The sequence below is a fragment of the Dama dama genome, chromosome 4, assembly GCF_033118175.1.
Source record: "Dama dama isolate Ldn47 chromosome 4, ASM3311817v1, whole genome shotgun sequence".
Classification (NCBI taxonomy): Eukaryota; Metazoa; Chordata; class Mammalia; order Artiodactyla; family Cervidae; genus Dama; species Dama dama.
The window spans coordinates 23,750,107-23,822,195 of NC_083684.1; the positions used below are offsets into that span (position 1 = coordinate 23,750,107).

At 47.4% G+C, this 72,089-nt stretch overlaps 1 protein-coding gene across 1 annotated transcript; it reads left to right on the forward strand.

Moving 5' to 3' along the window:
• Positions 1–33,778: 33,778 nt before the first annotated feature.
• Positions 33,779–53,124, forward strand: C4H16orf78 (chromosome 4 C16orf78 homolog). Its single transcript, XM_061134426.1, is given in 6 exon segments — positions 33,779–33,928; positions 37,973–38,104; positions 38,611–38,758; positions 50,080–50,332; positions 53,060–53,075; positions 53,077–53,124. Coding segments are annotated over 6 exon segments (747 nt in total).
• Positions 53,125–72,089: the final 18,965 nt, after the last annotated feature.

Sequence of the window (72,089 nt, forward strand, 5' to 3'; positions counted from 1 at the left end):
CTGTGCTCCGCAACAAGAGAAGCCACCGCAATGAGAAGCCCGTGTGCCGCAACTAGAGAGCAGCCCCCACTAGAGAGAGCACAACAGTGAAGACCCAGAACAACCAAAAATAAAAAAAGCATAAATCTTTGAGAAAACAGTGGTGAGACCCAGAGAGGAGGGGTGACACCTAAAGTCGGTGTCAGAGCCCAGCTGAGCCCCAGCCTTTCCCACCCAAAGCCAGGGCCCTCGCTGCCTGGGAAGGAGTCCTCCTGCTTTATCCTGGCTCCTCCTTCTGGGATCGGTCCATTTGCCCTGCCATCATCACAGGGCATGCCCCACTGGAGGGGGGTGGGAAACCTCCTCTCCGTCTCTTTGCATCTGCTCTTCAAATCACGGATGTTCATTCATGCACTCATTCAGTCTCTTTATTATTCCCATTCACTTATCCACCAAATATTTATTGAGCGTAATTACATGTGTGATACTATGCTATTCATAGGGATACAGGGGTAAGCAAAAGAGACTGCTGCCCTTGCGGAGTCACTATATAGACAGACCAAACCACATAAACAGACAGTGAGTATTGAATGGTGGCCAGAGGGAGGTGCAGGAAGGAATCTAGAGGGCAGAGCGACAGAGGAACAGCAGTTCCCACCCAGCATCAACCCTACCTCTCTCCTAACAGAGCCCTTCCCATTACGTTCAGTAGCCCACCCCCTCGAACATCTCCTAAGCCTCTGGAGAAACAACCTCAACCCCCAGGCCCCAGGGTGGCCCTGATTGATCCAAGGGTAATTCTACCCCCTTGGATCAGTAAGTAGCATGTGCCCTACATTAGGCCAATGAGACAAAGGTCATCCTGCTAGGGAAGACAGGGACCTAGGAAAGTGTCCCTGCTTTAAAGACAAAGGCCCAAGAAGAGATGCCAGCTCAAAGCGCCACAGCCTGCTGCTCCCAGCCTGAGGGTGAAGCCAGCCCCATGCCTGGCTGAGCAGAGAGGTGGAAGAACCAGGTGCGTGGTGCTAATGAATTGTGAGGGTCCTGGAGCCCTCTGATTTCCTGTCCATGTGAGATTTCCTTCTTTTTTCCAATAGTCCATCTAAAGTACCAAAACGGACACAGAGATATGGGCCGTATCTCTCAATACTTCCCTCATTGTTCTGTCCCTAAGTGCTACCATAGTGCCTGGAACACAGTAAAGACTCCATAAATAGACATAGGGAATGGATGGTATGTGTAAAGTCAGACTTCCTAGAACAGACAAGGCTTCCCATACAAGTGTCAAGTATGAGGTGCCCCTGGGGGTCCCCTGTGGGGGAAGCAGAAGTAGGCAAGAAGGTGGGGGAGCGGGGGACAGGAGCAGGATCAGACAAAGCCCCCAGGGCAGTTTCCACCTGATACCTCAGGGAACTTGACCCAGGGAGCTGGGCTTTCCTAAGCCCACTCCTCAGTCTCTGCCTGGGGACCACTCCAGGGGGATAGAAAACTCAGTCCCTTCAGCTCTCAACTCTCACAGTTAAAGTGGTTCCAGAAGCACAAGAGTGGCACCTGCTGACCACTGGAGGCAAACGTACAGTGAAGCTAGCCGAAGGGTACGCAGGAGTGATGAACGGGATTGAAGAGGGTCTGGATCTGGTCCAGCAATGGGGGCCACAGGGTAGATGATTGAACAGGCCCAGAGCATGTCCACGACTGAGTCTCAGACAACAAAACTGAGGCAGCTTTCTGGTCTACAAATGCTCCCACCATATCCCTCTGCTAGCCAGAGGGGTCTTTTCCTGCAGCCCACACAAGGATAGCTAACAGAAGCCCCAACTCTTATTACAATGGAAAACAGTCTTTGCATTTCAAAATTATTGTTGAACTTCTTGAGATTCTTTTTGCAAAACATCAAAAGCCAGATCATAATTTGATGATGAAATATTGATTATGCATCTGTATTTGTATGCAGAGGTCTACACTATGTAGATAGAACACCCACACTGTAATATCTTCTATTTAAGTCAATATGAAGATGGATGTTCCCCCTAGGCAGGTTTTGATAAAATACTTGTGTCGATACAAAGAGACATTAATGCCAATGCAAATCAATACCCGCTTATTGGTTTGGGTTGCTTCTTCTCCATGCAGCAGCCACCCCCAAGAGGGGCTCCAAACACCAGCATCTCTCAGCCCTGTTTGCATATTTCTTCATTTACACCATGTGAGTGGGAAATGTCAGGGGAATGTGGACTGGCAGGGGGCTGCCCACACCCGCTCCTGAATTGAATCGGGAAGGAAATGAAAATAAAAGCAAACACAACCTGTAAACAAATCTGGGAGACGCTTTATTACTGTCATTAGCAATGTGCTTATCCTGCCTCCCTTTCAAAAAGAGTAATATCAAAACAGCAGAGGAGCCAAGAATCATCTCCATCCTTGTCAGGTTCTCAGCATACGACAGGAACTAGGTCTCATCTCAACTGTGGACACCTGCCGTGTCTGCCCGTCCAGCACTTGTTGTCACGAAACTCCACGTATTTAGTACTTTCTAAAAATCTCATTTATTCTCTGCCCTCGCCAACCATAAAGTGAGTTCCCAAGGGGCTGAGTTTTTCATTTGCTTTGTTCACTGCTATATTTCCAACGTGTGGATGTTGAATTAATTTCTTTCTGCTTCATTCATTCACCCAACAAATCGAGCAACTACTATATGACTTGACTCTACTGGGTCCTTGGTGAAAAAAACATTGTCCCTGATGAAAAAATTTCGGTGAACAAAACAGACGTTCCAGTGGGCTAGAGGACAAGAGAGATAGGGAGTGACTACCATGTGGAGTAAGTGAGAAGGCGCTAATTGCTATGGAGCAGGCAGAGGATGAGCAAGCTAAGGACTGAGAATGCTAGGGAGAGGCAGTCCAGTTTTAAATTGGGTGGTCAGGTGCAGCCTCAGAAGGTAGATCTGAGCAAAGCTTTATGGGAGGTCAAGCTTCCCTGGTAGCTGAGATGGTAAAGAATCTGCCTGCAATGCAGGAGACCTGGATTCGATCCCTGGGTCAGGAAGATACCCTGGAGAAGGGAATGGCTACCCACTCCCGTATTCTTGCCTAGAGAATTCCATGGACAGAGAAGCCTGGCAGGCTACAGCCCATGGGGTCACAAAGAGTTGGACACGACTGAGTGACTAACACTTTGTGGGAGGTAAAGGAATGGTATACAAGCTGTGGGGCAGAGAAGGAAGGGATTTCTGGGCACTTGGAATAGTGCAGATGTCATAAGGCAAGAGGATGCATGGTTGGTTTAAGGAACATAAAGAAGGGGGTGGCTAAAATGGATGAGCAACATTTGGACAGCTGAACTAGATGGAGGATGTTGAGGCTTCTAGGGGCCACCTTGCCCCTAACAGCTGCCACATGGGGAGACCCCATAAACAGAATTATACAGAGTCCCCTGGATCCAGCCATGCCTGAAGCAACCCCTACCCAACATCTTTTCTATGCTTGAACCAATATACTCCTTTTTAAAGTCACTTGTAACTGCAAGAGTCCTGATAAAAAACACTCTGAAACCAAGTACCTAGGACACTTGAGTTGCTGTACCAACAGTGGGTCTCAAAGATCCCAGTGGGCTGGCTCAGGGGCGGTGGGAAATCCCACCTCGGGGAGTGAGGCCTGGGAGCCGCCTGTGCAGGGGAGGCCTGGACACCTGACAAGTGAGAAGGAATCTTTCAAATTTGCAATTTTCAAGTGTCAGAAGGATGCGGCGCCACTCCTCTGACACTCTGCACATGAGGCAGATTCTCCCCATTTCCATCAACACGTCTAGTGTGCGAGATGCAGCCTTTGCACCCCCATGACCCGGAACCCACAACCGAGAATGAGAACGCCAGGTGTTAGTTTGTCCAGCAAGGTACATTCAAAGGACTAGACAGACCCTCCTTCCTCAATTACCAGAGTGGATGCAGTACTTTCAAAGGATTCTATTCAGTTCAGCAGGCGCTTTGAATAGCTTCAAGATGCTGGGGAGTCAGAGAAACACACAGCTTGGTCTGTCCCCTTAGAAGGTAATCTAGTGGGTGAGGGCCCCTTTAATTCATTTCATTCACATGTCGTGGTTTGGTCGCTAAGTTGTGTCTGATTCTTTGTGATCCCGTGGACTGTAACCTGCCAGGCTCCTCTGTCCATGGGATTTTCCAGGCAAGCATACTGAAGTGGGTTGTCATTTCCTTCTCCAGGGGATCTTCCCAACCCAGGGATCGAACACAGGTCTCCTGCACTGCAGGCAGATTCTTTACCAACTGAACTATCAGGGACATTCCATGCTAAAAGCAAGACAGGGGGTGCTGGGGTAGAAACTCCCGAAACAGGGGAAGGACAGACGTTTGCAGATGATACTGGTGTGTGATCACCCCACCATTATTCATTCATCAGAAGTGAAGTGCTTCCTTTGAACCCAGCACTCTTGGGCATTAAAGATACAGCAAAGCAAGATGAGTAAGATCCCCACCTGAATGGAGGATGAAGATAACAAAGTGAAACTAACGTTTTAAAGAAAGGCTTTCTGAAAGTGGTAAGTGCAGCAAGAAGAATGTACCAAGACAATATATTCCAACAGAGGGACACTGGGGAGTGTGGACAAGAGGGAGAAGGCTGAGCTGAGCTGAGCCCAGATGCTGGGAAGGAGCCAGTCTGCCAGGGTGCAGGGCAAGTGCTCTAGGCAGAAGGAATGGTGGGTGCAAAGGCTGGAGCAGGAGCAGGCTTGGCACACCTGAGGACCAGAGGCCAGGCTGTGTGACCTGAGCTTAGCTGGCGATGAGGAGAGATGGGAGATGAGGAGAGATGAGAGATGAGGTCAGGGTGAATGGGGCCAGATCATGTAGAGTTCGAGTTTTGTTCTAAGTGCCAGCACCTTTATTGCAGGGTGATATTGGCATACTCCCACTCAGATAAATGAACATTCTTGCCTTGGCAGGTCATTTGGGTGGGAACAAGAAATGTACCCAGCAGTGCAGAAAGAAGAGAGGAGGGTTCTACAAGTTCCCAAGATACGGACAGTAGTCCCTTGTATTGTTGTTGGGTTTTGTTATTTTCTTGGGAGAAGAAAGCTGCAAATAAACAGAGCCCAAGACTGAAACTGAGGGGCCACAATAGAGAGAAACACACAACGCCCGTCATAAAACGAGCCAGGCAGGAGCAGTTCACCCCCCGCAGGGGACACGGGAGGGAGGGGGGCACCTGGAAGGACGTGGGGATGTTTGTCACCTGGAGGAAGGAGAGTGTGCCTGGTCTGGGAGGCAGCAGCATGGCCAGGAATATCAGGGTGATGGCTGGGATTGAGGGTGAGAGAGGAGACCAGGCTGCTGGCAGCAGGTTTCAAAGTTAAATGGCTGCAGTGGGTCTTGTGTAGCCCCCTGGGCTTCTCTCCTCCTTGGGGAGCGTTAGTCCTGGGCCCAGGGGAAGTCTCACCAGGCTCCTGCTCAGCACGCAGGCTGTGGCAGTGGCAGGCAGGAAGGGTGAGGTCCCGGGCTCAGAGCAGATCACACGTCTAGTCCTCGCCAGCAGCTGCTGTGTTCTTGGCAGTGGGAAAAACATAAAAGACGTTCATTTTTCTGGAGCGGCTACAGTGATGAGAAGAGAGAAGTGACTGGAAAGGTCAGACAGGGCCTTCACCTACTCAGCTCATAAACTGAGCTGTACCCAGACTGCAGAGCCAGAGGCGAGATCAGACCACCCTGGGGATGACTTTTCCTGCTCTGGGTCCCTGGCCCCCTGGCTCAGCTTTCTGAACAGGGCGGGCTAAGAGGAGCTATGCCTCTAGAGTTCAAGGGCCAGGTGCCTTAGAAAGGCAGGATAGGGTTGTGGCCAAGAGAATGGGCTCTGGTGTCAGAATGACATCAGTTCAAATACAGAATGGCTGTCATCCTAACTTGAGGTGGCACCACTGAGGCTGAAACCCACTGATACTACAAAAGGAGGCCAGCTGCATGAAGAAGGAGCCAGTGCTCCCCCATACTAAGAGAAGTTTCACTGAACCCCACCAAGCAGGTAAGAACTGCAGCAACTTGAGTATCTCAGGGAGGTTCCCAGCTAGCAGGTCAAGTGGAGGGCAGAACCCAAAGGTAAAGCATTAGTGGGTTGCTTCCAGCAATGGACAGAAGGGGTCTCCATTCCTGAAAGGGCCTGAATAAAACCTCCCAGAAGTTATATCCCAACAGCCATCATAGTTTGAAGACAATGCCATTAAAATTATGAATTCCCTAACTCTAGTTTTATACCCACCAAACATCCTTCTTATTTAAAATCAGTTTCCTATGTCATGTGCGAAAGAGTGTTGACAGAAAAGGAGGCAACTATTTTCCTTGGCCAGCATGTTTTCATTAATAAACCAGTTGTCCAGTCTCTCTCTCTCTCTGTGTCACTTGCCACATCCTTTGTGAAGGGAGTAGTATGGATTGTACATTACATATCCCAGGTGTGCATTAAACTAAATGCCAGGGGATGTCCCTACAGTTCCGATTCCCAAGGTCCATGTAGCTTCTCCACAACAACTTCCTCTCCTTCCTCTTCTCCCAGGCCATTCTGCTCCCCCACTCCAGGTATATCAGAGCTCAACAGAGTCAGGTCAGGGCTTGAGGGATTCTGAGAGCCCACTGAAGTGATGACTCCTGCACTGAGGTTCACAGAAGTACCATTGGGTTCCATGAATTCCTGGCAAAAATTCAGAAAACCTAAGGGAATCCACACATTAGCCGATAATGAGGCCACACAGACTAACTAAAGCATCAGCCACCTCATTAAACTGGGAAGCTTAATACTGTTTTTATTGCACAATCACTTCTAAATGTCTTTTATTAATAAAATTGGGGAAATGAATTAGTTATTCCTTAATAGGTGCAGTGTGTTTAGTTGACAAAATCTTTACAAAGAAGAGGATCCATGAGTGGTGAGAATACCAAACGGTGTCCTTTTTCAATGGGTTTGGAAAAAATCGAGTTGCCACCAACCACCCACCCCCCCGACCCCATTTTACAAATGAAGAAACTACAGGAACAACAACAACAACAAAAAAAAATACTTGCCCTCAAATTTCTATTGCCATTAGATGTTAGAAAATTCTATAACTCTTTGTAGCCTATAGCAGCTAGAATCATGAGAGGCAGTCTCTTTAGAATCTGTTCACTTTTTTCCTATTAATCCCCTCAAACCTCAGTGAATGATAGAGCTGACCCTTGAAGTCAGTATTCACGTGTGAATTGTCCTCAGTTCACCTGCTATTCTTGGTGAGAGGGGAGGGAGGGGATGAGATGGTTCAATAATTTTTAAGTAGGGAGGGAAGGGATGTAAAACGACACCCCTACTGCACCAGTGGTTTCTCCACATTATTTAATCTCCACAATACTCTCATGAGGAAAGTATAGTTTTCTGTTTTACAGATAAGGAAATTAACATTTGGAGAGGTTAAAAGACTTTCCAAGGGAACAAATGTTTAGAAGTAAAGCCCAGTTCTCAGGTTTAAGTCCATGGTGATTCGGTGACAAGGCTCTTTAAACCCCACTGGATTCAGCACCAGGGACAGAGGCGGAGCCCCCAGGGTCTTCACTGGGCAAGGACTGGGGACAGAGAGGGTGCGAAGGTGGGTGCTGAGTCCCAGGGACGAGCTCTAACTACAGACATGTGTGAACTATAGGAAGGGGGCCAGGGCCAAGAAAAGAGTCATCATCATCATCTCTTCACATCTGCATCAAACTGCTCTTTTTAGAACCATTTTCTGTTCTCCTGCCAACCACTGAAGCTAGGACAAGCATTGTCACCTGTAAGATGCCATTCCCAGACTGCCACCCAGAGTTTTTATAAAACACAGATGGATCCACGCATGGAAAAGTTATCTGAAATTCATAAAAATCCACTGTTAAGGAAACAACTGTAACAGATCAACCCCAAATTCCCAGTGTCTTAACACAATCTAGCTTGTGTAGAGCCCCAAGCAGGAATTCCTGGTAGCCATGAAGCTCACTTCCAAGAGTGATTCTGGTACCCAGGGTCCTTCCTCCTTGTGGCTCTGCCACCTTACAACACAGCTTCTGAAGTTCCCATGTTTATCTGCATCAAGCCAAAAGGAAAAATCTGAAGAATACCTAGGGAGGTTTTCATAAGCTGAGTCTGGAAGTGGTACACATCACTTCTGCTCACATTCTATTCATTGGAACCAAGTTCATGGCCTCACCTATCTACAAGAGGTTATAGGAGGTGTGGTCCAGCTGTGAGTACAGGAAGATGAGGAGATGAGTCGTCTTTAACAAGGAGCAGTTTCTCATTTCTGCGCTAAGTTGAGAAGCTGTCCAAATCACATGATTCTTAACCCTATTTGAGAGCTTCAGAATGGGAATAAACCAAGAACCAACCATGTAAAACATCTTGACTCCAGGGCTTGTGCTGGATAAATTCCACATGTGGATAATCTTGGAATCCCCTGCTGGGCATCTTGCACCCTCCATGGTTAAAAGGCAGGAGAAATGACCACAACTAGAGCTTTTAGATCAGACCAGTCAGCCCTAGAGGAAATCAGTCCTGAATATTCAATGGAAGAACTGATGCTGAAGCTGAAGCTCTAATACTTTGGCCCCCTGATGCGAAGAACTGACTCTTTGGAAAAGACCTTGATACTGGGAAAGAGTGAAGGCAGGAGGAGAAGGGGACGACAGAGGATGAGATGTTTGGATGGTGTCATCGACTTGATGGACTTGAGTTTGAGCAAGCTCTGGGACTTGGTGATTGGCAGGGAAGCTTGGTGTGCTGCAGTCCATGGGATCGCCAAGAGTCGGACACAACTAAGCAACTGAACTGAACTGAGAGCTGTTAGATCATTAGATTACCTAGGAAGATACATATATCTACATATAGATAGATAGGTAATCAATCTATACTTCTGGAGATTCTAATTCAGCTACCCAGTGTGGACCTGGGAATGTGTTTTTAACCACAGGGGATGTGTCAGGACTCTTCCTGTTACAAATGTCAGGAACCCAACACACACGCTCTTAAGCAAGAAAGGAAATGCATTGGTCCCTGTAACCTCGCAGGGGTGGGACTACTGTGAGTCATAACCGGATGTAGTCTCAAACAACTTCACTGGGACACCCCAACTCTCCAGCTCTCAACTCGTCTTTCCAGTAGAAGATTCACTCCCAGGCAATCTCCCCTCATGGATCAAGATGGCCAACAGCAGCTCTGGGCATGCTATTTTTTTAATCCACATCTCCAAGAGAACTGCTCTTTCTCAGGAAAAGTTCCACAATTTATCCCTTTGGCACTAGTTGTTCTGGCTTGGGTCCCATATCTGTCCCTAAACTAGTCATGTAACCTGAAAGATGGTAATCCTCTGACTGTCCAGGTCATGAGCCCGCCCCGAGGTGAGGTCCAATCCATACCACACAGATGGACTGGTGTGGGGCAGGGTGATTTCCCGAGGACAAGCAGGGTGCTATACCCAGAAGAAGGGGCACAGGGAATGGGTGCTGGGCAAGCATCAGCAACAGAGATTCTCATGCACTAGGCTACGGGGGCTCTGAGAGATGCGGGAGCCCTGAGCTTCAGACTCCCCACAGGTCTGTGGGAAGGTCCTCAGAACTAGAGAGGGGTCTCCGCTCACCAAGCTGCCTGATGCCTTCTGCACCCACCCCGGATCCTGTTGCGGTCTCTATACATTGAACACATGAAACCAGGACCACCCTCTAGCCTTCCTGTGTCAGAAGGACAGGAGTACGCTTGGCCCTTTCACCCAGACACTCTCAGCAGCCCTGCCTCAAAAGGCCTGGCCTTCCATACACACCGAGGAAACCAGATCTGAAAGAGACGCGTGCACCCCAATGTCCATCGCAGCACTGTTTATAATAGCCAGGACATGGAAGCAACCTAGATGCCCATCAGCAGATGAATGGATAAGAAAGCTGTGGTACATATACACAATGGAATATTACTCAGCCATTAAAAAGAATTCATTTGAATCAATTCTAATGAGATGGATAAAACTGGAGCCCATTATACAGAATGAAGTAAGCCAGGAAGATAAACACCAATACAGTATACTAATGCATATATATGGAATTTAGAAAGATGGTAACGATAACCCTATATGCAAGACAGAAAAAGAGACACAGATGCATAGAACAGACTTTTGGACTCTATGGGAGAAGGCAGGGGTGGGATGTTCTGAGAGAATAGCATTGAAACATGTATATCATCAAGTGTGAAACAGATCACCAGCCCAGGCTGGATGCATGAGACAAGTGCTCGGGGCTGCTGCACTGGGATGACCCAGAGGGATGGGATGGGGAGGGAGGTGGGAGGGGGATCCGGAAGGGGAACACATGTAAATCCATGGCTGATTCATGTCAGTGTATGGCAAAAACCACTACAATATTGTAAAGTAATTAGCCTCCAACTAATAAAAATAATTGGGAAAAAAAGGCCTGGCCCTCTTCCCAGGGCCAAGTGTTTGGGTGCCAGCAGCACCATGGACTTTAGCTGGTGGTGACTTAAAACAGGTTCATGACCTGAGGCCTCTGGGCAACAAAGAATCCATAAATCCCTAAAACTGAAGTCAACACTCAAGTATATGTACATAATATACATGTATGCATCTCTCCACCTGGGGAAGAATAATTGAGAATTTCTGTCAGGTTACCCAGAGAGACTAATCCTAAAAAAGACAGAGAACCACCATTGTCAGCTGTGGCTTCTCTGGGTGTCTGCTTCAGGTATTTAATGGTGAAGCTTCATGTCCCGTAATACACTTGTTGGAGATGTAGGGAGCTTCTCCAAGCTGTTGGCATGGGTCAACTTCAAATATTCTTTGATCAGTGTTTCCCAAAACAGGTTCCTTGGAAGATGGATTGTTGTGATCTTGTGTCTAGTGAGAGAAACACAAACATTTCATGTTCAAATCAGTTGGGGAAATGCTAGGTTAAATGAGACTAACCAGGCTTCTTTTCTGCAGGACTTCTCAAGAGATTTTAATATTCCAATGTTTTGTGACTCCTCAGAAGCTGTTATGGTAGGCAGTGTTTCCCAAACTTACGTAACACAAGCACGGTCTTGAATCAGGATTTTGTTTTTTTTGTTTTTTTTGCAGCATCCTGTAAAAACATGCCCCTAAACATGAACTCATGGGTTATCCATGTGGGGACCTCCCTGGTCCCCAGGGTTGTGTGTTTGTGGTGTGACTTTGAGTTTGTGCTGCTGTGAAGAGGACTGGCAGCAAGCATCCAAAAGCTTCAAAGAGGGCGTGGTATGTAGAAGAAGTCATTCTCTCTTCTTTTCCTGAGTCGGAAAAAAAAAGAGGCCAGCATGTCTGAGAGACCCCTGGCACTTCTGGATGCCTGTGAGCCATGTAGTGTCGAGAAGATCAGGGAACTGGAGTCAGCACGCCGGGGAGGGCTCCTGGCTGTGCAATTCAGGCCTGGGTTTAACCCCTCTGAGCCTCAGTCTGTGACCTGTAAGTGTGTGATGTGAGGCCTGGGTGAGCTCGTGGAGGGAATGCATAGTAATTGGCACTCCGGAATGCTCACCCATGGGTAACCGAGGCAGAAGACTGCTTGAAACCTGCAGGGCTTCCTTTTCTCTGGCAGCTGCAGGAAATGTCCCAATGATCGTTACCTACCGTCTCCTCTTGCCTTAACCTTCTCCCCCTTGCTCTTGACAGCTCCCCGTTTTCTCCCCTTCAGACTCCTTGGCTGCTGCTCATGCATGCATGCGAAGTTGCTTCAGTCCTGTCCAACTCTTTGTGACCCCATGGACTGTAGCCCACCAGGCTCCTCTGTCCATGGGATTCTCCAGGCAAGAATACTGGACTGGGTTGCCACGCCCTCCTCCAGGGGATCTTCCCAACCCAGGGCAGGGGGGTTCTACCTCTAAACCCTGCTGTCCCTTTTCGCTGCCCTCTTGTGGCAGTTGAGGGGGTAGCAATGGGACCATGACCTCTGAGACTGGCTCCCCCCACCTCCCTTGGCAACTCCATTGGCAGGGTCTTGGGCCACCAAGCCACGTGGAAATGGACGCAGAGTCCCCCACCGTTGGCTGACACTCAGGCTGCACTTAAGGTCACCCTTGGTGATATGTCACGGAGAGCGAACAAATCCGCACCGTGTCTGTTCTATCAGAGCTTGTTTCTATCTACATCTGTCATCGCTGATTGCATTTGAATGGGTTTAGTCTCTATTTTAAATAAAAGATTTATGCCTTAGCTGTCAGAGCCAGCCTTTATTTGAAAATTTAATCTTGTTTCTAGGAGTCTAGATTAACTTATTAGATTTAGGCGTCCCTCGTGTGTCTCTGAGAGAAAAGGAGAAGATTCTCCTTTGCACACAGCCCTCCACACGCCACGCAGTGGAAGCCAAGAGCTGGGTGGGCCTCACCATCCAGCGAACGAGGCAGGATGGGGGCCACTGTCTGGACAGCTTTATGTGGTATCCTATGTCCAGGGAGTGTTCTTCTGGGTTCATAAGTCTCTGTACCAGCTTCCCAAACATTAGCTGGGACGCCTGCGCTCCCTACAAGCGTCCTCCACCAAACTTGCCCTTTCTCCAGAGTTTTCTGGAAGCCCCGGCAGAGACCCCCAGTGGGAGACCAACAAGTCCACCTTAGCTGTGCCAAGGAGTTTCAAGTTTCCTTCACATCTGTGTTGTATCTTCTGTCCTCTCAGAGCGCTCACCCAACTGACTAGACCACAGGGTCAGAAGGCCTGGGTGTGACCTTGGTCAGCCACCCAACTTTCCTGACCTCGTCTGAAAGGTGGAGGTAATGTTGACGCCCATCTCACAGGGCTGCTCGGCCATTGATCGAGAAAGTAGTGGGCGAGGGGGGAGAACTCTTGAGAGCTGCCTTCTCTGAGTTTGTAGCTACTTCAGTAGGTATGGGGTGGGACACACATCCACCTCCTTTGCAAGTGAAGATGCGGCTGCTCCAAAGGAGAGAAGTGTCTGCTTGGGGTCACAGCAAACTGATCGGTAAAGCTGGCCCAGAACCAGGAGTTCTGATCCCCACCCACTGCCGTGGGCTCTTCCCTCCTCCCCACCCCCACGCCACCACCATCTCTGTCTTTCTCTCTCCCCCTCCCCCCCTTTCCTTCTCTCCTTGTCTCTCTCTGCAATGGATGGAATTGTAAATCCCCTAGAATTCCTAAGTTAAAACCCTAAACCCCAGTGTGACTTTATTTGGAGGGAGGGTCTCTAGGAGGTAATTAGGTTAAATGAGGTCATAAGGGTGGGGCCCTAATCTCATGGGACTGGTTACCTTACAGGAAGAGCCACCCCTGTCTCTGCGTCCCCTAGCACGTGCACACACCAAGGAAGGCCTTGTGAGCGCACAGAGGGCGGCAGCCTGCCAACCGAGATGAGAGGCGCGGGAATGAAGCCTGCCTTGCTGGCACCTTGACCTTGGACTTGCCAGCCTCCAGCCCAGTGAGAAATTTCTGTTGTCAGGCCACCCAGTCTGCAGTTCTTGTTATGGCAGCCCAAGGAGGCTAATATACCCTCTCTGCCTCCGTAGATGTCTCTCCTTCTGTTTTTCTCTGGGTCTGTCTCTGCCTCTCTCTGCTCCCTCCCGCCCCGCCGTCCCTGACTTTCCCATAGCACTTTCGCCCTCTGCTGGCCAGTCTCGGGTTAGCAGGCAAGGTCCGGGCCCCAGAGAGGTTCTGTCTCTTCGGGCAGCATCCTCCCACCCTCCCCGCAGCACGCACACCGCACACACTCCCCAGGATGAGAGTCGGGTGGCATCTCACCACCCCTTCGTTTGCCCTCCCTCACACCCAATAACCCAACACACCGTAGTCCCTGATACGTGAGCAAACACTTTTTGTTCTAAGCTCCCGAGTCAGGGCCACAACCGACCCATCTCTTTTACCAACTCTGATGCCCACCTACTCACTCACTGCCCGGCACACAATAGGTGCTCACCAAATGTTCCTTGAGTGAGTAAGGGAAGACACTCATTTATGGGGAGTTCATGACTTCTTGTATTTGGGGCGGGGGTGGGGGGGGTAGACTCTGACTGAGGATGGGAACATCCCTTCCTCCTGGTGGAGCCCCCCCATAGGCACACTGCGCATGGCGTCTGGGTGGTACCCACGCCCACTCCCTGCACACAGCGCCAAGCAGTGCCCGCCCGGCCTCCAGGTGACGGACGGGGAGCCCCGTCCCCTGCCTCCTTAAGTGCCTCCCACCCAGCTCCGCAAGCCAGCCTGGAGCAGGGACATGCATCTCTTGGTTTGTCACTGGGCAGAACAACTCAGAAGAAAGGAAGGCGAAGCGACTGTCTCCATAATTCAGCCCCCTCAGCCTGGGAAGGAACTGTTATCTGAGGGGGCTAATGAAGATGAATCTATCCGAGGGGAGAGGAAACCCCAGCTTCCGCTTTCTAGCTTAAAGGCTGCTCCATCACTCCGGTTCCTAAATCAGCCGTGGGAGGCAGGGGTGGGAGGTAAGGGAGTCTCCCGCCCAGCCTGCCCAGCCAGGCTCCTTTCATCCCCATCAGTCCAGGATGCAGGTGAGGAGAGTGAGGAACTCAGCTGGGGCGCACGATTTTCGGGGCGCCACCAGCAGGGTCACACAGGGTGAGTGTCAGCCATGCTTCCCTTTGCCTCCGGCTCTCCTGCAGCTCAACACTGTGCTGCTCCTGATCTTCTCTTTCACTTTTTCACAGTTAATTCATTGCGGACTTTTTTTACAATGAATTTTGATTTTTTTTTTTTTAAATAATGAAAGTGGGGACTTACATATCTGTACATCCATGTTCTTAGCAGCGTTATCCACAATAGCCAAAGAATAGAAAACAGTGTCCACTGATGGATGAGGGGATATATGAAGTGTGGTATATCCATAATGGAATTGTATTCAGCCTTTAAAAGGGGAGGAGATTCTGACACATGCTGCAGCATGGAAGAACCGTCAGGGCATTTTGCTAAGTGAAATGAGCCAGTCACAAAAAGTCAAGTGCTGCATGATTCCACTTACATGAAGTACTTAGAGTAGTCAAATTTAGAGAGACAGAAGGTAGTTACCCCAGGGGCTGGGGAGAGCAGGGACTGGGAGGTTAGTGTTCAGCTGGGGAAGAGGAGGACATTCTAAAGATGGATGAAGGTGATGCTTGCACAATGTGACTATACTTAATGCCACTGAACTGAACATATAAAATGGTTAAAATGGTAAATGTTTTATATTTTACTACAATAAAAATACTGCATTAAAATATGATTGTTGAGTTTTTTTGACACCTTTTTAAATGTTATGCCTGAATTAAGTACCTTCTGCCTTGTCCGACCCTGAATTCCTCACACTGTCCCTATCTTACACATGGTAGAAAGAGGTTGAGGGATGTTACAGGCCTTCCTAAGGTCACTAAGAAAATTCCAGGTGAGCCAGGAACTTGAAAGCCAAGGGCCCAGCTCCCAGCTAAGGATACAGACCAATAGAGTTTCCCGTGTCTGCCCACCCCCAAGACGCTTCCAGGGAGCTCTCTCGACACCACTGTCCGTCTGGAGTCAGCTGTTCCTTGGGTGGAGTCTTATCCCACAAATAAAGGCCTCAGGGGACCCAGAGATCCCATTGCTCAGCCCCAGCCCTCCTCTCTTCTTGTGAAGACCCCTCTCCCATCAGCTCCAACTCTGCTCCTTTGCAAAGAAATCTCTAGGACTGTGGTCAAGTCCCTTTTCACACTCTCTAGCTATGACAATGGGTGCTAATTTTCCCCCAACATCTATCCCCTCTCCTTATTCAGTAACAGAACCCAAATTTAGTTGGTACAGGTTACCTGGAATAAAGCCTTCATTTTTTAGCTTTCCTTGCTAGCTGGGGGTACCCACAGGACTTATTTCTGCCCCCAAACCTGGAAAATGAAGCACCATGTGCAACTTTGAAGCTGTGTCCTTACAGAGAGCAGCACCCCTTTTCTTCCCTTTTTCCTTTCTGTTGGCTGGAAAGGTGGGCATGATGGCTGGAACCTGTGTTCCATACTAGAGGATGGAGGAGCACGGGATAGAAGGGGGCTAGGTCCCTGACATAGGGAAAGCCAGAGCAGCCCTGGCCACCCACCTGCACACTTCTGTGAGCGGTTCAGGTCCCAGCAAGACACAGACCATATGAACTCACCCAGCCTCCCCCTCCACAGAGGCAAGGCCTCTCTCTATGTAGATCACTTCCAGTCCCTCCTGGTCATTTCTGAAACATTTCCTAATAAATTACTTTCTCAGGAGTCTTGGGTGCAGAGTCTATTTCTGGAAACCCAACCTATGACTTCCCTCCCTCCTCATTTGATCTTTCACAGCCTGTGTGGTGTCCAGTTAGGCTGTAGTCCAGCTGGGTCCAAGAGTCATTGTGGACCATTCACCACATACTTCTTTAAGTGAGAGGAACTTCTAGCAAGCTTATGCCACTGCTGTGGGAACTTGGGCAAGTCTCTTGGCCCCTCTGGCTTTAGGCTTCCCCTCTGTGAAATGCAGATAAAGCCCAATGAGACAATAGACATGAATGAATTTTGTAAACTTGTAAGAGATATGTTATGGACTGAATGCTTGTGTCCCCCGCCCCACCACATCCAGGTGTTAAAATCCTGACCCTCAATGTGATCGTATTAGGAGGTAGGGCCCTTAGGGAGGGAATTAGATCATGATGGGGTTCGTGTCCTTGTCAGAAGAACACAAGAGACGCTTGTGTTCCTCCTCCCTCTGCTCCCTGCCACGTGAGGACACAGCAAGAAGACGGCCGTCTGCAAACCAGAAAGAGGGTCTCATCAGAGCCCCACATGCTGACACCCTCATCTCAGGATTCCCAGCTTCCAGAGCCCTGAGAAATAAATCTCTGTTCTTTAATCCACTCAGTCTGTGATATTTCTGTTATAGCAGCTGGAGCTAAGACAAAGTACTTACTGAATTATCTGATGGGTGACCAGTCCCATGAAAACCAAGAGTTCCCCCAGATCAATGATGACCCCCAAGCCCCAGATGTTTTTATCCAGGAGTTCTGGCCTCTGGCGTTGCTGTAGGGAATGTGACCTGACTGTCCCTTATTCAGGGCAAGGCTGTGGGGACCGAGCTCCTTCCCTTCATACCATCATCACACACTGTCGCTCCCCAGACCCCCCAACCCCACCCTGGCACCGCCTTGGCCCTCAGCCTCCCAGACACCCTGCACCTGCCGCATTCTGCTGACTGTACAGCTGTGTCTCCTCTGGACTAGGTAGTGACGGGGCCGTGGGACAGCCTCCCACAGCAGCACTCTCAGCAGGGACATAGGTCCCAACCCTGGGTTGGGGATGGGGAGTGGGCAGAGGGTGCTAGAAGGACAGATGGGGAACTGGACGGGAGTAGGACCAACTTCAAAGGGCGGAAACAGGCAGCTCCTTCCTAAGCCGTGAGCAGAGATAAAAGCAGTCATGAGTTATGTGGGCGAACATGTCATAGTTTCCAAAGAGCTTTCTCATCCATTGTGTCTCTTACTCCCAGCGAGAACAAAATGGTTCAGAGAAGGCTGAGATCTCTCCCACAGTCACACAGCAGCCAGAGACAGTGCATCAACCCACTTTAAATAGCCCTCAGAATTTGGAGAACATCCCAGATGCTTGGGCTTTGGGCAACAGATCTGGGGGTGACAAGAAAGAACACTCACCTGCTGTTTCCCAGCGGTGGCCTGGCCCCTTGGGGGAGCCAGGACGGATGCTGGGGTGGAGGGAGGGCATCGTCCAGGGGTTCCAGCTGAGTGCCCCCTCCCAGAAACTAGACCTGGTGCAGTGGAGGGGACATATGTATTGGTTTTGCCCACTTGTGATACAAGCACCCCACTATTACTTTTGGGGACCATCTCTCCCCAGGACACACTTGGATTGCTTAGTCAAGCATCTCTAGTAGCAGACAGGTGATCACTGACAGCAGCTCAACCAATCAGATTGTTCACTTTCACACACGTCCCGGATGCATGGTCAGTTTCTGAGGACCCAGCCTCCCTGCTTGGACTTTCACAGGCCATGTGGTGTCCAGCCAGGCTACAGCACAGCTGGCCCTAAGGCAGGTGAGTCTCCCACCTCACACCAGTGAGGGACAGTGGCACTACTATGGGCCCGTTGCTGCTGTTCCTCCTACGCTGGATCTCACGTCACTCTCCTCCTGGCTCCAGCCTCCTCGACCTTGGTCAGCTCCATGGGCTCCCCCAGCCCTTTCCAAAGCAGCACACCACGCAAGAGAGAGACAGAGAGAGAGCGAGAGAGAGAGAGCAGTGTATCTCTGCAGACAATGCTGTCATTTAAGGGGAGGATTCAGACTTCCAGAAGTGAAGTGGGAAGATGGTAGACAAAGCATTCCTTAGCAGGAAGAGAGTCAGCCAAGAAAGTGGCAGCTTCGGGGTCTGCAGGCAGCAGGGGGGAAATGAGAGATACTAGTGGAAATAGAGGCTGGAGCAGATTCCGGGCCCCAGAAGCCAGGTGGGGAAAGTATGAGCTTCTTTCCTGTTGAGTCAGAGGGAATCTGGGGGCCAACATTCAAGACGTCCAAGTCACAGCTAACTTGCAATCCTGTGGGGTCATCCTAATGGGCAGGGTCAGAATCAGGAGCTGGGGGACTGGGCCCGGGAGCATGACAGAGGTGGTAAGGTGCAGCCTCAGGAGCAGCAGCCCAGGGACTCGGGGAAATGCAGCTTCTGGAGGGGCTCCCCCAGTTCCACTTACAGAGACCACAACCTGCCTTGCCTCTTTTCCTTTGACTGTGCCAGGTCTTAGTTGTGGCACACTGAATCTTTTTAGTTGCGGCATGCATACTCTTAGTTGCAGCAATGTGGGATCTAGTTCCCTGACCAGGGATCTAACTGGGGCCCCCTGCATTGGGAGCACAGAATCTTAACCACTGGACTACCAGGGAAGTTCCCCGCCAGCACCCCCAGCCCCAAGGCCTCCTGGCTTTCAAAGTCCCCAGGTTTCTCCTAGAGGAGGTTGGAGGGGCGGGGGGGGGGTTGCCTTGTACATTGGAGCCAAAGCCACTTCACTTTCACGGCCCTTCATTTCCTCACCATGAGGAAGTGGCCCTCTGCTACTAATAGTGCCTGTTAATATTTTTCATGTGCTTATTGTATTAGAAATCTTTCACACAAATTAATCCTCGCTGCAACTCTGGGAAGCAAGTATGGTTATTAACCCCAGATTTTACAGGTAAGGAAACTGAGGCAGAAAGATTGAAAACCACATCCAGTCACACAGACAGTAAATGACAGTCACACCTGAACCATTGTGCCACACTACCCTGAAATGGACAGGGGTGTGTCATCTCTCCCTTCCCTGAGCTAGGCCAGGACTCTGCCTGACCCCTGTGACCCACCCCCTCCCTGACAACCCACCTCAGTGGTTCCAAAATCCTGACAGTGACCCCTCCCCGCCTCTCCAGCCCCACCCCCACCCCATCCAGTGCAGTGATGTCTCCATCTTCATCCTCCCACCCAGGTTCCCTTTGCCTCTTTCTCCTGGGAGCTTTAAGCAGGAGAGACAACTGGGAATCTGCTGTTCAGACTCCTTGGGACGTCTACATTGGGGCCACCCAAGCCTCCCGCCGCCTCGCTGCCCTAGGCCAGACATTTGGAGCTTCAGCTGACTCCCGCAGAGAAGTCGCCACATCATCACCAGCTGCCACCATGCTGTGATTAGTTAATCACTAAGAGCATGGGGCTTTTAATTAACTGCCAGCCCTGCACGGGCAGCTGTTCCACAAACCACATCTGATCGTGGCTCTCCCCCATCTGGGCTGATGGAACACTTCAATCACGCAATTGCTGCTTGAATATGTTGATACTGCAGCATGGCAGCTGCCAATACTGCAGCCCTGATGGAAGCATCAGCCACAAGAAAGAGAAAAGAAAGCAGCTATTAGTCGGGGGGGCCATTGGGTGTGTAAGGCTGAGGGCAAGTCTGCACAAGATCTGTGAGTGTACAGACATGGCTGTGACATTTATCTATAGAGTAAATGTAATTCAACTCATACAAATGTAAGAAAGAAAGAAATCTGTAGGTGCCACAAAACCAGCGTGTACTTCAGGCATGGCTGGATCCAGGAGTTGTTGTTCAGTTGCTAAGTTGTGTCCAACTCTTTGCAACCCCATGGACTGCAGCACGCCAGGCTTCCCTGTCCTTCACCATCTCCCAGAGTTTGCTCAAACTCATGTCCATTGAGTCAGTGATGCCATCCAACCATCTCATCCTGTGTCATCCCCTTCTCCTGCCTTCAATCTTTCCCAGGGGATTCAGGAATACAAATGAAATTACCGGAGCAGATGGGGCCTGAACCGTCAGAGGAACAGTACTTGAATCCTAGATGGGTCAGTTGAGCAGAGGGAGCGCATATGAGACAGATGAGACAGTGATCTTGATACTTGTCCAGATAAGGACTTCCCTTGCTTCATGCTGATTCATTTCTTTTCTCCCATCTCTGGACCTCAAGATAACTCTGGACATACTTCTATTATAGCCTTATCACATTTGATTTTAACTATTTGGTCACATATCTGTGTTGTCCAAGAGACCAAGATTTCCCAATTTCAAGGCTATTGATTTTGGCACAGAAAGTTTTTGTTGCGGGGTTGTTCTGTGCTTTCCCTGGTGGCTCAGACGGTAAACCGTCTGCCTGCAATGCGGGATCCCTGGATTCGATCCCTGGGTCAGGAAGATCCCCTGGAGAAGGAAACGGCAACCCACTCCCGTATTCTTGCCTGGAAAATTCCATGGACGGAGGGGCCTGGTGGGCTACAGTCCTCGGGGTGGCAAAGAGTGAGCAGCTTCACTTCCACTTTCTGTGCCTTATAGGCTGTTTAGCAGCAGCATTTCTGGCCTCCAGCCACTAGATGTCAGTAGCACTCCTTCCCCCAGTTGTCACAACCAAAAAAAAACGTCTCCAGACACGGCTGAACGTCTGTTGCAGGGGCAGGAGCCGCCCCTCTGAGAGCCCCTGGGATGGAAGATGAGACAGAGGAAGTGTCGTGTCCTCTGGTGCAGGTTCCAAGACCTCACGGGATTCCCACGATACCTGGAGGGCAGAAACAAGGGTGGGGGAAGAAGAAAGTGATCGTGCACAGAAGAGCTGACGCGGGTCCACACTTGGCAGAGGGCAGTCGTGTGCTGGTGCGGGCACCACTGCATGCAAGGGCTGAACGTCTGTGTTGGGTGGTGAGGGACCCCTGGGGCACACCAAAACCCCACGCTCGGCAGTGGAAGTGAGTGGGTGCTAAGAAACTGAGCAGAAGGCAAGAAAACTCAGACCCTGAAACGGAGGGGCCCGGGTGGGGACCAGCCCAGTCTTCGCCCTGTGCCCCCACATAGCTGCTTATGTGCAGCAAAATACCAGATGGCCCTTTTCTATGCCAGGCACTGCTGTGAGGCATAACCCAGTAATTCCTCAGGGAAACCTATGAGCTACATCACACCGTTTTATCCCATGCCACAGGTGAGGAAAGCGAGGCACTGGAGGGTTTTGTGGTGGTGGCGGTGGTTTGTTTACTTGCAGAAGAATCGGGATTCGAATCCCACTAGTCTGGCCTCTGAGTCCACTCTCCTGCCTGGAATGTTCCACTGGCCTTACCTTAGAGGGCAGAGCAGCTGTCCAGACTGTCCTCAGCATTTGCAGGGCTGCAGTGGAGGAGACAGCTCTGGGAGCGACATGGAGAAAGCACCCGCAGAAAGTTCTTCAAAGAGGGACCAGGGTTTGCACCCTGAGCAGCTCCCCCAGCTCGGCTACCTGGAGAGGGTGTTGGATTCCAAGGCTGAGGGCTTGTTTAAATTCTTGACCCTCCGGTGCCCAGCAGTGGGACCGCTGGGTCCCTCCATTAACCCCAGTTTCCTCATCTACCCAATGAGAGTCACACCCACCTCCCTGGAAAACAGGAGGGACCCAGGCTTCCCCGCCTGCCAATGGTGGGACCTTCACAAGCGACTTCAGCTCTTCAATCATGGGGGTGGTGGGAGGACCTCATGGAACAATCAAGGGTTTTGAAAAGTTGCAGAAACTTGGGGCATAAGATAGTGTGGTTATAGCCTCATAAGTAAGAGTACAGACCCTTTGGGGGGATCCATCATGTGCCAGCTGTGCCTCCATGGGCAACTTGCTGAACCTCTCTGGTCTGTTTTCTCTTCTGTAAAATAAAGCCCATCATAGTTCCTCCTCCTGCCTCCGGCATCAGGAGGGGATAATAATACCTCTCTGGCTGGTTCAGTGGGAGAATGAAAAATGAAAAAATACCTGTGAACCTCAAGATAGTGCCTGGCACATGAGATAATAGTGCTCAGGAACCCGTGTCAGCCCTAGGATCACATCTGAGATGTTCCCCTGGGGCTGGCGGGCCTGAACACCCCCTCATCCCACCCCCAGCACATGTATCAGAGAGTTAAGTGGCCAATAGCTGTTCCTTGGAGCAGGTGTCAGCCTAGCCTCCCTTCCCACCCCGGGTGTGCACGCGCCACATCCAGGGCTCTTTGAAGATCTAGCTGCCGCAGGACTGCTTCCTGAACATCGGAGGGGAACACAGCTAGCTCTCATAGGATGCTCCGCCTTCCTGCAGCCCCTCCTGCCACTCCCCTGGGAGCGGGGGATTCATTCTTTTCTGTATTATGATGATAATAAATAAGCTGGGGCCGCAGAGGGAGGCTGGAGTTCACCACCGACAGGCCCGGGGTAGGAAGCAGAACCAGTTTATCATAACCAGGCTGAAACTGCCCCCATCTGGAATCAGCTGCCTCCTGCACACTCTCTAGGCCAGGCCTCCAGGCTGGCTTTCCGTGAGGCGGGGAGGGTAGAGAGGAATGAGCCCTGAGCTGTCCTTCTGGGCAGCAGGACAAGCTCCCAGAGCCCAGGCCAAGCCCCTCCTCCTTGCTGATTCTTGCCTCAGTGCTCCCGTTGGGGAGGAAGGAGGGGAGACCATGGCCTGGCTACTCCCCTTGCATCGGGCCCCTTGGTCTTGCCCTTAAGGGTCTTGACCATTGTTCTTGGGACCAGTGTTCCTATACCACTCCCACCTTTGGCTATCATAAGCCCATGTATTTGTCCACTGCATATATGTGGCTATCACATATTAAGCAACTACTGTATGCCTGGGACTAAGCACTTTACTCAGATAGTTCACCGAATGCTCACAAGTGCTTGGAGTAGGAATTATAATTGGCTTTATTTTATAGAAGAGAAAACTTAGACCAGAGAGGTTAAGCTATTTGCCCAAGAACACACAACTTGCACATGGTGGATTCCCCTAGAGTATATACTCTTAATTAAGATGCTATAATATGACGCTATCTTATGCCCCAACTTTCTGCAAATTTTCAAAACCCTTGATTGTGCCATGAGTTCCTCCCAACATCCCCATGATCAAAGTGAGGTTGAGGTTAATGCCATTTTACAGATGAGGAAACCAGGGTCTATGGAGAATCAGCCTCCCCTGTGGTCATGCACTCAGGAAGCCTCAGGAAAGAGTCAACCCCCTGACACCCAGCCCAGCCTCTCTGGGAATCCCTCATCACAGGGGTCTCCCATGCCCTCCTAGTCCCCTGGGTGAACACAAGACCTGAGTCTCAGAGAACATGCTACTTGTTCCCAGGCCCCCAACCCTTCCCTTCTCTCCTCCCAGGCAGAGCAGTGGATTTTGGAGGTTTCATTACCAATAAGATCTGGAAGAACCCTTAGCCTCAGTCAGCCCAGGAAGCCCCTGGGGATCAACCTGTTACTTAACGCAGACCTGGAAGGAGGGTGGGGTGGAGAGTGTGACCAGACAGGTGTGACCCCAGCCCTACCACCCACTTCAGGGCCCAGGCCACTTCAGGTCTTCAAATCCTGGGCTCTACACCTACAGACTCAGATAAGAATCCTCACTTATCCAGACCAAGGATGTGTGCATGCGTGCCCAATTGCTTCAGTCATGTCCAACTCTTTGTGACCCCTGCAGACTATAGCCCCTTGGACTCCTCTGTCCATGGGGGATTCTCCAGGCAAGAATACTGGAGTGGGTTGCCATGCCCTCCTCCAGGGGAATCTTCCCGACTCAGGGATCAAACCCGCGTCTCCAGTGTCTCCTGCATTACAGGTAGATTCTTCACCACTGAGCCGACAGGAGGAAATAAATTTATTTTTTGTGACTTTGTAAAGTGTTTATTTAGAATTACTGCCTAAGGGGTCAGAGGGTCACAAGCTCACATGTCATCAGGGGACAAATGGATCAGGTAGGTGGGTGAAGTTGGCCAGGTAGGAGCTGTGGCAATAGCTGGCACATACCTCCATCTCAAGGGGGAAAGGTGCCAGCCCAGTCGTACCAGATCACCATTTACTAAACAAATCAGAAATCTGAATTTTTTTCAATGAAATGCCCTGATTTCTAAAACCCTTTGCAGACTGAATAAAATACCTCTGTGGACCAAATGTCACTTGCACTGGTTTGTAACTCCTCATGGAGTCCTAGTTGCTAGAAAAGCAAAGAGGCCAAACAGCAAGCCCAGGGTCACACAGCCAACCAGGCAGAGCCAGGCGAGCCTCAGCCCAGCCCTCTGGCTCCCCAGCCAGTCCGGTCTCCCCAGTTCCACACTGCACGGCAGTTTCCAGCACCCTCAGAGCCATCCAGCTCGAGGTCTGTGCCCCTGGGAAGCAGTGAGCTCCTGGGAGCCCTGCAGAAGGACGCTCCCAGGACAAAGGACACTGCAGGGCTCCGAGTATGTACATCACAGCACATCCATCCTGAGGCCTAATTGAGACGCTTGCTTGGAGTGTCCTCAAAAACTAGGGCAGATGTGGCACTCTGAGAGTCAGAGCCACCCGCCGTGGACACCCTGCCGAGACTGGGGACTGATGGCTGTTCTCTGGAACTTGGACCAGCCAGAGGGAAGCTGGTTCTCACTAATAAGATTATATATTTTTTAAGTGGCCCTTGTGTACTGCAAGGAGACTGAGTCCTAAGATGCCAGAAAGGAAGACACAGTAAAAAAAAAAAAAAAGACCATCAGCTCATTTCTGCAGGAATCGTTCAGCACCAGGCTAAAAACCCCCTGTGGATTTCACCCCCAGGCATCCCCTAGGCTGAGCTGGGAAGGTTGGAGTTGTGTCCCAACCTATCTCAGCCCTCGAGCCCGCCTTGACTCTTGGGGTAGGGATGGGGTCGGGGGGGAGGGGGCTATGTGAGCCCTGTTTCTCAGACTCCTTTCTCCTGGAATCCCACAGTGCCCTCACGGTGCTGGGGGTCAGAAGAACTGGGCTCCGGTCCTGGGTGCACATATTCCCAGCTCAGCGGATGTGAGCAACCTGCCCTCCCACCCGCCTCAGTTTCATCCTCTGTCCTCTGCCCTGACCCAGCACCCAGCTGTGGTGAAGCCCCAGTGAAGCAGAGACTACAAACGGGTATCCAGCCCCAGGCACGAGCAAGGCCACGTGGGTTTTGCCCAATCGGCATTTCTTTTTAAGTTTGTCTCCAACTAATTTCACATAAACATCTGGATTTCTGGCTTCTCTTGAAAAATCAGAAGATCTGGCTGCACAGGGCTGGCCTTCCCATGTGGCCACAACGGGCCGTAGCGGAGTGACAGCTTGCCTGTTCCCCCGACGCCACCCACTCCTGACTTCCGGTACCCAGCCAGCGTCACTCCTTTATATGACCTCCTTCACACTTGAATTTGAGACCCCTGATTTAATGCAATAGATATGAAAAGTCTTTGGGGGAAGTCTACAGATTCTGGGCTTCATTATTATTAATGGAATTTCTGGATCCCACTATTTGGCTTTGACCTTGGGCAGGTCTCTCAGGCTCTCTGGGCTCTGGTCGGCTCCCTATCTGTCAAATGAAAGCCAGCTCTAGGGGCCTCCAGGAGCGTTTCCGACTGTGACCCTTGGACTGCCTCTGGGAGCTGGTCTTGCAAACTTTTCTCTTCAATAGCAGTCCAAGAGCCTCTTGACTACTTAGGTTCTGCCATAATATTTTTTAAAGGGAGGGAGACAGGGAAAGAGGGGAGAAGCTGTTTTAAGTCTCCCTGGGTACCAGTCACTGAGTCTCTGTCTCTCTTAACCCACCCACCACCTACTGTTCATAAGACACAGCCAGGCTCTGAAGCCAGGAAGCGTGAGCTTAGGGGCGGGCCAGCCCACGGGCAGGACTGCATGTTGCTTCTGATGACAGAAAGCATATAAAACCATTGTCTTCCCCTGACTATACTTTCTCTCTCTCTCTGTCTTTTTTTTCACCACTGTTCCTAACATCTTTTATTAAAGTCTTGACGAACATCATGCCAATGGTTGGGGGTGGGGTGCAATGGCAGAGCACTGTCATCCACTTCACCCCCAAATTCCCAAGTTTCACTTCTTTCTGCCAACCCTCAACTCAATCCCAGGTCCAATCTAGACTTGGCACTTGGGCTTGCCAGCAACAGTGCTCTGTTGGATGCTGTCTCCACATATGCAAGGTGTCTTCCTGGCTTTCTGCAGCTCAGCCTGCCCACTCTCCTCCCTACCTGCCCCTATTTCTGTTCATATCACCTGGCCCATCGGAAGCAGTCAAGAGTGGTTGGTTGAATGAAACAAAAGCAGCGCATCCTGGTGGCTTCATTCCCTTGTTGTTCAGTTGCTCAGTCGTGTCTGACTCTTTGCAACCCCATGGACTGCAGCATGCCAGGCTTCCCTGTCCTTCACTATCTCCTGGAGTTTGCTCAAACTCATGTCCATTGAATCAGTCATCCAACCATCTCATCCTCTGTCGGCCCCTTCTCCTCCTGCCCTCCATCTTTCCCAGCATCAGGGTCTTTTTCAATGAGTCAACTCTTCATATCAGATGACCAAAGTATTGGAACTTCAGCTTCAGCATTAGTCCTTCCAGTGAATATTCAGGGTTGATTTCCATTAGGATTGACTGGTTTGATCTCCCTTCTGTCCAAGGGCCTCTCAAGAGTCTTTGCCAGCACCACAGTTCAAAAGCATCAGTTCTTCAGCACTCAGTCTTCTTTGTGGTCCAGCTCTCACATCCATGTATGACTACTGGAAAAACCATCATTTCGACAATATAGACCTTTGTTGGCAAAATGATGTCTCTGCTTTTTAATACGCTGTCTAGATTTGTCACAGCTTTTCTTCCAAGAAGCAAGAGTCTTTTAATTTCATGGCTTCAGTCACCATCTGCAGTGATTTTGGAGCCCAAGAGGATAAAGGTCTGTCACTGTTTCCATTTTTTCCCCATCTATTTTTCATGAAGTGATGGGACCAGATGCCATGACCTTAGTTTTTTGAATGTTGAGTTTTAAACTGGGTTTTTCACTCTTTTCTTTCACCTTCATCAAGAAGTTCTTTAGTTCCTCTTCGCTTTCTGCCATTAGGGTGGTGTCATCTGCATATCTGAGGTTATTGATATTTCTCCTGGCAATCTTCATTCCAACTTGAGCCTCATCCAGCCCCGGCATTTTGTATGATGTACTCTGCACATAAGTTAAACAGGCAGGGTGAAAATACACAGCCTTGATGTAGTCCTTTCCCAGTTGCTCCAGACTAATTCTCCACTTGCTTCCCCAGGCCTTCATTCTTTAGACACACAGATTATTCCCTCCCTCTACACCTCCATGCTTTGGGGGGTGCAGTTCCCTCCAGCTGGAGTGTATAATCCTTGTTGTCAAAGTCCTCTGCATCCTTCAAGACCTACTTAGCTCCAATACTACTTTGATGGTGTTTTCTCTGATCCCCCCAACAGATTTTACCATGCCCTCTCTTGGGCACCCTCAACACTGTTAACCGTCTCCTCTGTTTTAGCTATTTGTATCACATAAAAGATTTTGATCGCAAGTAACAGAAGACACAACTCAGGCTGAGTTACATTATGAAAAGCTTAAGATACTGGTTTAATTTTTCAGTGAGTCTGGTGGCTCTGCCCTGCTCTTTGAATGAGGTTCATTTCAATGGTATCTTCCTTCCCTCATCAGAATAAAATGACCACCGCCATTCCAGGCTTCACAGTCCAAAAGTCCCACGAGTCACAGGAAGTCGACTTCCTCACATGTCTGTCCCTATTCCATGCTGATTGGGCCTCTCTTGTGCCAGTCACTCTAGGCTGGGGAATGCTGCATGTTGATTGGCTTAGACCAACCTGGTTCCCTCCCTCAAGCTGGAGCAATGTTTACTCACCCAAACCACAAGGGGGAACAATGGAGGAAGCTTGGGGAGACACAACAGCGCCCACAGGGCTTTGTAAATGTCTCCCCAAGGAAACAATAATCTCCATGAGCGCAGGGGCTGACTCTACTTCATCTGGGGGTTCTTCCTTCCTCAGGGCCCAGCATGGTACTTGGCGCCAGAGACACAAGGATAAATATCCCTTGGTTTGAACACCCTTCTGTCCCATAAGATGATACTCTGGAGCCTGGCGCCTGTCCCCTGGCCTCCGAAAACGACAGTGACATCTGTCAAATGACTGAGAACACTAATACTTCTATTCACAAGAGTAGAGTTCTGTGACTCCAATTTCAGTCTCAGAATTGGGCTTCTAGAAACATGTGGCCACTGACCTCTACTGAAGATTTGAGGAAGAGAAACCTGGGATAAAGAGGCTTGAGATTAGACCCCAGGTATTGTCCATTCACTTGCTCACTCATCTGCTCACTGTATTGATGCCTATTTGTCATTGCCTCCTCAGCCCACTGCCCCTGCTGAAAGGGGACAGGCCGTGTGACTGTACCCTGCCTGCCTCCACCCATCATGACCATTCTTGATTGGTTGCAATTAATTATTTCATTGGTTTTCAGGGGGGTTGTACTATTCCTTGAGAGGTATTTGGAAAACTGGGGGTTGTCTTCTATTTTAGTTGTGAAAATGAAAGTTGCTCAGTCATGTCTGACTTTTTGTGACCCCATGGACTGTACAGTCCATGGAATTCTTCAGGCCAGAATACTGGAGTGGGTAGCCTTTCCCTTCTCCAGGGGATCTTCCCAACCCAGGGATTGAACCCAGGTCTCCCGCATTGCAGGCAGATTCTTTACCAGCTTTTAGTTGTGAGCATGCATTAAAATACTGAAATACACCCAAAGGAAAATTATATCTTTTAACTTTTTCTCTCTTTTTTTGGTTTGGAAGATTTTAGTAATTTTTAAAAATATGTATCTGCAAATAGGTTAAGTTGTATATGAATTTTATTGCAATATAGCAAACCCCTTACAATATGTGTTACATAAGGGTGCATTGGCAGAGCACTTCTGCCTCTGACTGAGTGAGGAGATGGTAAATCCTCTCCCCCAAAAGCAATTATAAAGTTGGGCCAAATTGATCAAAACAGCCATGCAGCACTCTGGACATCAACCAAAGGCACATAACAATTGGAGCAATATCTGTGCTTGGAAACTGGAAATTTGGGCAGTAACAGTGAGGATCTATGTCATTCTAGCCTGAGTCTTCTCCCTTCCTTCCTCCCAGCTCAGTCAGAATGGAGTATCCACCAGGGTGGGGCAGTTTCTCTGGTTTGGTTAAAGGGGGCTCGGTGGATTTTGATCAGTAAGTAGCACTCACTCTTGGCAACCTTATCGGTTTAAGGGAAAATCTCCAAGTCAGAGAAACATGAAAACCAGCAATTCCACTGGACTAAGTTTGCAATTGTGATTGGGCATATATAGTTCTGGCTAAAGCTGCATGAATGTGCCACAGAAACTAGAAGAGCCCAATCAAGCCACACACTCCTGGCCAACCCTGAGCCTGTGCATGTGTGTAGAGGAGACAGGAAGTAGCCCAGCAGTAAGTAAAAGACAGGGAACATGTGAAAATGGCCTGAATGTTGAATGTGCTCCTGAGATAGGCTTCTTCTAAAAAGGTTTCCCAATAACCCTTGCCTCTAAAATTAGTGTCCTGTCTTTGGGCATAGTCTGACATAGTGACTTGCTTCTAATAAATAGAACCTGGGAGAAGAGATGGATGTCACTTCCAAGCCTAGATTATAAAAGACTGACTTCTTTCTTACTCTCATTCTCTCTTTAGTTCTTCTCCCTTGCTGTTCTGATGAAGCAACTGCCATGTTATAAACTTCCTTATGGAGAAGCACATGTCACAAGGAACTGAGGGTGTCTTCTGCCAGCAGCCAGCAAAGAAAGAACCCAGTTCAGTGGACTGCAAGAAACCCAGTCCTGCCAACAACCAAATGAGGAGCTTTGAAGCAGCTCCATTCCCAATCAAGGCTTCTGGGCCAAGGAACCTGGTCAACACCTTGATTTAGCTTGAGTCAGAGGACCCAGCTAAAGTGTACCCAGACTTCTGACCCACAAAAACTGTACAATAGTAACGTTTTTGTTTTAAGCCATTAAAATTTGGGTTGATTTGTTATGTAGCAACATGGTAACGGATACAGCTTCCCTACCCAGACTCAGACTAATCAACAGAGGACAGAAAGTTGGGATGTTTGAGCTCAATCTCTGTCCAATCAGATATGCAGATACAGACACAAAGACAATGATTTGGAAGCTAGACTTAAATATAAAAACAAGAATATAAAAATTTTAATCAGAACTTTAGCAGCTTCACACCATAGGGAAAACAGGATCCCAGACAAGAATTTTCTGATTCATAGAGCCTGGAGAAGTTATTTTAAAAATAACCAAATGAGAAAGCAGCAACAATAAACCTGGGGTGAAGGTAGAGGTGAATCAGAATCCAAAGTTGCTACTATATTTCTTAATGTCCAATTTTCAACAAAAAATTACAAGTTATACAAAAAAACAGGAAAGTGTGAACTATACTCAGAAAAGCAACTGTCATTATAAACTGTCTCTGAGTGTTCCCAGATGTTGAAAGACTTTAAATACTAATTAAAATATGGTCAAATAACTAAAGTAAAACATGTCTTAAATTTTAAAGTATGATAATAATGAATCAACAGAGAGATTCTAAATAAAAAGACAGAAATCACTTTTAAAGTGAAATTCTGGACTTGAAAAGTACAATTGAAATGAAAATTATACTAGAAAGATTCAACAACAGATTATACATGGCAGAGGAAAGAAGATTGATAGATTGATAGAAATCATCCAGTCTGAAGAACAGAGAAAAGAAAGACTGAAGAAAAATAAGCAAAGCTTTAGAGACCAAGAGGACAACATTAAGCATGGGTGTCTAGAAGTAGAGGAATGGACAGAAAAAAAAAAATAATAGAAAAAAATGGCCAACATCTTCCAGAATCTAATGAAAGAACATCAAAGACATATCAAAAAATTCAGCAAATTCTACGTAGAATAAATATAAAGAGATTCACACTTAGACTCATCATAGCAAACACTTGAAAGACAAAAACAGAGAAACCAGCAAGAGAAAAATGACATGTGTAGGGGAGCAACCACCTAACAGCTGACTTCCCATAGAAAACAGTGGAAGGCAGAAGACAACAAAATGATGCATCAAAGTGCTGCGTAAACTGTTAGCCAAGAATTCTATCATCCAGCAAATCTTTTTTTCAGAAATGAAGAGAAAAATATAGACATTTCCACATACACAAAGACTAAAGATTTTGTTGCTAAAATTCTACAAATATATTAAAGCAAATGAATCTAGATACAAAAGATTACATGTATATGATTTTATTTATATAAAATTCCAACAGACAGAACAAATCTATGAAATTAAAAGTCAGGGTAGTGTTTACCCTTGGAGGGAGGTAGTGACTAGCAGGGGCCATAGTGGGAAAATTCCGGAGCACTAGTTATTTATGATTCTGGCACATTTCTGCATGTAGTTTAAACCAATAAAATTTACTAAAACAAGAAAGGAAGCTTGGCCATGTCGCTCCCTCCCCCATCTTTGAACCCCTTGTCTTTTCCCTTTGCTTCCCTTTCCCTTCCAGACTCAGCAAAACAGTGACCCCCAAGGTGCTGCCTGGTCTCTCTGCCCACCTCCCCAGCACCATTTCTCACTACCTGGTAATCTACTGAGGGAGGAAAGGAGCAGGCCGAGCTGACTCCCTCTTGAAAAAGAAGGAAACTCCATCTTGCGCTTCCAGTGAGCTTTGGACTATGTGCCTAGCAGCCATGGGGAGAGCATACCTACGGCTGAACTGGCCTCCCAGACTGATAAACACCAGATTCCACCAAGATTTCCCTTCACCAGAAAGAATGTGATAATCCCCTATGGCGTCAATCACCTTTGTAATCTTTATGGCTCCCACTGGTGTAGGCTACAATGTATAACCAGCTGACCCTTCTGATTATGAATCATGGCTGTAACCCAAGTGTATCTCCCTTTAACACTTTCCAGGCTAGGTTTAAGGAATTTGGGGATGTGGGCTTGAGTAGTACACTTAAGGTATATAAGGTTTTCACAAAAGTCAGTCGGGGTCCTTGGCTAAGAGGAGACTCTGCCTTGGGCCTGCTGGTGTAATAAACTGCACTCCACTATTGGCATTGTCCTTCTGAGTGAGTTTGTTTCCCAGAACGCATGGCTACAACACTAGCTACCTTGGCCTTCTGCTATTGCGCAAGTGTTCCCTGCTTCTATCCTGCCACGGGGCCTTTGCACATGCTCGACCTCCTGGGCCAGAGGCTCATTAAGACCAGTTTACCCTTTAACTTCAGCCATTCCCCAAGTGTGATCCACCCACTATCCCATCCAAGTCTAGTTCTTTTGTCTAGTTCTTAGAATTATATTTCTTTCCTTCAGAGTACTCCTCTTCATTTGTCCTTATGGATTCACAGAGTAATTATTGAACTGCTGTTTTCCCCACTAGCCCATATGTTTTAGGAGTCCTGATGATGTTTTTATCTTGCATTATATCCCCAGCACCATGCTGGCATATAGTAGGCATCTGATATCTATTCAATGAATATAAAGGTAATTAAGCCTATACAAATCTTCATTCTAATTAGAGCACATTGTAGAAAGCCTACCAAACTAAACTAAAGGTTTAGATTCTTATATAAGCTGCAGGGAGCCACTGAAGGTTTTCGAGGAGATAGGTGAGTTGACCATTGTTTTAAGAAGATCGCCATGGAAATGGAGGTGGAGAGCCCACACTGGAGGCTGTGGCGGAATCCAGGAGATGGACAGTGCCTAAAGAGGTGAAGGGGGGACAGAACAGGCTCTATCTTGAAAGCAGGACTCCATCTTGGGCCAGACTGTGGACTTTGAGCTCTATGTCCAGTATCTATGGAAATGACATACCAACTGGAAAATGAGGCCCCCAGAAGCAAGAGCCCCAGGGCTCTCTATCGCCTAACAGAATACCCTAATTATCTGTGTAACCGAATAGAACATATATTCTATTATGCTTACTGGGGTATGACCACAGGCCTATTGATAATTGTCCACTGTTAACTACCTAGGCTGAAGGCATATGATCATTGGTGAACTTTGATTGTATCTTTCTTTTTCCTTTGTTCACACTAGTTTCAGGGAACCTTATACACTTAGAGTATATAAGGTTTTCACAAAAACTGGCCCAGGTCCTTGGCTAAGAGGAGACTCTGCCTTGGACCCGCCGGTGTAGTAAACTGCACTCCACTATCTGCATTGTCCTTCTGAGTGAGTTTGTTTCCCGGAACCCGTGGCTACAACAGAGGGACAGGATCCACGTGGGGAAACCAACAGCCTGCTCCACCGTGACCCCCACCAACAGCCTGGCAATGACCTCACAATCAGCCTCTGGACCTCCTACCCTTGGAGGCCAGTATCCCCAGCTCTGCCCCAACACTGCCCTTTATGTTCACATGTATGCTCATGTCTAGAGGAGAACACCACACCGTCTGAGTCATCCAGGACCCACAACCAGAGGCAGAGGGCCCAACAAAGCGGGCGTGTGCCACCTTCCCGCCCACGGCAGGACCAGGGCTCCAGGATGGCAGAGAAGTCAGAGGACTGGAGGCACTCCCTGCCCACGGAGAGGAAGCTCGTGTGGAGGACGGCGGAGGAGAGGCGGATGTCAGACCTCACGCGGGTGCTGGAGTGGATGGAGCGGAGGCAGGGAAAGAAGAAGCAAGCTCTCCAGGTGCGTACTGTCTCAGAAAACCTGCAAGGAGGGCTTCATTCAGGGCGACTGAGCCTGATGGAATGGGGCGAGGGGCGGGTTTGCAGCATGGGGGTGAGCCCGTAGGAGGGTGCTGGAGGGCGTGGGGGAGGTTGTCCACGGGATCAGGCTGTCCTTGTTTGCTAACGATCTGGATCCCCCGTGTAGTTAATCTCCTAGCCTGCCACAGAGACTGGGAGGTGGGGATGCTATGTTCGCATTTCAAAGGTTGGCTCTCTGCCTGCTTGTGTGTCTGACTCTGCGAGCCTAGACTGTAACCCACCAGGCTCCTCTATCCATGGAATTTTCCAGGCAAGAATACCTGAGTGGGTTGCCTTGCCCTCCTTCAGGGGCTCTTCCTGACCCAGCATCTGGAGAAAAACATTCCTGGATCGTAAACCTGGGCAAGAGACTGGGAGAAGATTTATATTGCAAAGGGGCAGAAAAGGAATTTACAAGTGTAAATTTTCTAAAGAAATTGTTCTAGGAAAGGGGAGGTCAAGGGTCTACTGTCAGGAAGAATCCTGTCTAGTTTCACTGAGGTTTCACTTAATGAGAGACATTAAAGCTGTCTCTGTCAGCATTTCAGAAGGGCTGAGGGATAATTGCTTCTAGGGTCTTGCTTATGTGTCCTTCCCATTGTCCCCAGGCACTTCCAGCCTTGTGATAGCCCCAGGGTCAGAGGGCATCTTCCATTTCCACTGTCCCCACTGCGACTCCTGATAACACAAAAAACCTCAGACGCTCAGTTAAGTCCAACTCTTTGGGACCCCACTGACCGTAGCCCGCCAGGCTCCTCTGTCCATGGGATTCTCTAGGCAAGAATGCTGGAGTGGGTTGCCATTCCCTCCTCCAGGGTATTTTCCTTAGCCAAGGATCAAACCTGTGTCTCTTCCATCTCCTGCATTGGCAGGCAGGTTCCTTACCACTAGCGCCACCTGGGAACCTCTTCCTTTCTATCCTTCATGAGAACTTAGTTTAACTGCCTGTCTTAGTCCATTTGGGCTGCTGCAATCACATGCCATACACCAGGTGGCTTAGAAAAAACAGAAATTTCTTTCTTCCCAACTGAGAGGTTGGGAAGTCCCAGATCTAGGTGCCAGCAGGTTTGATACCTGATGAAGACCTGCTTTGTGGTTCATAGACGGCTGCTTCTTGCTATGTTCCCGTAAAGAGGAAGAGACAGGAGTGCTCTCTGGGGCCTCTTTTCTAAGGTCCTAATCCCATTTATGAGGGCTCCACCCTCCTGACCTCACCACCTCCCGAAGGCCCCACCTCCCCAACATTATCACATTAGGAATTAGGATTTCAACGTGTGAATTTAGGGGGAGGGGGGCACACGAAACAGTCTGCAACACCACTTTTCTCTCTTTCTCCAGGAACGACCAGTTTTGCCCCAGTTTCTCTCAAGAGTTCCCCTTTGGTCCCCTTATCTACAGAAAATCAAGCCATACCCTTGGAAAGTGGTCTCTTCAGCAGAGGAAGCCACCTGATCTTGACTCCCCGGCCCCCAGAGAAAAAATGGATGAAAACAGTGTTACTAACAACAGTGATATCTTTTACTGAGCATTTGCTGTGTGCCAGGCCCTGCGCTTGGCATTGCAGTGAGTTGTCTGGTCAACTGCTCCCAGCAAGGCTTCAAGGCAGACATTGATCTTACCCACCAGCTAAAGGATAAGGAAGCTGAAATGAAGAGGAATAATTTGCTTGAGCTCACAGAGCTAGTGAGGGTCTAAGCCAGGGCACAGACTCAGACATACCCAGTTCCCCAGCTCATGGGCTATCAGGCCCACTCCCCCACACACCTTTGTCACCACCTGTCTTTGCCTGCTTCTCCCAGTTCACCGGCCCCTGCCTTTCAGGGGAGCTTCTGTTCTGGTTGTATGTTTATTTATCATTAGAGTCATTAACTGAGGGTGGCTCAGATAGTAAAGAATCTGCCCGTGATGTAGGAGACCCAGGTTCGATCCCTGGATTGGGAAGATCCCCTGGAGAAGGGAATGGCAACCCACTCCAATATTTTTGCCTGGGGAATCCCATGGATGGAGGAGCCTGGCAGGCTGCAGTCCATGGGATTGCAGAGACTCAAACACAACTGAGCAGCTAACACACAATCAAAGTGATCTGGAGTGCTAGTTTCATCAGATACACGTAAACACATCTGGCAAACATATTTTACTCTAAGGAGTTAGTGATTTACCTACCCTACCAATTACCCCTCATTTCTGGGGGGAGGTGTTAGGGCTTGACTGCTGGGCTTCTCAGAACTCAGTTACAGGAATCTGACTCACTCCTTTGATGAATATACTTGATCCTGTCTCTTCCTGCTAAGCTTATATTCTAATAATGTTTTCACAGCTGTAGCTTCTATGTGGCTTTTCTTGTAAATAATTTTGGACCCAGAAAGGGAACAAATTTACTTTCAAGATACAATTAAATCTTCAAGCATCATTACCCTTTCCAGAGCATTTGGATTTTGAAAGAAGCTCCTGAGAGAGAGGGTGATGCTTCCGTGGCAGGTCTTGGATGGCAGGTCTCGGATGGCAGGTGGCAGGGGACCCTTTAGTGAAGACAGTTGTGGGGGGGGAGGGGGGCGGGGGCGCTGTCTGTGCCCTTGTCTCCCTTCTCCTGCCAGTCCAGGCTTTTCCCCACTTCAGCACTGTAACCTCTGGGTTATAGTCTACCCAGAGGGCTGTGCCCCTTGTGAACATTTGTCATAAAAGAAGACCCCTGAGATTTAAGGTCTCGGGCACAGGGGCCACCAAGTCAGTTTCTGTGGCTGTTTCCTGATGGATCTGTGGTACCAAATCAGTTCCACTCAGCTTCCTTCAAAAGAGGGGGCTGTAGCTACTCAGGCAGCTGTTGAAGAGAGGTTGAAGGTTGAGAGGGGAAAGGAGGGAGGTGGACCACTCTCGGAGTAACTGGCCTTAGTTTCTCTCTAATCAACTAGGAGTATCAGCCCTGGACCCAGCTTGCACCCCTTCTCCTACTAAGCCCCACAGAACCCTGAAGGTAACTAGTACCCACTCCTTAGATGGTCTTTGGACAGCTTCCTTCCACACACCCAGACTGGCTTATCAAAACCCCCCTTCCATTCACAGAGCGCTGCTAATAATCAGGGCGCGCTCAGCACTTCCCCACAGTAATTCATTATTTCCCACCGTAACCCTGTGAAGTAGCTTCTGCTACCATCCCCATCCTCAGATAAGGGAACTAAACTTCACACAGAGCCGTCCCTTGCTCAAGGTCACTCGGCCACTCAGCCAGAGAGCAGGATTGCGAGCCGGGCCGTCAGCCCTGGAGACCAGTCTCAGTCATCTCTGCACAACCCTCAGACCCCGCAGCAAACCCCAAGAGGAGATCCAGTCGGTTCAGTTTCCCTGCTATACTCCAGCACCCCAAGTCTACCCATTAAGGATGGGCCTGGATGCACCTCTGTGGGCCCCTCCCCTCCTGGGCCCCGATGAAACTTACTAATGAAACTTACTCTTTTACCGGGTCCTCCTGGCAGCTGTGAGCCAAGCATACATGCCTGGAATGGACTTGCTGCACTCACCTGGCCTTCCATTCTCACCAGGCAGACAGGAGCATCCGGGGAAAGAGAAAGGCAGGAGCAGTTGTGATGACAGCTCCGGGAGGACAAGATGGGATGGGGGTTGGGTGAAGAGGGGAGGGAGCACGCTGGCTGGCCTCGAAGACTGGAGGTCATGTAGGGAAGTGGCAGCTAGCAAGGCCATGTGAGGGCTGGAAGGAATTCCTCCCAAGCTGGAGAGTGGAGGGTGGAGGGTGATAGGGAGCTAGTGATGGACTCTGAAGTGGAGAGGGACCGCCACGCCTGGCATTGGAAGGTCGTATTTCGGGTAGTGCGATGAGGACACCAGCTGTGTCTGGAGGCAGAGGGGCCACAAGGGGGGACGGTAGGACAAGAGTAGGTGCTAAGGCTGGGTGGTCCTTCCCCGCTGTGGGGTGCAGGGCTGGCCTGGGCCCACTGAGGCGGCAACTGGGCTTTTCTCCCTGTTGTTTCAGAAGAACAAGCCCACGGCAGGGATAGGCGTGGCAGAACCTGCGAAGGAAGAAAAGAAAACCAAAACTGCCCTAAAATGTCAGGGAGCCCGCCGCAGGAGCCAAGGGAACCAACAGGTGGCGTTCTCTGAGCAGGTGATTCACCCCGCCTACCCCAGCCCCTCCACACGAAGGAGGGGGCGCCCACTCTGCTCTTGCACGGAATTGGCTACTTTTTCTTTTAAATGTGGAGCTCTAAACTTCATCCCCGCCACACACTAGCACCCACATAGATCACCCACCCCCTCCAGCCAGCCAGCTCCCACCCAACACACTCCGCAATCCCAGTGGGAAGACCTGTGGTAGGACTCGTTCTTCCTGGGTACCACCTCCCTCCCCTAAACCACTCAGGAGTGCCATTGGAAAGGGGGGACAACCAGCGATGTCTGTGGTCTCCAGGGTCCCTCATGAGCTCTGGGGACAGAAGAGAGAAGTTGGTGAGCAGACACCAGTGTGCGTTCCTGTCCCAGGGACCCAGTACCTAGAGTCAGCCTCTCCTGGGGTCCCCCTCATCTGCCCTTCAGCCAACCCTTGAACTCGCTCACTGGGGGATGAAGGAAGCTGAGCCAGAACCCATTCTCTAGCCTTTAACATCTCTCCAGATCTCCTCCCAGGCCTCAGGGCAAAACTCCAAGAAGGAGGACGAAACCTCTGCCCTGTACCGAAGGCTCTACAGAGTGGAAGCAAAAGGAAAACGCCTCAGCAGCCTGACCCCGAGCATCAACTCCAGGGACACACCCAGGATATCTGGTAAGGGAAGTACCTCAGTGGGGGGATGCCAGAATTGTCCTCACCGTTGCCCTCCTATCAGAGGGGCCAAGAGATGGCACCATCCTTAAGGCAGCACCATCTATGTCAACCTCACTTCTGTGGATGCAGGAACTCCCATGACTAGGGATCACAGCATCAAGGGGTGTGACCTGGACAGGAGACAAGTGGGCGTCAAGCCTCAGCTGGCACCCGGGGGAGGGGGAGTTTCTTCTCAGGAAGCTGGTATCGTGTCCCCCTGTGTTCCTGAAGTCATTGTGGTGACATCACCCTCATGTCCAAATGATCTAACTAGTTTAGATACTGTGACAGTGTCAAGGCACTGCAGAAGGTACCACAGCTGCTGGCCTGAAACCTACCAGGTGATGCTAGTACCCAAGAAGAAGTGGGCTTGGGCTATGCCAGATACTTATTGCTAAGACTGACTGTGTTTGAGTCCCAGCCCCACCGACGGATAACAAACTCAGGGTTGTATAATCCCAAGCAAGTCACTCCATCCGTGGGGTCTAGTTTTCACATCCGCAAAATGCAACAATTACACAACCAGCCTCACAGTATAGTGTGGTATTTTAGCAAGTCGAGGCACAGACCACACTCCACCAGATGCAGAGTAGGTACTCAATAGATGTGAGCAAAGGGCTGCGTGCAAAGGGCTCGGTTGCTCAGTCGGGTCTGACTCTTTGTGACCCCATGCACTATAGCCCTCCATGCACCTTTGTCCGTGGGATTCTCCAGGCAAGAATACTGGGGTGGGTTGCTATTTCCTACTCCAAGGAATCTTCCCAACCCAGGGATCAAACCCACATCTCCTGCACCTCCTTCATTGCAGGCAAATTCTTTACCACTGAGCCACCTGGGAAGCATATGGTACTTCTCTGTAAACATTTTGCTAACATTCTCAAGTGGGCTGTGTTGGAATAACAGATGCATTTATTGTACCTGGCCTTTTGAGATGGAGGTGTATGGTAAAAAAAAAAAAAAAAAAAAAAAATTCTGGATGGATTTCCAATTAGCTCAAAGGAAGAGGAGCAAGAGGCTTGGAATAGGGGTTGCCAGTTCTCCTATGTTGCCCCCAACTCTGCCCAACAACAAAAAAAAAAATCCTTATTTCTTTTTCATTTAATGCACCAAAGCCATTGTAACCAAATTGTGGTTACTTGCCAGTTAGAATTAAATATGATTGACTCTAAATGCAACACGAGATCCAGGACCGAATCCTAGACTAAGTTATTCAGTGAAAGAATTGGTGAAATCCAGAAAAAAACTCTATAACATGCCCATGTTAATATCTCATTCCTGGCTTATGTAAGATGTTAATGTTAAGGGAAGGATGTATAAGGAGCTGTCTGTAAGAGTTGTCTTTGCAACTCTTCTCTTCTATAAATCTAAAAGTATTCCAAAATAAAAAGTTTATTTTTAAAAAAATGGAAGGAGTTCAACTTATGCCCTACGGGAAGCCCCACCCCTTCCCCAGGTTTCCCGTTGTTCTCTGTGTTCTAGTCCTGCCGGGAGGCTGAGCATCTGTGGATCTCACTTCCAGGACTATTTCCTTCTCCCTGCTCTCTGCCAACCCAGACAGGGAACACATCCCTTCTCCCCAGACTTCTCACATGAAGCCATTGCTTGTCAGCAAACTTTACTGAAGGTTTGGGGCAACAGAGGTAAATAATTACATCACAGACTTACACGGCAAACATATTAGAAGTCTATCATGATGCCCTCTCGTTCTTCAAAGTCCTTTGTCCCCTGCCATCAGGAGATTTCCCTGATGGCTCTATTTCCTGCGGGGGTGGTTTCCAGATGTTTTGCTCAACTCCAAGACTATGACTAGGGTCAGACAAGCTAGGCACACAGGACACAAAATTTAAGAAGGTGGTCTCTCTCAGGCGCCCACCTTGCCCTTTCATGAGCCTGAGAACAAACACCTCCTTTATTTTCGCCCCCTGAGTACCTTGTCTGTCTCACTCTAGTCCTGGTTCTGCCCAGCTCTCCCTCTTCTTCTCGCTTTCCTCTCCCTTCTCCCCTATCCTCTGCCTTCTCTGCCCCACACATTCCCACTGCCTTCTTACCTCAAGGGATCACTTGGTTCCACTGTCTCATTCCACACTCAATGTGGTCTGTAAAAAAAAAAAAGCATTTTTTTCAATGTAGTCTGGAAAAAAAGATATTTTCCTAAACAAAGGCAGTTCCTTCCCTAAGAGGAACTCTCACACAAGTCCATTAATTTTTTCCATCTCACTGCACAAGGATGCCAGCAGGGCAGGCTGACTTACCAGCCCTTGGGTCCTCTGCAGTGCCTCCTGCGTCTGTCTGCCCAGCCCTGTCCCCCACAAAGCCACCCTGTCGGAGAGCAGGCGTCCCTCTCCAAATGTAATACAGCCAGTGGCCACTGGGGGTCAGCAGGTGCTCAGGCAGACAATGGGCCGTTGTTCACAGGCATCCAGCAACCACCTGGGCGTCCACGTGTGGCACCAGGACTGAGTGGGCACTGCTGTGAAAGCTGTCAGGAGGCCTGAAATGACTGAGCAGGATCTGGCTTGGGAGTCAAGATCAAGACAAAGCAGCATCTAGGAAGGGTGTAGAGGCAGTTAAGGGCTATGGCAAAAGTCTAAGAAGGATAAGTGTGGATCAAGAAAAAGCATTCTTTCAAAAACATTTTTTAAAAACTTTTTACTGTATATTGGAGTATAGCATATTAACAATGTTGTGATAGTTTCAGGTGGATAGCAAATTCACATACAGAGATACAGGATACATATACAGGGGTTCAGCCATACAAGTACATGTATCCATTCTTCCCCAAACTCCCCTCCCACCCAGGCTACCACATAACAATGAGCAGAGTTCCCTGCGCTGTACCGTAGGTCCTTGTTAGTCTTCCATTTTAAAAACAGCAGTGTGTACCTATCAGTCCCAAACAAGGAGAAATACTCTAGCCAGAACATCTCTTACTAACCTCCCTCAGCCCCACTCAGCACCCAAACAATTGGCGTCCTTTTCAAGAACCAGCGGTTCTAATGCTTGTCCACCAATTCTATTTGTGCAGCTTCCTCTCCTGCACATCCTATTAGCAACTTAGAGAAGCCTGTGCAGATGTCTGCAGCCCTCCATACTGCTCTGCCCTGTAGATTCTAGCTAAATTGTCTCTTCTCTCTCCTCAACTCAGGAAATGGCTAGACTCCTATCTAGGTTTTCTCTACCCATGCTGCAAACCTAAAGCATCTTCCAGCCATCAGCTGGGGCTCTCGTGGGACTCACCCCTTCTGTTTCATTTTCTAAAGGATCACTGCCCTGTATTGCCAACGTCTGAAAAATGCCATTTCACCTATCAGGCCCCAGTGTTTAATTGCTTGAGACAGAAAGATATATCTAGTTCCTGTTACCACACCTTGGCTGAAAACAGAAATCTCAGATTGGCCTTTCCAAAACACAGTCCTAATTGAGTGCAATCACAAGTCATGGGAAAAGTTTATGAAGTTGGATCTAAATTCTTAAAAGGCGACTGTGGTTAAGGGCCACTAAAAGATGCTGGGAAAGCATTGGAACACACTTGCAAAGTAAATCTTGACAAAGTCTGAGCATCTAGGCTAAGAAAATGGAATTCATTTGGCTTTCTCTTCTTGCCCACCTATGCTCAGAGCATTCTGTCAGTGCCAGGCAAGGGTGTATTCCTAATGCAAAGGGTTGGGATGCAGTTACCCCCTGTGTCTCTGGGTGATTATAGAGTCAACCCCTAGAGTCCCAAACATAGCTCACCAGAAGTCTAATGTATCTGTTCAGCCATGGACTCAGAAATATGGGAGGGTAGCCAGGACAGGCTCCCAGAAAAAGGCATTGATAAGCGGGGTGCACGTTTTCCTGGCATCTTGGTCACATGACTTAATCTCTCTGATCTTCCGCTTTCTTATTTGATCAATGGGTGTGATGTGGTTGTGAGACTGTAGCGCCCCCTCCCTAGAAAGCCTTTAGAAAACTGCCTGAAACATAAGTTACTCAATAAATGTTAGCCCATATGTCTAATTCTCATTTTAGTACGCATCTTCCCTGCATGAGGCCTGCTTTGATCCAGAAGAGGATCAGATGTCTCAAGAAAGTCCATGGCCCTTTCTCCAAGGGATTTCCATTTGTGTCAATGAAGATGTGTAACTCACGATTCTCCTGGAACATGGTACCAGTTTCCACCATGCATAAACAGACTGCTGATGCCACCTGACCCCATCACTCTCTCAGGGGCCAGCTGTCAGCTTAGAGAGCTGTACTGGACACAAAGATCCCAGTTCAGCCATGGACTCATTGTGAGACCTTGGGCAAGTCAGAGCCTCTCTCTAGGCCGTTGTCCCTCCATTTATGTTATAGAATGTCTAGACTTTCCCAGATGTATTCTGGTAAAATTTCTGCATTTTATTCATGAATTCTTGCAAGTTTACAAGAAGAACAACTTACTTACAAACAAAACGTCAGATTAGCATCAATCTAGAAATGACACTTAGAGACTATTGATTATTACAGGCTCACAATCCTATTCTTAGTCCATATATAAGTTACTGTTAGGGTGAATGAAAGATATTTGCAAAGTCAGAAATATTTAGGGAGTTTCTCAGCCATTTTTTCATTTATCTAAAGAAAATGCTCTAGAAGAGAACAGAGACATCAAATTAGGAAATAGTTGGTTTAAAAATAAAAATCTTGATAGGCACTTAAAATCATGTTTTTTAGAAAGAATTAAAAAGGATAGGCAAAGAGATACACAAACAGATGAGGTGGATTTAATGCTAAAAGAAACAACAGGGTAAAAGAGAGAGATTTTAAAATGCTAGAGAGAGTAAATAATAACCATAAACCTACACACACCAAAAAATAGTAGTTAAATAAACATTTGGAAATGCAAAGTAAGTCTGACAAAAATAGTTACAGTAGGAGATTGCAATATACCTCTTTCAAGACAGATCAAATAGATAATTTCAGGAAGTGCCTAAAAGAATTTAACAATGCAATTAACAAACCACAACTTTATATTTGAATAGAGAACACACATTTTTATATGGCCAAAGCATATTCACCAAAAGAAAACTTAACATTCAAAATAGTAAAGATTTTAGGGCCAGTTACAGTCAATAATTAGAAATAAAATTAAAAGATAATCTCAACAAAAATTAAGAAACACACTTCCAAAATACCATGATTTCAAAGATAAAAACTAATGGAAATAAGACTGTTTCATACCAAAATCTATGGGGTGAAGGCAAAATTTATGCCTAGAAGAAAATTTACAGCAAAAACTGAAAGCAATGGCTCTTGGCTTTATAAAACAAATAAAAAAGTAATACTTTTTTAAATTTAATGACATAGAAGAAATAATTAATATGAAAAAGAGAATTCATCCATGCAATATCAACTAAGATGAATGAACACCCTCTTCCAACAACACAAGAGAAGACTCTACTCATGGACATCACCAGATGGTCAACATGGAAATCAGATTGATTATATTCTTTGCAGCCAAAGATGGAGAAGCTCTATACAATCAGCAAAAACAAGACCGGGAGCTGACTGCGGCTTGGATCATGAACTTTTTATTGCCAAATTCAGACTGAAATTGAAGAAAGTGGAGAAAACCACTAGACCATTCAGGTATGACCTAAATCAAATCCCTTATGACTATACAGTGGAAGTAAGAAATAGATTTAAGGGACTAGAGAGCCTGATGAACTATGGATGGAGGTTCGTGACATTGTACAGAAGACAGGAATCAAGACCATCCTCAAGAGAAAGAAATGCAAAAAAACAAAACGGCTGTCTGACGAGGACTTACAAATAGCTGTGAAAAGAAAAGAAGTGAAAAGCAAAGGAGAAAAGGAAAGATATTCCCATTTGAATGCAGAGTTCCAAAGAATAGCAAGGAGAGATAAGAAAACCTTTCTCAGCGATCAATGCAAAGAAATAGAGGAAAACAATAGAATGGGAAAGACTAGAGATCTCTTCAGGAAAATTAGAGATACCAAGGGAATATTTCATGCAAAGATGGGCTCAATAAAGGACGGAAATGGTATGGACCTAACAGAAGCAGAAGATATTAAGAAGATGTGGCAAGAATACACAGAAGAACTGTACAAAAAAGATCTTCACGACCCAGATAATCACGATGGTGTGATCACTCACCTAGAGCCAGACATCCTGAAATGTGAAGTCAAGTGGGCCGCAGGAAGCATCACTACAAACAAAGCTATTGGAGGTGATGGAATTCCAGTTGAGCTATTTCAAATCCTGAAAGATGACGCTGTTAAAGTGCTGCACTCAATATGCCAGTAAATATGGAAAACTCAGCAGTGGCCACAGGACTGGAAAAGGTCTGTTTTCATTCCAATCCCACAGAAAGGCAATGCCAAATACACACCAAGGAAACTAGATCTGAAAGAGACGCGTGTACCCCAATGTTCAACGCAGCTGTTTATAGTTGCCAGGACATGGAAGCAACCTAGATGCCCATCAGCAGATGAACGGATAAGGAAGCTGTGGTACATATACACCATGGAATATTACTCAGCCGTTAAAAAGAATTCATTTGAACCAGTTCTAATGAGATGGATGAAACTGGAGCCCATTGTACAGAGTGAAGTAAGCCAGAAAGACAAAGACCAATACAGTATACTAACGCATATATATGGAATTTTAAAAGATGGTAACGATAACCCTATATGCAAAACAGAAAAAGAGACACAGATGTACAGAACAGACTTTGGGACTCTGTGGGAGAAGGCGAGGGTGGGGTGTTCTGAGAGAATAGCATTGAAACAAGTATCCTATCAAGGGTGGAACAGATCACCAGCCCAGCTTGGATGCATGAGACAAGTGCTCAGGGCTGGTGCACTGGGATGACTCAGAGGGATGGGATGGGGAGGGAGGTGGGAGGGGGGATCGGGATGGGGAACACATGTAAATCCATGGCTGATTCATGTCAACGTATGGCAAAACCCACTACAATATTGTAAAGTAATTAGCCTCCAACTAAAAAACAAAAAAAAAAAGGCAATGCCAAAGAATGCTCGAACTACCACACAATTGCACTCATCTCACACACTAGTAAAGTCATGCTTAAAATTCTCCAAGCCAGGCTTCAGCAATACATGAGCCATGAACTTCCAGATGTTCAAGCTGGTTTTAGAAAAGGCAGAGGAACCAGAGATCAAATTGCCAACGTCTGCTGGAGCATCGAAAAGGCAAGAGAGTTCCAGAAAAACATCTATTTCTGCTTTATTGACTATGCCAAAGCCTTTGACTGTGTGGATCACAATAAACTGTGGAAAATTCTGAAAGAGCTGGGAATACCAGACCACCTGACCTGCCTCTTGAGAAACCTGTATGCAGGTCAGGAAGCAACAGTTAGAACTGGACATGGAACAACAGACTGGTTCCAAATAGGAAAAGGAGTACGTCAAGGCTGTATATTGTCACCCTGCTTATTTAACTTATATGCAGAGCACATCATAAGAAAAGTTGGGCTGGAGGAAGCACAAGCTGGAATCAAGATTGCTGGGAGAAATATCCATAACCTCAGATATGCAGATGACACCACCCTTATGGCAGAAAGTGAAGAAGAACTAAAGAGCCTCTTGATGAAAGTGAAAGAGGAGGGTGAAAAAGTTGGCTTAAAGCTCAACATTCAGAAAACTAAGATCATGGCATCCGGTCCCATCACTTCATGGCAGATAGATGGGGAAGCAGTGGAAACAGTGGCTGACTTTATTTTTCTGGGCTTCAAAATCACTGCAGATGGTGATTGCAGCAATGAAATGAAAAGACGCTTACTCCTTCAAAGGAAAGTTAATACCAACTTAGCATATTAAAAAGCAGAGACATTACTTTGCCAACAAGGTCCATCTAGTCAAGGCTATGGTTTTTCCAGTGGTCATGTATGGATGTGAGAGTTGGGCTGTGAAGAAAGCTGAGCGCCAAAGAATTGATGCTTTTGAACTGTGGTGTTGGAGAAGACTCTTGAGAGTCCCTTGGACTGCGAGGAGATCCAACCAGTCCATCCTAAAGGAGATCAGTCCTGGGTGTTCATTGGAAGGACTGATGCTGAAGCTGAAACTCCAATCCTTTGGCCATCTGATGCGAAGAGCTGACTCATTGGAAAAGACCCTGATGCTGGGAAAGATTGAGGGCAGGAGGAGAAGGGGATGACAGAGGATGAGATGGTTGGATGGCATCATTGACTCAATGGACATGGGTTTGGGTGGACTCCGGGAGTTGGTGATGGACGGGGGGCCTGGTATGCTGTGGTTCATGGGGTCACAGAGAGTCGGACACAACTGAGCGACTGAACTGAACTGAAGATGAATGAAATTCAAAATTAAAAGTAGCTAAAAGGATAAGTCCAAAGCTAGCCTTTTAAAAAGACAAGTGACAAATAGTATCTATATCATGAGCCTTGTCAAAAGAAGAGTCAAAAATATACACGATTTTATATGAGAAAGGGTGCATAAGCAAAGGTATGAAATACGTTAAGTGAATTATAATAGAGTGTTGGAGAAGACTCTTGAGAGTCCCTTGGACATCAAGGAGATCCAACCAGGCCATCCTAAAGGAAATCAGTCCTGAATATTCATTGGAGGGACTGATGCTGACGCTTAAACTACAATACATTGACCACCTGATGCAAAGAACTGACTCATCTGAAAAGACCCTGATGCTGGGAAAGATTGAAGGCTGGAGGAGAAGGGGTCGACAGAGGATGAGCTGGTTAGATGGCATCACCGATGCAATGGACATGAGTTTGAGTAAAGTCCAGGAGTTGGTGATGGACAGGGAGGCCTGGCCTGCTGCAGTCCATGGGGTTGCAGAGAGCTGGACACGACTGAGTGGCTAAACTGAACTGAACTGAACTAAAACCCAACATAAATGAATAATTTCTTTTCATACTATAAACTATCAAATGGACATAATAAAGAGTGGAAAAGTTGACTAGAGCAATTCCTGAGGTAAAAATTGGAAGATGGTAGACACCTTCCCACTAAAAAGGCACCAGGACAAATGGTTTCACACCAAGTTCTACCTAACATTAAAAATCAAATAATCCCAAGGTTACTTCAGCTATTTCAGGCTACATGAATATAGACGTTTCTATTTCCTAATTTTCCTGGTTATGATTTTTAGGTAAAGGTCTGTAATTTAAAAGTGCACATTTCATTTTCAAATACATAGTTTTAAGTATTTTTAATATTAATTTATCATTTTGATATTCATTTCTCATTTAAATTCTTTCTTCTCTGTAATCACCCTCTGTGTTTTTTTCAGTTTTAACTTTATTGAGACTTCCAATGGCTAAGTCAAAGATCTCTCTTGGTAAATGTCACATTGCACTTGAAAATATGTGGGTTATTTTTTAATATCTTTTGATATTGATGTCTAACATAATTCCACAGTGACAAGAGAACAGATTCCGTATGATTCAGAATCAGTCGTTCAGATCATGAAATTTTTGCACCTTGTTTTATGTTCCTGGATATGTATCAGTTTATAGTCTCCTGGTTCATAGTCTATGGGAACTTGAATAGAATTTGTATCCTGTTGTTGTGTGAAAATTGTATAAATCTTAATTATGTTGAATTGGTTCATAGTGCTTTTCAGGTCTACTATATCCTTCTACTTTTCTATCTGTTCACTCCATTAATTTTTGAGAGCTTGATACTGAAACTTCAACTAAACGTCTTAATTTATCTACTTAAAAAAAGAATTGTAATATATAGTGGAACCATATGTAACTTTGTTCTGTATTTTCCAAGTCTCCTGTAAGTGTGTTACTGTACTTACATAATTTAAAAATAAAAAAGAAAACATAGGTATTTCTGCATTAATTTGACAAGCCACCATACTGTATGATACAGGGAACCCAAAGCTGGTGCTCGTGACAATCTAGAGGGGTGGGATGAGGAGGGAGGTGGGAGGGAAGTTTGGGTGGGGGAAAGCATATGTACACCTCTGGCTGTTTCATGTTGCTGTATGGTGGAAACCATCACAACGTTGTACAGTAATTATCCTCCAATTAAAAATAAAATATTAGGCAAAAAGCAGGCCAATCTCACAATAATATGGATGCAAAGCTATTTTTAAAATTTTAGCAAATAGACTTAATGTATGAAAATATGGCAAATATGTCCATGTATGAAATGAGTAATAAGCCATGACCAAGTAGGATTTATTATAGCAGCTTGCAAACGGTTAGGATATCAAGATATCTAATAACATAATTTATCAGTAAATTAAAGGAAGGCCATATGATCGTATCAGTAGATGATAGAAAAGCAATAAACAACCAATCAATTATTGCTAATAAAAACCTTATGTAGACTAAGAGTAAAACTGCTGAATATTACAAAGCATTCTAAAAATTCTGGCACACATCATTCTAAATGATGGAATGTTAAATCACTTTATTAGAATCAGAAACAAAATGAAACATATCTTCCTTCATCATTATTGACATTGTTTTGGAGAGTGTCAAATGCAACATGTCAAGAAGAGTACATAATTTTTACAAATATTAAGGGGAATATGTTTTCATTTTTCTCCTGATATGATTGTGTTTCTGCAAAACTCAAGAAATTCTAGGCTCCAAATGATACTATATGGTGTGGTTATTTGTGTACTAGAAAAATAAAAATTTTAACAGTACTCTTTTCTCTATACCAGTCACACCAGTTAGAAATGGGAAGAAAATACTCTACTCATACAAGCAAAAGTCTGTAAAATACACAAGAGTATATTTAACGAGAAAATAATTAAGGTCGCCAAGCTCTAGTCCCACCAGTATTTCACTCAATACAAAGTCCATATTTGGGTAGCATCAGACCCTCACTATTTCATTTACGGTATGTGTGCCTGTCTGCACACTGTTCCTCCTGCCTGCAATATTTTCTTCCTTTTTATCATGTGATAAACTGTTTGTCCTTTAAAATCCCAGTTCAAAGTTGCTCTCCTCTGATACCTTCTCCTAAACCCCCTCTAGGCTACAGTTCACTTTAGGTGAATTTTCTCTAGGGAAGGAGAGAATATCGAGAGAAGGAAATGAATGAAAAGCGAAAAAGGGAGCGAGTTGAGAAGAATGAGAGGCAAGGAGAAAGGAAGGAGGATAAGATGAATAGGGAGTAAACAAATGCTGAATGAGAACCAGCCAAGGTTTTGGAAAGACATTAGATCTGGTGAGGTTTGAAGCCCATGCAGCCTTCCAGGCCCCATCCCCTTCCTGTCCACCTTACCACCACCCCGACCAGGATCTAACTCCCTGGTGACATGTCTAATTTCAGACTTAGACATCAAGGATGCAGTTGCTCAAGAGTCCACTCAGCGCCCAATGCCATACCGTCGACAAAGCATCATAGAACCCATATTACAGGACACTGCCTTTGCCCAACGAAAGTCAACCCTCTTCAGAGAGTGGGGGAGCAAGATGCCTGATGCCTCTTATGAGCGAAAACTGAAAAGCCTCATGGAGAAGGGCACGGAGCCCAAGATGGAGATGATGAAGATGTTGAAGCCGGAAGAGGTGCTGAGCTGCCGGTAAGCCGCCCTGCGCGGGTGGGGCTGGGTGCTTCCTGCAAGACTAGGCTCTGCTCACGCATGTCTGTGGTTCAGACACCTGGGCTGAGCCCAGAGCAAGGGAGGGTGGCTGCAGCTTGTGCTCTGCTTTGAGTCCCAAAGGGCCGAAGCCGGTGGGTCCACTAATGAACACGACATTTAGGTGCTGGTGTTTTGATGCCTTGCCTTAGGACACCGACATGCACACGCTTCCCCAAATTTCTATTTGTTTCACAAAAGAAAGCGTGACTGTTACTCACAAAGGAAAGAATGAGTTGTTTGTGGCCTTTAACAGGAAGCTCCCCTAAGTTCCTTTATGCTGTGGTGTTGAATTGCTGGGACGGTAGCCACCATTCCCAGGGCCAACCTGTTGTCTGTTTGGGGTTTCAGACTCTAAAGTGACCATAAACGGAGTATGAAACCATTTGGCATGTATGCTCTTACCAAGGGGTCCCCCTTCTGGCTATTCTTTGTCCTAGTTACAAGATCCACTGGTTTTCAGCAACACCCAACAGCAGGGCTTCTGCCCCAATCTGAGCATCCCTCCCCAGCCTGACGTTACTCTTTACTGTAAAGATCTATCTGACACGGTTCAGAAAATTCAGTAGAGTAGGAAATAGGACAACAGAATCAGGTAGTCATCTTTGTAGAGTTCACAGCAGCGAACTCACCTGCAGGTTTCAGACACCTGGCATCCACAGGCCCCATCACACAGTCCTGCTCTGCTGGCTGACTGGTTGGGGGGTGGATGGGTGGAATGGCTAACTGGCTGAAAGATGGGCAGCAAGCCTTGTTGACTAGAGGGGGTTTCTGGCTCTTGCCACTTCCACGGCTGAATGACTTGGACATGGCTTTCAGATTGAGAGCGTGGTTGTAACTGACTCTGGCCAAAGATAGTCTTCCTGGGCTCCATGGTGGGGAGAAAAGAAACTTGGACAGGGAAGAGGGAGAGAATATTTGGAGATGGCAAAAAACAAGCCGTTAGAAAAACATCCAAGAGAAGGATGAAACTGTCCTTTGTGATCTTAGTGAGGACGCACAGGTAGATGTGTGTGAGATCCTCCCCTCAGGGGCTGGGCTGGTCAGGGAGGGATGGGGTGGAATGTGGCTGGAGCCAAAGGTAGGACTGGTGGGAGCTGACTGTGAGAACAAGGAAGCTCTGGGCAGATCTTGAAAGAGAAGGGAAGTTCCTTGGTGGCCTACTGATTAGGATTCCAGGCTTTCACTGCTGAGGGTCTGGGCTCAGTCCCTAGTCAGGGAACTAAGATCCTGTGGGCCATAGGTACAGTCAAAAAAAAAAAAAAGGAAAGAGAAGGGAGACCATTTCCAATGGACAGAAAACCCAGTTTCTACAATATACAACTCTTTCCCTATCATGTGTAGCAAAGTAACCAACCAGAAGGTGTCCTGAAAGCAGTCTGAGTCAGTGGCTTCCCTCCTTATCCTAAAGCTAAGAGCAAGGTCAAGGTTGATGGTGGGATAAGGGATATGATGGCAGAGATACTCTCTAAACCACATGGCAGGGATGGAATCAGTTCTAGTCTTCAGTTAAAAGTCAGAATGGTGGGGCTTTAGCTAATATTTTAAAACCATGTTTTAATTTCAATTGTCTGAATATTATTAAAAAGTACCCACCTATATTTCTACAACTTTCTCAGCCTTTATTTCCACTGTCCTGTATTTCCTCCAGCCCTTGGCCTCACTCAGATTAGACACACACGGCAGTGATGAGAGGAAACACCTAAGAATTTGCATTCAGGTTTTTCCTCCCCTCTTGGTATAACGTCACTGCCGTATTGCACCTCCTTCTCACAAATGATGTTTTAACATTAAGAAGATTTCTTGAAATGAATATTCCATTGTTTGCTTGACCATTCCTCTACTGATGGAATTTACTGTTTTCTTACTGTCAATAACCCCAAAATAAATACTTTTATTTATATAGATTTTCTTCCATTGACTTCTCATCTTGGGATAAGTTGAGGACCATAGTGGAATTACTGGAATCAAAAATAATGAACTTGTTTGGGAGGACTTGGTGAAGAGGTGAATGAACTTGGTGGAGAGGCAACTTGTTTGGCATAAATGTTGCCAAATTGATTTCCAAAAGAGTTATGCCATTTATCTAGATTCCATAATACGTGTTAATATTTGATTTTCTCTTCTAGGAAAAAATGTTACTTATGAACCTATTGGAAGGGCAGGAATAGAGACACAGATGTAGAGAATGAACTTGTGGACACAGTGGGGGAAGAAGAGGGTGGGACAATTTGAGAGAGTAGCATTTACATATATACACGATCATATGTAAACTAGATAGCTAATGGGAAGCTGCTATAGAACACAGGGAGCTCATTTCAGTGCTCTGTGATGACCCAGATAGGTGGGATAGGGGTGGTTGGGTGGAAGGGAGGCTCAAGAGGGAGTGGGTATGTATATATTTACGGCTGATCCATGTTGTACAGCAGAAATCAACACAACAATGTAAAGCAATTATTCTACAATTAAAAACAAATTTTAAAGAGTTATGCCAGTAAAAACTCCCACCAAGTCTTTTATGAGACCTCTGTCAGCTCCAGAAATGTCTGGAGACCCAGTCCTTACAGAGGTCCCCACACCAACGCTGCTTAAATCTAAACTCTTTTCAGTAAAGTTTAGAGCTGCGATGACTCCACCCTCAACTGACCTCTTTGGCCTTGTCTCGCACAGATACCTGAGGTTATCCAAGAACAACATTCGAACCTTGCTCAAGCTGTGCAAGGATGCGGGAATGAACGTGGACATCCATCCCCACATGTTCGAAGGAGAGATAGACGCTAAAAAGGTGTTCAACCAAAACATCAGTGTGGCCCTCTAAATAGCCCCTCTCCCCAGCCACCTCGAGCTCCCTCTGCTGTTGGATCCTCAACCACCAGATGCCACCCTCTGGTACACCGCACCTAGCCCTTTAGACCTGGGGCACCCCCTTTAGACAGTAGCAATTAGGAAACAAGGCTAGACTGCTTGGATCATTGTGTTGATGTAGTATTTTGTCCTTGTCATCCAAGTCAGAACCAACGCAGGAGAAACTATGGGTTTTCTCCCCACCTCCCAAAGAACACTCCCTAGAAAAGAAATCTTAGAAGTGAGAAATGGGAGTCCAAAGTCTCCAGTCTCTGTACAGAAAAAGTCTTAATGACCCAGATAAAACGATGGTGTGAGCACTCACCTAGAGCCAGACATCCTGGAGTGTGAATTCAAGTGGGCCTTAGGAAGCATTACTACAAAGTTAGTGGAGGTGATAGAACTCCAGCTGAGCTATTTCAAATCCTAAAAGATGATGCTGTTAAAGTGCTGCACTATATGCAAGCAAATTTGGAAAACTCAACAGTGGCTACAAGACTGGAAAAGGTCAGTTTTCATTCTAATCTCAAAGAAAGAGAATGCCAAAGAATGTTCAAACTACTGTACAATTGTGCTTATTTTACATACTAGCAAAGTAATGTTCAAAATTCTCCAAGCTAGGCTTTAACAATACATGAACTGAGAACTTCCAGACGTTCAAGCTGGATTTAGAAAAGGCAGAGGAACTAGAGATCAAATTGCCAACATCCACTGAATCATAGAAAAAGCAAGAGAATTCCAGAAAAACATCGACTTCTGTTTTCATTGACTATGCTAAAGCCTTTGACTGTGTGGATCACACAAACTGTGGAAAATTCTTAAAGATATGGGAATAGCAGACCACCTTACCTGCCTTCTGAGAAACCTGTATGCAGGTCAAAAAGCAATAGTTAGAACTGGAACAACAGACTGTTTCAAATTGGGAAAGGAGTACATCAAGGTTGTATATATTCACCCTGCCCATTTAACTTATATGCAGAGTACATCATGAGAAACGCTGGGCTGGATGAATCATAAGCTGGAATCAAGATTGCCAGGAGAAATATCAATAACCTCAGATATGCAGATGGCACCACCCTGAGGGCAGGAAGTGAAAAGAAACTAAAGAGCATCTCGATGAAGGTAAAAGAGGAGAGTGAAAAAGTTGGCTTAAGACTCAGCATTCAAAAAACTAAGATCATAGCATCTGGTCCTATGACTTCATGGCAAATAGAGGAGGAAAAACGGAAACAATGGCAGATTTTCTTTTCTTGGGCTCCAAAATCACTACAGAAAGTGACTGCAGCCATGAAATGAAAAGATGCTTGCTCCTTGGAAGAAAACCTATGACAAATCTAGTCAGCATGAATGCTGACAAGCATTCATATAGTCAAAGCTATAGTTTTATCAGTAGTCATGTATGAATGTGAGAGCTGGACCATAAAGAAGGATGAGTGCCAAATAATTGATGCTTTTGAACTGTGATGCTGGAGGAGACTCTTGAGAGTCCCTGGGACTGCAAAGAGACCAAACCAGTCAATCCTAAAGGCAATCAATCCTGAATATTCTTTGTAAGGACTGATGCTAAAGCTCCAATACTTTTGGCCACTAAAGCTCCAATACTTTGGTGAAGAGCTGACTCATTGGAAAATACCCTGATGCTGGGAAAGATTGAAGGCAGGAAGAGAAGGGGGTGACAGAGAATGAGGTCGTTCGATGGCATCAGCGATTCAATGGACGTGAGTTTGAGCAAACTCTGAGAGATAGTGAAGGACGGGGAAGCCTGGCATGCTGCAGTCCATGAAGTTGCAAAGAATCAGGCACAGCTTAGTGGCTGAACAACAGCAAGAGTCTCCAGAGGGATTTCAGGGGTAATAACCTGGTAAGGGGCTGTTAGGGACACACACCCCAGGTCTTGTCCAACCATCCCCACCACCTCCCATGGGGGACATGACTCTGTGGAAAGCTGGTCCTCTGGTGTGCAGGGTGGAGATTGGATTGGGAGAATGGAAGAGGGAGGACTCTGTTCAGGTAAACATGGATTACTCCAAGAAGTCACCGAGGGCAAGGAGCTGGCTCAGAGTCACACAGGCAAGAAGCCGCAGGGCTGGGGTGGAAGAGTGTCCTCGCTTCGTCTCCCGTTCTCCTGTGATGGAGCCTCTGGCGAATCCTGCAGGACGGTTCAGAGCCACTTCCTTCCCACCATGAAGCAAATGCCAGTTGACATCCCTGCAAGCATTTCGAGTAAGTTCAAATTCCAATGGCCCCACTGACTAGCTGTGTGACTCTGGCAAGTTACCTTCCCTTTCTGGGCCTTGGTTTCCTCATCTATCAACTGGGGCTAATGACAGAACCTGCCGAGGGAGGATCCCGAGAAGAGAAAACGAGAGTCTGTGTGTAAAGCAAAAGTACAGACAATGATACACAAGAGCTCAGCAAACCTGTGTGTTCCCGCAGTTCCTGGGGTGGACGAGGAGCAGCTTCAGACTTCCCAGCTCTGGCTCCCTCAGAAGGTGTCCTGAAAGCTGGGCCAATTGGTGTTGAGTCTAGAATGCTGATTCCAAACCCATGGCCTTTGTGGTATGTCCAAAAACTAAACAGTCCCTCAGCCCCCAGTGGCTAGTGCATACCCCAGAGGGTGACATGTGGCCACGCTCCAGATGGGCCTCACTAGCCAGGTTTTACTTTCTGCTTCTATATAGGAAAAGGGCTTGGATCCCACCACACCCCTACACCATGTTATTTATTTATTTATTTAAAACATGGATTTACTTTAAAAGTACTTATTTATTTATTTATTTGGTTGTGCTGGGTCTTAGTTGCACCATGCAGAATGTCTCAATGGCAGCGTGCAGGATTCTTTCTTTTTTCCTTTTTTAGTTGCAGTACATGGTTGTCTTCAGTTGCAGTATGCACACTCTCTGTTGCAGCATATGGGATCTAGTTCCCTGACCAGGGATCGAACTCACATCCCCTGTCCCCTGCTTGCGGAGTGCAGAGCCTTAGCCACTGGACCACCAAGGAAGTCTCCACCATATGCTTTTTAAATCTCCATGCCCCACTTCACAGCTCCAAAACAACCCCTCAGGAGTGAGTGGCTCTCTCCACTGAGAGTCATTGCCCTTGGGAGTCAAATTAAAGTTGGAGGCTTCCAATTCTGCCCACCGCCATGCACCCACTCAGCTCCCCTAAGGGAAGGTGGAGACCCTTAGGCGTGCAGGCAGGTCAGAAACACATGCCCAAGAGCACCACGCCCTGGCAATGTCTAGACAGAACCCACAGCCAGAATGTCAGGAAACCAGTTGTAAATGATTAGGTAATAGTCTCTCTCCAGTAAGTACCTGTTCTTGGGGAGAACCAGCTCTTCAAAAATGGGAAAGAAAGGTATTTCCTGAGCATCACCAAGTGTCAGGCACTTTATCAGTGTTGTTTCATTCAAAATCAAAGCCCACAACCATCTTCAGAGCCATCCACTTTGTCCTGCCGACTCAGTGGTCTGCATGAAGCACTGCCAACTTTTTTCCTGCATCAAATGTTCTTGCCTCCAGGAAGTCCTTCTGCCTGTCTAACCTGCCTCTCTCTTGCTGCAGTGTGAGCCTATTTTCTCTCCTTTGGGCCACAGTGGAAAGATAGGAGAAGCTGGTCGTCATTGTCTGATAAATATTCATATTCTGGAGGATGTGTGCTGAGGGACAAATGAACAGATGAAAGGCCCTGAGAAGTTAAATGTCAGATGCATCAATAAGAGCAGCCTGTGATATGACAATGGCCATTTTTTTTCAGCTCTCTGTCATACTGTTCCATTTGATTATTTCTCCAGTTTCCTTTCCATAGCCTTCTTAAAACTCATTGATGAAGATGGGTCTAGCCCCGTTTTCTAATAAGATGCCAAAGACTGAGTTCCTTCCTGGAACTCAGGAAGGATTGACTCCAAGATGGCTATGGATTCCATTCATTCACTCATTTTCTCTCCCCGCACCAATTGTGCAAGCTTTCTCTATTCCCCTTGTGGTCCACTGAGATTGCTGGGTCCGTTTCTGCAGGCTTGGAGCTGTACATCAGCTTTTTCTCCATGACTCACTAGGAGGCCCAGATGCAGGGAGGTGCTCAGAGAGAGGCAAGCCTAGCCTTTCTGGTGTCACAAAGGAGCCAGGGGAGGTGCCACCCTTCTGACTTCTAATCTGGAGCTCTCTCACCTGATGGAGTGGTCAGGTGATTCATAGCAGCACATTTGTGATTCCAACACTCCAGTAACTATCTCCACTGCATCTCCCAGCTCCTCAAATCCACCAGGGTCCACATTCTCCCTAACCCTTCAAAGGTTTGGCTATACCACCGGGAAAGAGCAGAACTTTAGCTCACCTGCTCCATCTGCCTCTGACTGTATCACATTTTTACAGAATCCCAAACAGGTCCTATGGGTGGGTCAGGGACTCAGTCATTAAGAAGGGCAGGTCCTGCCAGCCTGGAGTATACAGTCCTGAAGACAGAGGAGCAGCCAGTTAATCAGCCGCAGTACAGTGAGCATGTGGAGTGCCTAGAGAGACCTGGAGGAGGAGGACCCCACCATGGGCTGGGAGTGGGACACAGAGGAAAGCTCCTTTTCTTTTTCTTTTTATTTCTTTCTTTTTTAAAATGCAACTTTCTGTATCAGGTCTTAGTTGCAGCATATACGAGCTTAGTTGTTGCACGTGGGATCTAGTTCCCTGACCAGGGATCAAACCCAGGTTCCCCACGTTGGAAGTGTGGAGTCTTAGCCACTGGACCACCAGGGAAATCCATCCCTTCTTTTCTTTTGAAATTGAAGTATAGTTGACAAATCTAGACAGTGTAATAAAAAGCAGAAACATTACTTTGCCAACAAAGATCCGTATAGTCAAAGCTATGGTTTTTCTAGTAGTCATGTATGGATGTGAGAGTTGGACCATAAAGAAGGCTGAATGCTGAAGAATTGATGATTTTGAACTGTGGTGTTGGAAAAGGCTCTTCAGAGTCCCTTGGACAGCAAGGAGACTGAATCAGTCAATCCTAAAGGAAGTCAATTCTGAATTTAGAAGGACTGAAATTAGAAAGACTGATGCTGAAGCTAAAACTCCAATACTTTGACCACCTGATGCAAAGAGCCAACACATTAGAAAAGACTCCAAGACTGGGAAAGATTGAAGGTGGGAGGAGAAGGGGACGACAGAGGACTAGATGGTTGGATGGCATCACTCTGGGAGATGGTGAAGGACAGGGAAGCTTGGTTTGCTGCAGTCCATGGGGTCGCAAAGAGTCAGACATGACTGAACGACTGAACAACAACAAATAGTTGATTTACAAAGTTGTGTTAATTTCTGCCGTACAACAAGAATTATATATATTTTATATATATACACATATATACATTTTAATATTCTTTTCCATTACATTTTATCACAGGATGTTGAATATAGTTATAGTTCCCTGTGTTATACAGTAGGACTTTATTGTTTATTCAGTCTATATATTATAGTTTGCATCTGCTAACACTAAAATTTTTAAGAAAAGCCCCTTGAAGGATGAAACTTCTAATGCAGTGATGATGAAATGGTCACCAATATTCTGGTATGCGAAGGAAGGGCAGGCCAAAGGAACAAGTGTATACAGAAAGCTCTGAGGTCAGGGCAGCGCGATGGAGTAACTGCAGGTAGTCTGTCTGCATGGTGCAGAGAATTGACCAGCACAGTAGCAGGAAGTCATATGCTTACAAAGGATTTGTAAGCTATGCCACAAAGGTTTTTTTTTTTCTCTTGGGCTTGCTCATTTAGCAAATATTTATTGAGCACTTACTATATGCCAGGAACTGTAACTACTGGGAATAGAGCATCAAACAGAAAAAGACACCATTCCTGCTTTCCTGGAGCCTCATGCTCATATTTAGTCATCATGTCTGACTCTTTGTGACCCCAGGGACTGTAGACCACCAGGCTCCTCTGTCCATGGAATTCTCCAGGCAAGACTACTGGAGCGGATAGCCATTCCCTCCTCCAGGGGATCTTCCCAACCCGTGGATTGAACCTGGGTCTCCTGCACTGCAGGCAGATTCTTTACCATCTGAGCCACCAGGCAAGCTTATGCTCTAGTTAAAGGAGGTAGTGTGTCCCTCAACACCTTTCAGCAACTGATGAGAAAATAAAAAGGGTGCAATGGAAGTAAAGAACTGGGCGAAGGATGGGGAGGAAGGATGTCTATAGCTAGACTGGCCTCTCCAAGGAAATATTTGAGTTAATACATGGTTGTGGAGGGCGCATCCATGTGCAGATATAGGAGGGTCTGCTCCAGCAGAGAGGACAGCAAGACCAAAGGCATGTTGATGGGACTGAGAGAATGGTGACTGTGACTGAAGGAGAATGAGGAAGGAGAGGAAGGAATCAGTCAAGCCTTAAAGACCAGAGTCTGAAGTCCAGAGTTTGGAGTTCATTCAATTGCAAGAAGAAATCATTGGAGAGTGATAAATAGAGGAGAGATCACTCTGGTTTCTGAGAGGAGAAAATATTGTGAGGGGAAGGGACAGCCTGGTGACTAGTTAAGGGGATGTATCAGTTAACTATGACTGCATAACAAATTACTCAAAACGTGGTTTAGAGTAGAGGTCTCCAACCTCCAGGATCTAATGCCTGATGCTTTGAGGTAGAACTGATGTAATAGAAGTAGTAGAAATAAAGCACACAGTAAATGTAAAGTGCTTGAATCATCCCCAGACCATCCCCCACCCCCACTCAATCTGTGGAAAAATATGTCTTCCACGAAACTGGTCCCTGGGGCCAAGAAGTGTGGGGACTGCTGACATAAAGAACGTGATTCCTCATGAGTTGACTGGCCAATTGGGCCGTTCTGATCCAGGTCAGGCTTGGCCAGTCTAGGCTGGGCTGGTGTGTTGGTGGGTTAGCTAGTGACTTCACTGAGGATTGACTGGTCTACGGTGGCCTTGCCTGGGATGTCTAGTTCCTGCTCTGTGCACATCATCCTCTAACAGGCTAGCCTGGGCTTGTGCTCGGGGTGGTGGCAGTGTTCCAGGAAGTGCACAAAGTCTCCTGAGATCTAGGTTCAAAACCGGCACACTATCACCATGCGTACACCACACAGAGTTCTCAGCGGCCAAAGCAAGTTCCAAGGTCAACTCAGAGTTTGGGGTGGAGAAGGAGACTCTGCCTGTAGAAGGAAGGCACTGCAAAGTCACATTGCCAAGGGTCTGCGCATAGAGGGGAATGAAGGATTATAGCCACATTTTGCGATCAACCTACCACAGGAAGCTGTCGTGTAGTTCAAGAAAGAGCAGTTGCAGTCTTAAAATACTGTTCTCATGGTGGAAGCAAAGAACGGAGAACCGAGAATACACTTTGGAGGCAGAGCTGATAGAATTTGTCAGAGTTAGATGCAGGCATGAGGGAGAGGAGTCAAGGATGACCCCTGAGCCATCCTTTGGCCAGAGTAACTGTTGAGTGTGCCTAAAATGAGCTGGGCAGGAGTCAGGGACTCAGCTGGGGCTGGTCAGGTGGGAGTCTCCATCAGCATTCACGGTGTGGCTCTAGTGGTCTCAATGGGCCACCACTGACAGGTGTACTGTGGTTGGTCACAGAAAACTAACTAAACTGATCACATGGACCATAGCCTTGTCTAACTCAATGAAACTATGAGTCATGCCATGTAGGGCCACGCAAGAAGAACGGGTCATGATGGAGAATTCTGACAAAATGTGGTCCACTGGAGAAGGGAATAGTAAACCACTTCAGTATTCTTGCCTTGAGAACCCCATGAACAGAATGAAAAGGCAAAAATATAGGACACTGAAAGATGAACTCCCCAGGTCGGTAGGTGCCCAATATGCTACTGGAGAAGAGTGGAGAAATAACTCCAGAAAGAATGAAGAGACAGAGCCAAAATGAAAACAACACCCAGTTGTGGATGTGACTGGTGATGGGAGTAAAGTCTGATGCTGTAAAGAGCAATATTGCATAGGAACCTGGAATGTTAGGTCCATGAATCAGGGTAAATTGGAAGTGGTCAAACAGGAGATGACAAGCATGAACACTGACATTTTAGGAAATCAGTGAACTAAAATGGACTGGAATGGGTGAATTTAATACAGATGACCGTTATATCTACTACTATAGGCAAGAATCCCTTAGAAGAAATGGAGTAGCCTTCACAGTCAACAAAAGAATCCAAAATGTAGTACTTGGGTGCCATCTCAGAAATGACAGAATGATCTCTGTTCAATTCCAAGGCAAACCATTCAGTATCACAGTAATCCAAGTCTATGCCCCAACCACTAATGCCGAAGAAGCTGAAGTTCAGTGGATCTGTGATAACCTAGAAGACCTTCTAGAACTAACACCAAAAAAAGATGTCCTTTTCATCATAGGGGACTGGAATGCAAAGTCAAGAGATACCTGGAGTAATAGGCAAATTTGGCCTTGGAGTACAACATGAAGCAGGGCAAAGGCTAACAGAGTTTTGCCAAGAGAACACACTGGTTATAGCAAACACCCTCTTCCAACAACACAAGAGACAACTCTACACATGGACATCACCAGATGGTCAATACCGAAATCAGATTGATTATATTCTTCACAGCAGAAGATGGAGAAGTTCTATGCAAAAACAAGACTGGAGGCTGACTATGGCTCAGATTATGAACTCCTTATTGCAAAATTCAGACTTAAATTGGAGAAAGTAAGGAAAACCACTAGACCATTCAGGTATGACCTAAATCAAATCCCTTATGATTGATTATACAGTAGAAGTGACAAATAGATTCAAGGGACTAGATCTGATAGACAGAGTGCCTGAAGAACTATGGACAGAGATTCATGACATTGTACAGGAAGCAGTGATCAAGACAATCCCCAAGAAGAAGAAATGCAAAAAGGCAAAATGGTTGTCTGAAGAGGCCTTACAAATAGCTGAGAAAAAAGAGAGGCTAAAGGCAAAGGAGAAAAGGAAAGATATACCGATTTGAATGCAGAGTTCCAAAGAATAGCAAGGAGAGATAAGAAAGCCTTCCTCAGTGATCAGTGCAAAGAAATAGAGGAAAACAATAGAATGGGAAAGACTAGAGATCTCTTCAAGAAAATTAGAGATACCAAGGGAACATTTCATGCAAAGATGGGCACAGTAAAGGACAGAAATGGTATGAACTTAACAGGAAGCAGAAGATATTAAGAAGAGGTGGCAAGAATACACAGAACTGTACAAAAAAGATCTTCATGACCCAGATAACCACGATGGTGTAATCACTCACCTAGAGCCCAATATCCTGGAGTCTGAAGTCAAGTGGGCATTAGGAAGCATTACTACAAACAAAGCTATTGAAGGTGATGGAATTCCAGCTGAGTATTTCAAGTCCTAAAAGATGATGTTGTGAAAGTGTTGCACTCAATATGCCAGCAAATTTGGAAAACTCAGCAGTGGCCACAGGACTGAAAAAGGTCATTTTTCATTCCAATCCCAAAGAAAGGCAATGCCAAAGAATGTTCAAACTATCACACAATTGCACTCATCTCACACGCTAGCAAAGTAATGCTCAAAATTCTCTAAGCAAGGCTTCAACAGCACGTGAATCAAGAACTTTCAGATGTTCAAGCTGGATTTTAAAAAGGCAGATGGAATAGAGATCAAATTACCAACATCCATGGGATCATAGAAAAACAAGAGAGTTCCAGAAAAACATCTATTTCTGCTTTAATGACTGCGTCAAAGCCTTTGACTGTGTGGATCACAACAAAGTGTGGACAATTCTTCAAGAGATAGGAATACCAAACCATCTGACCTACCTGCTGAGAAATCTGTATGCAGGTCAAGAAGCAACAGTTAGAACTGGACATGGAACAATGGATTGGTTCCAAATAGGAAAAGGAGTACATCAAGGCTGTATATTATCACCCTGCTTATTTAACTTATATGCAGAGTTCATCATGTGAAATGCTGGGCTGGATGAAGCACAAGCTGGAATCAAGATTGCCAGGAGAAATATCTATAACCTCAGATATGCCGATAACACCACCCTTATGGCAGAAAGTGAAGAGGAAAGTGATGAGCCTTTTTGATGAAAGTGAAAGAGGAGAGTGAAAAAGCTGGTTTAAAGCTCTATATTCAAAACACTAAGATCATGACATCTGGTCCCATCACTTCATGGAAATAGATGGGGGAACAATGGAAACAGTGATAGACTATTTTCTTGGGCTCCAAAATCACTGCAGATGGTGACTGCAGCCATGAAATTAAAAGATACTTGCTCTTTGGATGATCAGCTATGACAAAACTAGACAGCATATTAAAAAACAGAGACATTACTTTGCTGACAAAGATTTGTCTAGTCAAAGCTATGGTTTTTCCAATAGTCATGTATGGATGTGAGAGTTGGACCATAAAGAAAGGTGAGCACCAAAGAATTGATGCTTTTGAACTGTGGTGTTGGAGAAGACTCTTGTCCCTTGGACAGCAGGGAAACCAAATCTGTTCATCCTAAAGGAAATCAGTCCTTAATATTCATTGGAAGGACTAATGCTGAAGCTGCAGCTCCAATACTCTGACCACCTGATGTGAAAAACTGACTCATTGGAAAAAACCCTGATGCTGGGAAAGATTGAAAGCAGGAGGAGAAGGGGACGACAGAGGATGAGATGGCTGGATGACATCACCAACTCGATGGGCACAAGTCTGAGCAATCTCTGGGAGCTGGTGATGGACAGGGAAGCCTTGCATGCTGCAGTCCATGGGGTCACAAAGAGTGGGACACAACTGAGCGACTGAACTGAACTGACAGGTGTTCACCAGGAGAGTGATGTGATGATGGACCGGTGGGTGGAGCCAGCCCAGACACAGGCTGTGTTTGTTTCCTAGACCTTTGTTTTCTCACAGTTTTGGAGGATGAAATTCCCAGATCAAGGCCAGGGCCAGGTTCCTTCTGTTGCCTCTGGAGAAGAGTCTTTCCCCTCCTCCTCCAGCCTCAGGTGGTCCCAGGTGTTCCCATCACATGGAAGCAGCCCTGCAATCTCTGCCCTCATCTTCATATGCCTGTCTTCTCTGTGTGTCTCTATTCTTCCTGGAAGGACACCAACCAGATTAAATTAGGGCCCAGCTATGACCTCATCTTTCCCAGTTACATCTGCAAAGACCTTGTTTCTGAATGGGGTCATGTTCCTAGGTTCCAGGGGGTTGGGATGTCAACATATCCTTTTGGGGACACTATGCAACCCCTGACACAGAGAGACCAAAATGAGGAGTTAGAGGCCTAGAGAGGAGCGGGGGGTTCTCCTGGAGCCCCCTGAGCTCACGAGAGACCACTGACACCCACACCCCTGATCTATCCGGCCCTCCCACCACACCCTGCTGCCCACCCTGCCCATCACTGCCCAGGAGACATCCCAGAGCTTGGGCCCCAGGTTGGTGGCCTCAGGACCAAAGCTGCCACTCTGCTGAGATACTCCGAGAGCCAGGGCCTCCAGGAGATTGTGCCCCCCAACCCTGCCTCCAGGCCCTGGTTGCTGGATTTTCTCACCAACATGCAACCCCTTTGCACAAAGTAAAGTAATCTGAGCAGGAGGGCAGCTCCAGCCCCTGCTGAGAGGAATGCCCCATCCTCAAGGGACTGACTGGTGCTCCTAGACCCTCAGGTGGGGCGTCCTTATGGCAACCCCACCTCTCAGACCCCAGATGCCCCTGCATGGTTGGGTGCAGGCTTCCCTGGGGTCCAGCATGGATGGAGAAATGGGAAGAGACTTTGCCTCACCCCAGCTGCTAGGGCCCCATGAGTGATCCTCTGGGGGTCCAGGGACCTTTCAGGGAGCACTGAGTCAGGTTCCTGACTTTCTGGTCAAATGAGCCCCAGTGAACCTCAAGATAACAAAGAAAAGGTAATGCTTGTCAGCAAGCTTGAAGCCAGACAATCCCACCTGCTGCATGCTGTGTTCTAATAGTTTATAAACTCTGAAATGACCTCATGCATGGGACCATTACACTGTATTTTCTGAAAGAAACAGGCATATACGCCAGGAACAGATTCACACAGGTACCACCCCCTGGTTTATGACAAAGGTGACACTGCAGTGCAGTGGGGATCTTTTCCATAAATCAGGCTGGTCAATTAAATATCCATATGGAAAAAATATTGACCCTCTGCCTCCCACCAGATGCAAAAATCAGTTCCAGATGGGTGCAGATTGTGAAAGCTTTTAGAAGAAACAGAAGACAATCTCCATGACCTTGGCATAGGCAAAAAAAGAAATTAATAGAACACAATAAGCCCCAATAGTAAGAGCAGATATTAATAAATTATAGTGAAAGCAAGGATTTCTGCTCATTAGAAGACATCACTGAGAGTGAAAAGGCAAGTGACCCAAGTAGGAGAAGATATTTCTAAAAAGGTGCTCATATCCAGATGACATGTGTTAAGTCCTATATTTCAGTAAGAAAAAAGGAGGCAACTCAACAGAAAAGTGGCCAAAAGACAATTTACAGAAGAGATTAGTCAGGTGACCAGTAAACACAGGAAATTTCGTTAGTCATCAGGACTGCAAATTAAAAAAGACGAGGCATCACGCATTCTAGAGTCTGTGTGCCACAACCACTGAGCCCGCATGTTCTAGAGCCCATGCTCTGCAATGAGAAACGCCCGTGCCCCACAACTAGAAGTTCAAGGGTTGCAACAAAGAGCCCGTGTGCCACAATAAAGACGCAGGGCAGCCAAAAAAATAATAATGATAATAATTTTTTTGCTAAGCAGTACCACTAACACCAACCAGAATGGCTAAAACAGGACAATGCCAAGGGTAGGGGAGAAGGCAGAGCAACCCACACTCACACAGCCTTTGGGGTGGTAACTTGGCACAACCACTTTGGAAAATGGGCAGTGTCTACGAAAGTCGAATGTACACCTTCCCCACGCTCCAGTGTTTTCATTCCTGTGTATAGTGAATTCGCTCAGTCGTGTCCAACTCTTTGCGACCCCACGGACTGTAGACTGCCTGGCTCCTCCATCCATGGGATTTTCCAGGCAAGAACACTGGAGTGGGTTGCCATTTCCTTCTCCAGTTTCCATTCCTAGACACATACATAATAGAACTGTATACTGAGCTGCAACAAAAATCTGTGGTAGACTGTCCATAGCAGCTTTATTCAAAAGAGCCAAATTCTCAGGTCAGCCCAAATATCCATCAACAGTGAAAAAGCTAACTTGCAGTATATTCATATAATGGAATACTGTACAGAAGAGAGAGTAAATAAATATGGATGCATGATTCACACACAATATTGTGCAAAAATAGCGAGACAGAAAAAGGAACAGCTGTCTAATTCCAAGTATACATCAGTCAACCCAGCAAAGGAATCTAGAATCTCCAGCATTAGGACTCAGGATGGTGGCAGGAGGGGCTGGAAGGGGTGCCTTGAGCGTTTGTTACACGAGTGTTCACTGGTGAAAATTCACCAAGCTGTACCTTTGGTATCTGTGTCTGTACCTTTGGTATCTGTGTCTTTTATGCTCAGTTCAGTTCAGTTGCTCAGTTGTGTCCGACTCTCTGCAACTGCAGGACGCCAGGCCTCCCTGTCCATCACCAACTCCCGGAACCTACCCAAACTCATGTCCATTGAGTCAGTGATGCCATCCAACCATCTCATCCTCTGTCGTCCCTTTCTCCTCCTGCCCTCAATCTTTCCCAGAATCGGGGTCTTTTCAGATGAGTCAGTTCTTTGCATCAGGTGGCCAAAGTATTGGAGTTTCAGCATCAGTCGTTCCAATGAACATTCAGGACTGATCTCCTTTAGGATGGACTGGTTGGATCTCCTTACAGTCCAAGGGACTCTCAAAAGTCTTCTCCAACACCACAGTTCAAAAGCATCTGTTCTTCAGCACTCAGCTTTCGTTATAGTCCAACTCTCACATCCATTCATGACCACTGGAAAAACCATAGCTTTGACTAGACAGACCTTTGTTGGCAAAGTAATGTCTCTGCTTATTAATATGCTGTCTAGGTTGTTTATAAGTTATGCCGGTATATTGTATTTTATTGAATGTCCCTTTAAGAAAAGGTATACTAAATGTTTTTGTGAGAGTTCTAGTTTTGTTTGCTAAAAACAATAGAAGCCTCAAAATAGACACAGTTCAGCTTCTCTTCACCTGCAAGGTGAAACTGGCAAGGGTTCAAACTTCCAGTCATGAGATAAATAAGTCTTGGGGATTAGTGTATAGCATGGTGACTATGGTTGACGATGGGGTGATGTGTATTTGGGAGTTGATCTTGAAAGTTCTCATCACAAGAAAAGTTTATGTTGTACATCTGAAACTAATATAACGTTGTGTGTCAATTATAGCTCAATTTAAAATTTTTAAAAACAGAAATCAAGGAGAGCCTGAAAAGTGCCCTCCCCTCCCGTCCTCTCTCGTCCCCTCCACAAGGCAGTTCCCTCTCAACCCCACCAGGGGGCGCTCGATCACAGCGGAAGAGGCGCATCTGCACCAGTGTGAGCGGCGCGGATACAGCCCTCCGCCCCGGGGAGGGCCGCTGGACCGCGTCTCCAGCTCCAGCCCAGGCTGGGCGGGTGAAGCCCCGCGGCTCTCACACCCGCTGAGAGCCCCTGGGCTTGTCACTTCTCTGAAGCTGCCATTCTTCCCTGTCCCCCAGGTGAAGGCAAGGAAACGCAATTTAAAGCAGCAATAAGGGATTACTTTATACCTAATGAGACAAGAAAATGCTAGTCAGCCACGGAATGCCAAGGTTGGTCCAGATACGGAAACGAAAGAAGCCTCACACCTTGATGTAGGTACTGTAGATCATTGCCACCCATCCTGGTGAAGTTACACATAGACGTTGCAGTGACCTGGGTGTATGTTCCCAAGTTCTGTCACTGGAGACACATTTGAGGATGTTCACTGTATTGATAGGGGTAGCTGGGTGCTAGAGGCCATCCACACGAGGGATGGTGGATGGCAAAACGTGGTGGGTGGAAAAGGTGGGAAATGGGATGAGATGTGACACAGTAACCATCATATAAACTAAAAATATATACAAACAGTGCACTATAAGAACATGTATAAATGCATTGGGACAGCTGGAATGGGATTAGGAAGGAAGGAGAAAGTGGGGAGGGGAGGAGGCAGAAAGCAAGGAAGGAGGAAAGGAAAGAAAGGAAGGAAGAGAAAATGTGGCTGAGAATACCAGGTTTCTAGACTTGTCGTGGAAAGAAACTCGGGGGAGTTTCCATAAGTCTCTAGCACTTAGCGGTGCATGCTGTGTGCTAAGTCACTTTGAAAGAAAAGTGAAAGTGAAAGTTAAGTCGCTCAGTCATGTCCGACTCTTTGCGACCCCGTGGACTGTAACCCACCAGGCTCCTCCGTCCATGGGATTCTCCAGGCAAGAATACTGGAGTGGGTTGCCACATCCTCCTCCAGGGGATCTTCCCAAGCCAGGGATCAAACCCATGTCTCTTACATCTCCTGCATTGGCAGGCAGGTGCTTTATGACTAATGTCACCTAGGAAGCGGAGCACCTAATGGGTGGCCCACTAATTATTCTCTACCTGTGCCTCTATACATTAATACTTATTGAGCACCTACTGTGTGTCAGGCAGCGTACCAGACCCTGTAATACAATAATAAATAAAAGGAAAAGAAAAGTTCCTTCCACCATGGAGCTGACATTCTAGTGGCTTTGAGTCTTATTCCACAAACAGGTGCAAAAGAAATGGCACGTTTTCCTCAATTACTATGAATTCATTTTGTGGATTAAGTTTTGTGCCTCTGCCTTGCTGGTCTGGTGGGAAGTTCCATTTCAGTCATGGGTGGGGTTTCCTCTCTCACATCCCCAGGAGCCCAGACATTACCTAGAGCAGTGCAGGTGCAGACTGGTGCCAATCTACACTACTCATTGCTGAGTTATAAGGGGTCCCAGCCCACAAAGCCTACAGGTGCCCTGCAGGTGGGCAGCTCCACTGGCTCTGCACCAGGCGGGCTCAAGGATTTCTGCTGGGAAGCCCCACAGCCACAGTCCTGCCTCCTGAGATGGGCCGCACTGCTGGCTCTCCCAGAAGGGGCTTGGCACCTCCAAGGTGCTGACAGCAACAGAGGTACCTGTGCATCTTGGCCGTGCTGGCTGTCAAAGCTGGGCTGGCCCTCTTTTTACTGCCTCTGCTTTCTTGTCACCCCAGAACTCCCCTCAAAGAGCCCAGGCTTCCAGGCCAAGGCAGGTGGGCTGGCGGGTTGCAGACACCTGCTGCTCCCGGCCTGGCCACAGGTGACCCAGGGCTGCTCTCCTCCAGAAAGGTGTGGAGGGAGAAATGCAGAGAGCCGAGCACACAGAATTCTCAGGCTTTTAACTTCTCCTCCAAGAGTGCAAACAAAACACAAATTAAAATCACCATCGATAGCCCTGACAGCATTCATATGTCCAGGTTTTTGTTTATCCAACACACAATGGTTGAGCACTTACTGAATGGTGAGTGATCTCGGCATGGTGGGCAGGGGGTGATGACGGCAAGGTAGCCGTGCCAGTCCAGTTGTCTGATTACCAGTAACCAATTCTGCAACTTCCCTGGAGGCTCAGGCAGTAAAAGCATCTGCCTAAAATGCAGGAGACCCGGGTTCAATCCCTGGGTCAGGAAGATCCCCTGGAAAAAGAAATGGCAACCCACTCCAGCACTCTTGCCTGGAAAATCCCATGGATGGAGGAGCCTGGTAGGCTACAGTCCATCGGGTCGCAAAGAGTCAGACATGACTGAGCGGTTTCACTAAACTACACCACTAACCAACTCTGGCACACGCACAAAAAGCAACCGTGTGTTTGGAGGTGGGGGATCGAGTGTTTTCTAGGATCACCCTAACCACTTCCTGATCTGGTATCTCTGCCTGACATACAGATTTCAGGGAGAGGGTCTGATTGTCCTCTTCAAGGTCAGGTCTGCATGCCTTGGTCCAGGAAAGATGGAACATCCTCACAGACAGTTCCACGAAGTCCATATGCAGCAGAGAAGAGAAAGTAGTTCCCCCAAGGGATCTGGGGGACTTATCAGTTCTCTATTGCTGGGGAAGGGTTTTCATCCAACAATAATTAACAGAGATTGTCTCACTGTTTCTGTGGATCAGCAATCAGGGAGCAGCTTGGCTGGCATGGCTGCTGAGGGTGCAGTCAAGCTGTCAGTCAGCTGAGGTCATCTGAAGGCGTGGCCGGGGCTGAGGACCCGCTGCCCAGGTGGCTCACATGGGTGGTGGGGAGGAGGCCCCAGTTCCTCTCCACGCTGGTCTCTCTCCCGAGGGCCGCTCGCCTATCCTGATGACATGGCACCAGCTACCTCTGAGCAAGGCAGGAGCATCCTGCCCTTGATGCTTCCACCTCTGAAGCCACACACACCATCACTAACGCAACATCTGTTGGTCACACAGCTCTGCCTTATTCACTGTGGGAGGGGACCACCCATGGTCGGGAGTCGAGAGTCACAGAGGCCATCACGGGGACTGGTTGCTGCAAGCGCCGCACTAGGAGGTAAGATAAGCAGAAAGAACAGATGCTCACACAAGGATGATGCCCTTGGAGCTCACTGTCTAGAGGCAGAAGGTAAGACGTCAGAGCTGATAAGTAGCTACTCAGCTGAGGGCACCCCCCACCCCTAATGGAAGAGGAACGAAGACGGTAGGAACCCAAAGAGGCAGCAAGTAACCTCAGCTGGAGGAGTCACGGGAGGCTCTCTGAGGAGGTGACATGTGAATTGGATCTTGAGCGTAAATAGAAGCTCCCCAGGCAGAGATGGGAGGGAGGGCAGTCCAGGCAAAAGCAGGAGGGTGGAGTCAGTTCTGCTGAAGAGAAAGCCTTTGAAATGACCAGAGGGCTGCCTGCTCCCAGCCTGCCTGGGCTTTCTGCTTGGCTTCTCTGCTGGAAGGACACACTCCCCCCCAGCTCACTGGCCCCCAAGGGGAGAGATCACGGGCCTGCCATTCCAGAAGAAAGACTGACTCCTGATGGCCACTGCCCTCCACCCCAGCTGAGGTGGGTGGGGTTGCAGGCAGCCAGTCGGGGCCCTACCAAACTGCAGGGCCATCCCCGACCCCCCACTCCGCTCCCCAGAAACACACACAAATTCCCACAGGCTGCATGGCCAGGGGACCTGCTTTGCCTAAGGCATCCGCCTCCCCCAGGATGCATTAGACAGGCTTCGCTGGTCGGAGCAGGGCGAGTCTGCAGAGAAACAGGCCCCGGGGAGGGGGGTAGGACTCACATCTCCAGAGAGGAGGGGGCCATATGGCTCCAGCTGTAGAAGTAACAAAGGGGGGTTCACAGCACCCTTCTCAGCACCCCCACCTTGGTAGAAGGGAGATGGAGGAAGAGGAAGAGAGGAAATTAGGATCCAGGCAGAATGGCACTACCGCATCCTCAATAATCAAGGGCCAGAGTCAAGTCCACACTTCGTGCCAGCAGAGCCCAGTCCTTGGGAGCTGAGGGCCCCACCCCACAGGGTCCCAGGAGTTGCAGGGGGTCCCACCATGGACCCAAGTGGGAGGGTAGGGCTGCAACTCTGCTCCCTGCCCCCAGGACACGTCTTCCTGAGCCCACACTCAACACCAGCCCACTAGGTCCATAGGAAACCAACTCTCAGGTTCAAGATCAAATTCCCGTGACCACCAAGCTCAAAGGGATAAGATTTGTCCCAGATCTGCAGGAAACCCCTGAGATGGCAGGTAAGGCCTTAACAGCTTAAACTCTTAACCAACTCTGAGCACTGGCCTGGAAAAAGGCAGGACTGGCCAAGGGCAACTGGTTAGGAAGTTGCAGAGTCAGGATTCATCTCAAGTTTTTGACAAGGAGGGGCTTCCCCAGTGGCGCAATCAGTAAAGAATCCACCTGCCAATGCAAGAGATGCAGGTTCG